Source organism: Coenobita brevimanus, chromosome 98 (assembly GCF_032717465.1).
Source record: "Coenobita brevimanus isolate Jiangsu-jjx chromosome 98, ASM3271746v2, whole genome shotgun sequence".
Classification (NCBI taxonomy): Eukaryota; Metazoa; Arthropoda; class Malacostraca; order Decapoda; family Coenobitidae; genus Coenobita; species Coenobita brevimanus.
In genome coordinates, this window is record NC_137051.1 from 31,900,214 (window position 1) to 31,972,302 (window position 72,089).

Sequence of the window (72,089 nt, forward strand, 5' to 3'; positions counted from 1 at the left end):
AGATCAATGGGGAATATAATGACGGAACATAAGTTCAGTGGGTAAAATGAGACCTGGGGGGTCTTCTCCCACAGGCCATCCAAGGTAGCTGGCAAGGCCGGTGGGTCTGATCATATGGTTTTACCCGGACAGCACAGCATACTAATGCTAGTATTCTATAATTCTTGTTGTGTGTGTGTGTGTGTGTGTGTGTGTGTGTGTGTGTGTGTGTAATTCACCGGGTCGGTCAGGATCACTTGATGGTCGTGATTGTCAGCTTTTACCCTCCCGGAAGGGAGCTGAGAGCTCATATAGTCCGATCTAAGGGCAAGGCTATGACCTTCACACATGCACACACCCGTCCCCTTGCTCAAGGGAGACAGTAACCACCCACTTCGTCAGTGAAACTTTTCGCAACCTGAGCGAGGCGCGAACTCCCGTCTACCAGATGGCAAGCGAGAACGCTACCACTGCGCCAGCGAGCGGTGTGTGTGTGTGTGTGTGTGTGTGTGTGTGTGTGTGTGTGTGTGTGTGTGTGTGTGTGTGTGTGTGTGTGTGTGTGTGTGTGTGTGTGTGTGTGTGTGTGTGTGTGTGTGTGTGTGTGTGTGTGTGTGTGTGTAGCACAGCCGAAACTAGAAAAAGGATTTCGATGAACCTTGGCAGGATGGATGCAGTTGGATCGCGGATGGGACTTTTCAACTGACAGTTTTTGAAGGGGCGTTTTGACCCCATTTATTCCCACTGGTTTGTTGTTCCTCAGTATGCGTCAGTCATTTTCTGTGAAGTTTCCTGCTTTGATGCATAAATTGTTGGCCGTCCAGAAACGGCTCTCATTTACCAACTACTGAGCTGCCCAATAGGGGACGCGAAGAGCTTGTTTTTACTAAATCTGTATGTGTTAGCTGTTAAGCTGTATGTTGCCCTGAACAAGTAAAATGATTTGTGAAAACATTCATTGCTTTGTTTGTTGATTATATGCAAAACTAGAAAATCTAACGTTTTGTCGAGTTACTTTTCAAATACACTGTGATGTTCTGTTTAATTTATGAATCAGTGTTGTAAGAATTGAAATGATGTGACAACTTTCAGTATAAATAGGATATATGTGGTGTTACTTTGAATATACGTATCTAATGTTAACGTGACTCAGGAAATGTTTTAAGTTATATCATCATGTTCACATAAATATAAAGAAATAAACACCAAAAACACATCAATAAACACTAAGTTCGACTTTTTGACACCAGTATTAAGGATGCTACAAACGATTTTCGATCAGCATGGGCCATTTTGTTTTTGAGACGTAAAAAATTTTCCCCAGTAGTGCCAAAGTGGCACCCGGCTAATTCCAGATCATATACACGCCATAATACCAAAAACAACAATAAAGCTTCGTCCATACGCAAAACACTCTTTTCAAAATTTTCCACTGGCTATTGAAATAATGGGATCTAAACCTTTCGTTCTAAGCCTGATATAAGACACAACAAAACAAAAGGGCATACATAGCGTAAGTATTTTTAAGCGTTAAGTTTCATTTTACCGTGAGGATATTCAGTTTATTTATTTATTTATTTTATTTTATTTTATTTTATTTTTTGCTTACTACTTTCTGTAATGTCCTGTAAAATTTCCTTTAGGATTCTTTTTAGTCCTGCAAGGTGCCTCTTCTCACCGTGTATTGCTGGAGGGTTTGGAGGATGGGGGAGAGAGCCTTCTTCTGTTCTATCCTTTTCTCTCACTTCCATGACTAGGGCAAAATCACTACAAATAGCATTAAATCCAGACCGCCTCTGGGACCGTAAGGTCTGTGTTGTTTGTGCATCTATGCAACTGTATAATTCTCTCTCTCTCTCTCTCTCTCTCTCTCTCTCTCTGGCACTAGTAGTTAGCAGTCCAGACTCCAGAATGATTATATCCTCCTACACAGGGGGGTGAAGTCACTTGCAAACAGGTGTAAGCGCAACGAGTGACTCTGGAGATAATCCCAAGAAATCCTTTTATTATGTGATTAGTAGAAAAATTGTTAGGAACAAAAGTGAACCATTGCTCCATGCAAACAGCACTTTACTAAATTCTGATCATGACCTGCCAGGCATATTGATTTCCCACTTCTCGTCAGTGTCCACTAGAGAGGTCGTGGCATCTTTCAAGCTACTGTAGGTATTGCTCATGTGGCAGTAACTTTAGAGAAGGTTTGGCACACTGAAGCAGATATATCTGGTAGGATTGGCAAATTAATATCAGACTTTTCCCCTGTCCTAAAAAAATTTCTTCCAAGAGCCCTGAGAGTAATACGTGATCAGATGGCCCCTCACCTGGCTACTACCTTTAATAAACCACTGGTTACTGGAGATGTTCCAGCAAAATGGAAGGAAACAAATGTAACCCGAAACTTGAAAAAATTAGATAGTAAATGTCCAGGAATTTACCGTCCACTTAGCCTTGCATTTGTGACAAGGAAGGTAGTGGATGGCATAAGAACATATAGGATTGTAGATCATTTAGAATCAAACTATTTCCAGCATGACTTACAACATTGTTTTAGGTTCCTTCGTTCGTACTTGACCAACTTCGTGGAGTTTTTTCACTGCATGGTCTCAGTATATGACCAATGTCGGGCAATTGACATTCTTAATTTGGACTTCCAGAAGGCGTTCGATAAGACTGATTAAAAAGAAAAAAAAAAGAGAGAAAAAAAAGAAAACGTGCAGTATGAATTTGGGAAGACCTACTGTAGTTACATGGATGGAGAACTGGCTGGCTGACTGCTTGCCAGAGAGTGGTAATGAATGGAGAAACCTCTGACTGGACATCAGTTAAAACTAGAGTGCCTTCAAATTCAGTTCTAGGTCCATTATTATTCATCATTTATATCAGTAGTATCAGCCGAATTGCAAAATTTGCAGATCACGCAAAGCTAGGAGATAGTGCCTCGTTCAAGAAGATGGAAGAACTATGCAGGGTCTTTGTTAAATATAGGGGAATGGTCTGAATGGTGGCAAATGCAGTTCAACATGGACAAGTGCAAAATGTTGTACATACGTCATGCAAATCCAGGTACAAGCTACTTGTCAGGAGCTGCAGTCAGCTGACTTGAAAATGACAGATGTACTAATAAGTAGTGACAGCAACGTCTCCAAGCAATGCATTGAAAAGAAAGTATAGAGGCTCCCCGGATACATGAGGCAGTTTAGAGGGTCCTCGGATACATGAGGCAGTTTAGAGGCTCCTTGGAACATGAGACAGTTTAGAGGCTCCTTGGAACATGAGGCAGTTTAGAGGCTCCTTGGAACATGAGGCAGTTTAGAGGCTCCTTGGATACATGAGGTAGTTAGAGGCTCCTCGGATACATGAGGCAGTTCAAGTTCAGAAACAAGGAGATAGTACTCTCTCTACAACTCTCCTGTGTGGCCGCATCTGAAATATTCTGTGCAGTTCTGGTCGCCGAAAGTGGAGAGCGATATTACGAAGCTTGAAAGGGTTCAGGCACGAGCTACTAAATTGATCCCATCCATCAAGCATCAAAGAGGGCTGCAGGCACTGGGACTCGTTTTGTTGGAGACTAGACTTTTGCGTGGAGGCTAAAATGCATGAATGTGAAAACACTGATTACCAGCACATATTTTGCAACAACTACTCAACGAGGAATCATGGATTTAAATTCCACTTCAAGCGTTACCACCATTATATACGTGGATTAATTTCTTCACATACAAAATTTGCAACATTTGGAATTGGCAAGAGCTGAGGTAACTGATAGTTCCTCCATACAGCAGACGAAATTTTGTTAGACCTAACCTAGCGGTAGATTAAATGTTTCCACCTTCCCTGTTAAATTTAAAAGTTTGGCATTTCATGCGGAGGTTAGTGCACATCCTTCTCTGTGCCCGATCTGAGAGTGGGAGAAGTGAGTGGGGGGTGCCTACATCTTTGTTGTATTCTCACTAGTTGGGTAGTAATATGTAGTCACCCATAAAAGAAGAGGTGTACATTTATCTCGCTAGCGAACCCCTCCGTGTTTCGTGTGGTAACACTGTAACTTTTACAATTTCCAGTGATTCGAGTTGGGCTTTGAGATAATATGACTGAGTGAACCCCGATTCGAATTTAGTTTCACTTCCTGGTGAACTAATGTACCCTATGTCGTGTACGAAAATGCTCTCATCCTGGGTGATGGGGACATTGTTATGACTGATAAATTGATGGCTTTCCTGAGAGAGACCGGACTGATCAGAGTGATGTGACTTTTTTACTGTATGGTTATGGTTTTTATCAACCGTAAATATGTATATATTGTACTGTTAATTAGGGTTGACAGTTGACGTATTTGAAATAGTTCCCCCACCCACTGATCTATTTCTAATATTGATGTCCCCTATATTAAACCCCGTTCCTCGACTGACAGTCACCAGCTGAAGAGTGCAACTGTGCAATATAGGAAAGTATTGGGCACTTGCAGTCGCTGGTGGTCTGTTGGGCGAGGTTCTTCACTTTTTGTACATAATAGGTAAATATATTCTAACATCTTGCTTAAGTTATTCTAATTAGGGCCGACGGCTGACATATATGGAAATGTTCCTGACTCGTCTGGTTCTCTTTCATATATTGATGTCCCCTGTATTAGGTTGTGCCTCGACTGACAGTCACCAGGTGATGAGTGCAGGTATGTACTGTTGAAAGGCATTACATATCTGCAGTCGATGGAGTTCTCTTGGTCGAGGTCTTTTTACCATTAGTGTAAGTTTAGTTATTTGTCTCTTTAGGATTTAGTATAGGTTAGCGATTTGTCAGTTAGGTGATAAGTTTTAGGTTCTTTAGATTAGGCATTTTTGGTTATAATGTACGGTAAAAAATATAAAATAATAATAATAATAAAAATACAAAAAAAATATATAAAACAAAAATTATTATATATATATATATATATATATATATATATATATATATATATATATATATATATATATATATATATATATATATATATATATATATATATATATATATACGTGTGCATGAATGTGTGTATGTTCATATGCATGGATGTATATGTTTGTATATATGTGTGTATATATGTATCAATATATATATATATATATATATATATATATATATATTTTTTTTTTTTTTATTTTTTTGCCTTAATGACCAGGGGCTTCGGCCCCAATGGTCGATAGGCATAAAAAAAAAATGCTCTTCATGATATTGCTTTGTATATTAAATAATCTCATCATAGTGCAAGCAGCAAATCCTTTGATCTCAGCAGATAATCTAATCCTGAACACTTTCATAAAGTAGCATCTATCATTCTCATTAAACATTGATGAGTGGATGCACAATGACAATTACGATGTCGTATCTGCCAGTGATTTCCAGCTATTCCCCACACAGTTCAAAGCATTCCATTTAAGTGATTATCATAACTTTCACCGCGTAGCCTAACCTGTGACGTTACGTATAAACATTGGGGAGACGGTGGCTCAATCGGTAGAGAGGTGGCGTGCGGTCCTAACAGACCCAGGTTCAAATCCCGGCTGGAGCAGGGAACAGTTTAAGGATTTGAATTTCATTAAATCAGGCTTTACTGATCTACCAAAAGACCCGCCGACATGTCGTAAAAATACCCCCGCTAATACCAATACACCAGTCCTGTATGAGACAGCCCTAGCATGTATTCAGTATGGACGGTGGGTGTTAGCGCCGAAGTGGTGACATGTAGAGGTGTATGGTATGTAGGAGGACTGCTGGGCCTTGATAGCAGGCTGTGGAGCCTATGCCCAGAGTCGGACACATAAAAAAAAAAAATTAATATCATACTGTATTACCAACTGAGAGTTGCTATGTCGTACACGTCCCAGAAAGACCAATAATTTATCTTGTACTGACCCGCATATTATAAACATCTTGAGGCTAAAAAGAAAAAAAAATGTCACTCACATGAGGCTGCTTAATTTTAAAGGCTGCATATCTTCATGATGTGTAATTTCGAGGTAGGCTACAGCATTATACTGAAATGGGTACACCTCTTTGACATTATTACGGATTCAGTGTTTTGACCAGGTTTGTAAAATAACCGTGATTTCGATGACCTCGTCAGAAGAAAAATTTTCTTTGATGCATGATCTACATCCAGTTCTATGACGCATTACTGGATAAGATATATTACCGTGGGAATGATCCTGTTATAACAAAAACAGCAGGTTACTGCTAAAATAAAGATGAAAGTTATACTTCTATTAGGCTAAGAGTTCCAGTTCACTTATGTAGAAATACTGCATTACGTGCCTCATGACATTTGCACAGAAGATGAATTTCTGCATTATCGTTCGTTGATTTTTTTCCTACGTTTGTGGTTAGGTATTTCATATTTCTCCACGAAAATAATATGACAGTGAAATGTGTAACTACATCTGTGTTACGTTTTTGTCCATTATGTCATAAATAATCTATCTATCTATCTATGTATTGCCAGACGCCTCAATCCCGTTCGGGGTGACCACAAACAAATCGCCTCCACGTCGCCCTGTCTCCCGCCATTTCACTGCCCTGCTCCCAACTCACACACCCCTCTCTCATATGCCGCTCCACCCCAACCCTACATCTCATCCTCGGCCTTCCCCTCCCTCTTCCCCCCTCCACCTTACTCGCATACACTCTCTTCGTCAGTCTTTTACCCTCCATCCTCTCCACATGGCCAAACCACCTCAGTGTGTTCCTCCTAACGCTTCCTATCACGTCCACATCCACACCACAACGCTCCTTTATATCCTCATTTGTCAGCCTGTCTCTCCATGTGACTCCACAGGCTCCTCTTAAATAATTCATTTCCACTGCTCTCGCTCTTGACCTGTGCCCTTCCAACAACGTCCAAGCTTCACTTCCATAAGTTTGAGTTGGTATCACTATGTAGTAACTTTTTCACTTCCACGCTCACTTCCCTGCTTCTTATCACTGCTTTCAAGGAACCAGCAACCTTTCTTCCTTGCTGTACACTTTCAAGCACCTCACCCTCCAAACCTCCATCCTTACTCATCACACCACCCAAGTACTTAAACGTACTCACATTTTCCAATTCCTCACAATCCAACCTCGCTGTACATTCACTGACTTCACCTCTTTCAAAGACCATCACTTTACTCTTCCCTACATTCACCTTTAGATACCGTTTCTTACACACTCTCCCAAACTCATCCACCAAGCCTCATAGCTCCCCTTCGTCTTCACCCAACAACACAGTATCATCTGTAAACAACAGTACAGGGAGTTTCCAAACACTACCCTCTCTCATCAGGGCCACTCCAACATCCACTACCCTACCTTGTACCTCTTTTATTACCCCATCCATGTACAGATTGAACAACCATGGAGACATGACACATCCCTGTTTCAACCCAACTTTCAAAGAGAAAAATTCACTCAGTTCACCATCCACACGCACTGCAGCCATAGCACCATCATACATACTCTTCACAGCATTCAACAACTTCCCATCTACTTCATATATTCTTAATACTTTCCACAATCCTTGTCTATCCACCCTGTCATATGCTTTCTCCAAATCCATGAAAGCCGCATACAACTTCTTTCCCTTCTCTAGAAACTTTTCCACTAAAGATCTAAGAATGAATATCTGATCTACACAACCTCTTCCCTTCCTAAAGCCTCCCTGTTCTTCTCCAACTAATTCCTCTGTTATTTCCCTAACTTTGTCAATAGGTATCCTACCATACACTTTTCCTATTATACTAAGAAGACAAATGCCCCTATGATTACCACACACTTCTTTTTCCCCTTTTCCTTTGTACAAGGGAATAATTATACCTGACTTCCAATCCTCCGGAACTCTACCTTCCTCCCAGGCCAATCTGCACATCTTCCACATCCATTCTCCTACTATCTCTCCCCCATGCTTCAACATTTCACCACACACTCCATCAATTCCTGGGGCTTTCCCCATTTTAACTTTCTTCATTGCTTCCACAACTTCAATCCTACTGATTTCTTCCTGTCTTCTCACCTCCCTCCTTCTCCCAGCCATTCCCCAGCCACTTATACTCGCATCACTTCCATCCTCCATGTTCAACAATTCCTTAAAGTGTTCTCTCCATCTGCTCACTTTTTCTCCCTTCTCCACTAGTAATCTACCATTTTTATCTTTCACTCCCTGCTAACTTCACTTCCATCCTGTCTTACTCTCTTCTCCTCTTTCCAGAACATTTTCTTACAGTCCCTCCACTTTACACTCAAATTCCTTCCAAATTCCTCATCCACTCTCTTCTTACTCTCTCTTTCAACCAACATATAACTCTCTCTTCCGCCTCTCAACTTCTTCCATGCCCCTATTTCTCATCAATTCATTGTATGCTTTCTTCTTTTGTGCCACAGCCTGTCTCACCTTTTCATTCCACCACGCTGTTCCTTGCACCCCCCTCCGTCTTCTCTTTATCCCACACACCACATCACATGCTGCACATAATTCTTCTGTGAATATTATAAATAATGCAACCTCTTAATATCTTACACGAAGTTTTAGCATTTCACTGTTGGTGCCATAATGATCTTGCAGTACAAGAAGAATCTTTAAAGTGGTGAGGTTATATATCGCTGTCTGAGTTGCATTCTAATGCAAATACTCCGTTTATCATCTCAGTCCCCGAATTTCATAGATTATGGTCGTACTTCACGATATACTGTAATTTTAATGTTCGATAACTGCGGAGATAATATCACTGAATTCGGAGGTTGCAATCTCTTTCGTGGACTGTGATTCCAAAGCCTGACGCTCAAGAGCTGAGTTTGTCTGTCTAGATTAGTATCCGTGTCAATAATTTTTCCTCTGTATCCTACCACATATCTGTGAGTGAAGGGATGTGTCAGTGCCAGAGTAAACGCTGGCTTGTCCACATCCGTACAAAATACGCGTGGGTGAAGGGAATGTGTCACTGGCCATGTCTTTACCACATATATGTGGGTTGAGGTGATGTGTCAGTGCCAAAGCGAACACTAGCCTAGGCACATCTCTATCACATATGCATAGGTGAAGGGATGCGCCAGTGCTAAATTACATGCTAATCTGGCCATATCTTTGACACATATGCATAGATGAGGGAAAGTGTCAGTGCCTGATTGCTCCTTTACCTGGTCACATTTCTGTCACATACAAATTCATGGATTATCGAAGTACTGTAGTGCACATATGAATTTCAGAAGGCTTAAGCTCAAAATTACGAAGGACATAATCATGCGCTAGCTCAGTTTGCCCCATGTCCTACTTATGGTGGCAATAGGCCCAGTAAGTTACCCGTGAGTGCGCGTTTACGAACGCACGCGCGCACGCAAGCACACACACATGCACACACACACACACACAAGGCACCGAGGAGACCAGACGCTCGTCGCCATCGCTCCATAAACGGCCAACTTGGCCAGTGGCATTACCTAAATTAGTATCTTTATATGAGTCAAGCTCTGTACCAGGTTAGAATAAATGGTGTTCTAAAAAAAAAAAAAAAAAAAAAAAAAAAAAATTTAAGCAAGACTTGTTCAAACAGAAAAGAAAACAAATTAGAGTAAGAATGCGCACAATCAGCTGATCGTTTGTTTAGTCTGCAACTGCCCCAGGGAATGTTAGTACCATGCTTCTAGTACTGCAACATGACCATGTACTTTAGTAAAGCATATTTGGAAAAGAAAAGGGATAAAGGCAGAAAGCAGGACGATGATTTCTACCAAGAACTGGTTGAAATGGAGACTCACAATAAACTAGTGAAACGAATACACAGGCTAGAGACGGCTTTTCAAAATGAGACTGATGAAATTAAGAAACGGATGCACTTGCAAAAGGAAGAAATAGAGAAATTAAGAAAGGAAGTCAACAAGAAAGACATAACCCTAGATGAGCTGACAGTAGAACTGGGTTCACTTAAGAGAAAAATTAGTGAAATGGCATGTACAGTAGTCAACCACGAGAGTATTATGGAAGAGTTCAAATATGATACAGAGACAATTAGGCAAGTAAGCAGTCTGATAGATCAGCGCAGTGATACTGAGGGGAAGATAACACAGGTGAATGAAGCTGTGCATAGCTATAAAAATGATGTAGAAACCACTTATGCTGAAATGGTGAAAGTACAGAAAGACTTAGAAACAAGGGTGGAGGAAAAAAGCATTAAAAAGGAAGTGAAAAGAATAATCCAAAACAATCCTAAGTTAGGCAGAGATTCAGTAGATATCAATAAATCTATAGTAATCACTGGTATAGAAGAGGAAGAAGTAAAAAACAAGATCTCAAGAGACAAAAAGGAGATGGCAAATGTAATGAGCATATTGAAAGAAGTATCAGAGGAAATCTGTAGTAAAGGCATAGAGGAACACAAAAAGTTAGGGAAATACGAGAGAAGCAAGTCAAGACCCTTAAAGGTAACCTTCCAGAGTGTAAACACCGTGGAGGAGATACTAAAAAATGCAAAGAATCTTATGGAAAAAGAGGAGTTCAAAAATGTATGGATAAAAAGATGACTAACACAAGAGGAATTGGAATTACTGAAAGAGAAGAGGGAGGAAGCAAAAACAAAAAATGAGGGAAGATCAGAGGAGGAGAAGAATACATTTTTTTTTCCAAAGTAATAGGATTGCAGGTACGAAAGTGGTACATAAACAGGAGGGAATAAAAAGGAGGAAGGTAGTAGAACCAAGTCATGACAAGTATATAAACAAGATGATTAAGTTGATGTACTCAAATGTGGATGGAATGGTATCTAAATTATTAGAGATGAATGATTATGTCAGAGAAAATGAACCACATGTAACATGCTTAACTGAAACAAAATTAACACCAAGGCTATCAAATGACATCCTGAACTTAGAGGAATATAATATATGGAGAAGAGATAGGAACTTAAAAAAAGGAGGAGGAATTATAATATTAACTAAGAAAAATCTAAAAGTCAAAGAAATAGAACTGGATATACCCTCACAAGTAGAACTGATTGCAGTAGAGAGAAATACATCTGAAGGGAAATAATTTGCAGCCAATTTCTACATGCCACCCAAGTCAAACACATGGGAAAGAGACGAATATGAGGACCTGACAGAGAATACAATTCAGAGTTTAAGATCATTACAACATAAAATGGAAGAGAAATCGGAAAGACTGATACTAACTGGTGATTTTGATACAAATATAAATTGGAATACTCTATATATATAATAAGCCAAGAAAGCTGTTGGGACCAAAAGCTCCTGGATCTCGTGCAAGAGTTTTTCCTAACGCAACATGTAAGGGAAAGCACCAGAAAAAAAGGACTCGATGTACCTTCAGTGCTAGATCTAATATTTACTAGGCAAGAAAATGATATTGACAGTTTAATATATCATCCTCCACTCGGCAAAAGCGATCATGCAGTACTAGATTACAACTTCAGGATAGCATATGACATAGTTAACAGCAATGAAAGTTACAAAAAGAGCCTAAACTATAAAAAGGGAAATTATCAAGACCTAAAGAAGTAGTTCTTAGAAGCTGATTGGGAAAATGAGCTTAGAGGACAAGATTTAAGTGCTGTATATAAAAAAATCTGTGAATTTTATGAAATAGGACTCCAGAAGTACATCCCACAACACAAAGAAGCAGATAAGAAAATACAGAAATGGTTCAATACAGAATGTAAAAAATCAAAAGAAAGAAGAGATTTGTTGTGGAATATATACAGAAGACACAATAGTGAAAGGGCGTATAATAATTACAAAAAGGCAAGAAAAGATTATACAAGAATAAGGAGGGAAGCCCAAAAACAGTTTGAGGAGGATGTCATAAATAAAAGTAGTGATAAAACGAAGCTATTTTACAGCTACATCAGAAGCAAAACCAAAGTAAAAGATAAAATAAAATCCATTACGGACAAGGGAATCACCTATACACAAGAGAAGGATATTTGTGAAGCACTAAATAAGAATTTCCAATCAGTTTTTACATAGGAAAAAAATTTTGAGAGGGATTATGTGGAACATGCATGCCCAGAAAAAATAATACAGGAGGAGCTAAGTAAATTAGACAGAGGAAAAGCAAATGGTCCTGATGAAATTTCATGTTGGGTGCTACGTGAATGTGCAAAGGAGTTACGTAAACCATTATTTTTAATTTTCAAGAAATCCTTGAGTCAAGGTAAACTACCTGATATTTGGAAGAAAGCAAACATTGTTCCCTTATTCAAGAATGGGAATAGACAAAATCCACTCAACTACTGACAAGTATCACTAACCAGTGTTGTAAGCAAGGTATTAGAAAAGCTTATAAGAAAAGCTTGGGTAAATCATCTAGAAGAACACAATATGATAACAGAAAGACAGATTGGTTTCAGAAAAGGAAAATCATGTGTTACTAATCTGTTGAGCTACTATGACAGAGTAACAAACACAATACAGGAAAGGGAAGGATGGGTGGACAGTATCTATTTAGATTTCAAGAAAGCTTTTGACACAGTACCACACCAAAGACTTTTATGGAAACTGTACCATCAAGGAGGAATTCGAGACAAACTGTATTGCTGGATGCAAGATTTTCTCATAAGAAGAGAAATGAGAACAGTACTAAGGGGGAATTACTCATCATGGAAAGAAGTGACTAATGGAGTACCACAGGGCTCAATGCTGGCACGAATCATGTTTTTAGTGTATATAAATGATATAGACAATAACACTGGAAATGAAAGCTATTTAAATATGTTTGCAAATGATGCAAAAATACAAAGGAGAATTACTAACACACTCTCTTGTAAAGAGCTACAAGAAGAATTAAATAAACTTCATGAATGGAGTAATACATGGCAAATGGAATTCAGTGTGGACAAGTGTCATGTAATCAAGTTCGGTAAAAGTGGAAAAAGACCTGATTGGGATTATACGTTAGGAAATATAACCCTACACACATCAGAAAGAGAGAAGGACCTAGGTGTGATTATCAATAACAGACTATCTCCGGCTGACCACATCAGTGAGAAGGTACGGAACATGTATACACTGCTTGCAAATATGAGAATAGCATTCACATACATAAATGAAGACATGCTAAGAAAGATAATAACATCATTCATCAGACCAACCCTGGAGTATGCATCAGTAGTCTGGAGTCCTCATCTCAAAAAACACATAGACAAGATTGAAAATGTTCAAAGGGCCGCTACAAGATGGATACCAAGTTTAAGGGATCTAAGCTACGAAGAAAGACTAAATAAACTGAATCTACCAACAATACAGGAGAGAAGGAAAAGAGGTGACATGATTATGCTATACGAATGCATATCAGGGAAGGAGAAAATATACATAAATGATTACCTAACCTATGGGGAAGCATCAGCAAGAGGACACTGCAAAAAACTGCATAAGAATAAAGGTGATAAAGACGTAAGGAAATTTAGTTTCCCAAATAGAGCAATTGATCAGTGGAATGCACTACCGAATGAAATAGTGTGTGCCAAAACAAATCACAATTTTAAGGATATGTACGATAAATATGGTTTAGGACACGGGACAGTACGAGCTTGACTCATTCCTGTAAAGATACAATTAGGTAAGAACACACACACACACACACACACACACACCAGGCACGGATTCTGAGTAAGGAGGGGCTTCAGGGGCGTATGCCTCCGTATTTTCGGCAGACAAATGAATATTTATAATAAATGAATTATGACAGCAAAATATAAATATTATGTATCTTACATAAATGCTTTCATGGAATCATTTCGGCGAAAAGAGGGATCTGGTGATAAACAGTGGAAGGTCTGACAATGAGTTATCAAGAGTTCATACTTGTAAATCCACAAAGAATCATGCCACCGTTTTCCTGAGTGCTGCATCCAGCTCTGACCAACCCCCTTCCACATCCACTTATCCCCCCCCCTCCGACACCCAGACATAGGCCTCCCCTCCCTCCCCCAACACACAGACACACACACACACACACAATATCCACGCACGTTTCTTTGCGGTGATATGATGCTCTTCACTGCTGCTCAGTTATCGTTTTCTGCATCTAGAATCCAAGCCTCTGATTGGTGGAGGTTGGACCCATCTGTTCCTTGCACATGTATAAAGACGTCACACCCTCAAGCACGCACTTCCAGTCTGTTGCTTGGCCAGGCCAGTTCTCACCATGCCCGACAAGAGAGCGATTTCGCCCACCTCTGCTCACGCCTTCGACCCGTTGAGGGGGGCATCTTGTAGCAGATCACAGTCGCCGAGAGCCGAGAAGATCGTGGGGAACGTGAATTGGTTCAACGTGAAAGCTAGGTACGGGTTCATCAAGCACCAGGACACTGGTGCTGATGTTTTCGTGCACAGTTTTGGGATCGTTGCACCAAATTCACGGCACCTCCAACGCTCTCTGGCCGAGGGTGAGACGGTGGAGTTTCGTCTCCTTCAGTCTTCCAGAGGTCCTGTGGCTAAGGATGTCTCTGGGCCGGGAGGTGTTGCTGTGCAGGGCTCTGCCTATGCACGCGACGCCCCATGGCCTGGAGGCGCCGGCCTAAGGGTCCTGGAAGCTCTGGGGAGATAAACACCATTGTTGCGATGTGCATCGCTACTGCAGAGGCTTTTTGTGGGGGTGACAAGGCGGCTTTGCGCGTTCTCCTCCCTCAGATTTTTGAGGAGAACGGGCTGCCACGCCTTGCCATCCCTCGGAGCTTTGCTGGCGATGCATTATCGGCCCCTCGTCAGAAGCGTCAGGCCCGGCAGCTGCAGCCACCACGACCCCGCAGTACACCGCGGAAACGGCTGCAGCTTGATGCCCCTCTCAACAGGGCAACTGGCTCTTCCTTGATCACCGACCCGGAACCGACAATGGACTTGGAAACTGGATCCACTATCGTCGAGGTCCACCCCACGCCGTCAGCAGCCGAGGGAGAACTGGCCGCTTCTCCCGTCCCTTCAGTCCACCTGGACGTTGAGGGCCCTCCTTCCTCGGTGCCTCCATCTGCTGCTGGGAGTTTGGTGGATCTTGTTGAGCGTGCTGCATCTCCTGTTGTCTTACGATCTTCTTCCCCATCTTCACCTCCACCTAAAAAGAAGAAACGGAAGGGCAAGGGCAAGCGTAGGAGCAAGGGCGACCCTCCATCTGTTGCCCAGCGTATTGCCGACGCCCTTCCGCCCATCGATGCCTCGACGGCCGCCCACCTGGCCTCAGCTACCGACTCAGATCTTCAGGAGATGATCTTTTTACCCCTGCTGATCCCGATGATCCTTCAGCTCCAATTTTCCGCCAGCTGTATGTCGACCTCAGGGAGGCATATCTTGACCAGTCTATCTCTGGCGACCTGGAGTCTCGTTTGTTTGCTTCCCTGGCTCACGATCCGCCTCGCTCTGCTGTCCTGGATTTTATCGTCACTCGTTTGCTCTCTTAAGAGCCGCCTGTTTCTTTCTTTCTTTATTTTTTTATTTTTCCAAGCTATTTCCCTGACGGGCTCTTGTTTGCCCGTGTCCCCACCCCTGTTGTGGGCCAAATATTAAAAAAAAAAAAAAATTCTCAAGCACGACGACGTCTAATTATTTTGTTTGCTCATTATTAGTATGATTTTACTTAGTAGTCTTATTATTGGGATATTCCATCATAGTACTGAATAAAACCCTGCCATCTTGAGGCCATTCGTAACTTATATAAGATTACCTGTTGGTAGTTAGGTACCGTAAGTATTATCATGTAATCATGACGAAGGGGACGCTTATTTTATGGAACGTTTATGCCAAAAGTATGATGTTGGATGTCAGTTAGGGCAACCACTGTCTTAGTATGTGGTGGTATTTGGATATTGAGCCCATGACCTGTTCTCTGTATAGTTATTATTGTATTCAAAACCACAAGCACTGACACTCCTGGTCGTCATTATAATCAGTGGTGCCCATAACTTCTCATTTACCAATCGAATCGTGGCACATGTGGTAACGACTTACTATATAACGAATAATAACTGCACGAGTTTTTTTTTTTTTTTTTTCAAAATATTCCGACTCAATGATGATGGAAGATTGCCTTGTTAAACTTTTATATTGTGCTACCATCCATTATGATGAGAAGATTCTCAGACTTTGGTGCATGTAATAAACCGAGAAAATCTACAAAATATTAAGCGATTTCTCCGGCGCCACGTTGTCACGGAGGTAACATGTTCATGACTGTGTGATTCGAACCTAAAGTTCGAAAACAGTCTGTGGCAGACATGTAACTCAGAGCTCTGGAGTTTTCACCAGTAACGATCTAAATCGTTGGCGTCAGCAAAAATTAATTAAAAAAAAAAAAAAGTAACTGCCAAGGTTTGAAGGCTTAAACGAGACTGCTTTTTATCCCTCACTCTTCACGAGGTTTATCAGTGGCGAGTAAAATCGTCTGACATTAGCTAGATTTGAAAAGACAATCCTTACCCAAGGTTTATAATTAAGGTAGTAACTGGTATACTTGCTTTTATATTCTTGTTGTTACCACACCGCATTGGTTCATAACGATAACATATAACTCCATTGCACACAAACTTGGCCATTACAGCACTGACCCACATCTACTACACTCACAACATACACCCATTCCCCAGTGGAACTTCGCCACATATGTGGAAGGGATAATTTTGGCTTCCACTCTTCCTCTGAGGTGAAGGTCCGACCGCAGAGTCGACAGCATATGGAATGTTACATTTAGTTACAATTTATACTGAAATGTAATGGATTACAAACTATTTGGTGTGATGCCCACCAACTTCATACAATCCCCCACCCACCCAATTTGTTTCGTTGAAAGTATTGCTCTTTTAACCTGTAGTTAGTGAATGTTCATGATTAGCTCAAGTCTGCAGCATTTAATTCATGTAACTAGTATATCTGGACAACTGAAAAGTACAAAACACATGCTTATTTATTATATTAGAGATTTCTGAATAACAAAATGTAAAATGATAAGCAACAAGATCAGAACAGAGTACAGAACAACATCACAACATCTGACAAACCTGTTCAGACACAGACTCGAATGTGTCAAGATATGAATGATGTAAAACCGACCACTGAGACACGACCCAGAATAATTGGTAGTTATTGTAAGGCAAATACAATGGATTTCAGTCAGACTGATATAATGCTGAAAAAAAAAAAATCCAAGTTTGGAAAAGGAAAGAATTTTGATTTTCTTAGAAATATCTAGCTTATTAATTCAATCTTTTCCCCATTCCTGGAGGGAACATCAGTACATTTACGCAGCTGTAGGTCTGTGTCGTGCTGGTAATGTAAATTAAGTCAGATCAACCAGAAAGAATAAAATAAAAATTGCGCCCCATGGCACCCACCTGAACCTTCCGAGCATCAGGAAAACTGGGGTGTGGATCCTATAGTATTATTACATTTGGTTAACTCCTGAGGCATCTTTCTCATAGCCTTCTCAAGGACTGAACAGCAGAAATGAAAATTGAAGGACATTCCAGTGTCGTACCAGCGTTCTTCTTTATTGTAAGTACCATTACTTTTTTAAAGGCAGGCTTTTCTCCTGAAATGTGGGAAAAATCAGCAGGGATTATCAGAAATTTTCGACAAAGCTTAGGGCATCTCTTTTGGGCAGAATATTAGTTTCGCAAGCTTGAACAATGCACTTTCACGTGGACAAGAGGACACTAAACATTACAGAATGTATTTTTAACACTCCCGTGATAAATGTATAACCATAAAATCAGTGGGAAGATAATATTTACGGCCTATAAACAAAACTGCCACATGGCATGAGAGTGAGGGTGAGTTTTGTCAAGTCCCATAACCTCCAGAGTTCATGAGTCCATAGCCCATTTGATCTGTTCTGAGAAGAGACGAGCCTTAAGCTGTTGATAATTGGCAACTGATTGGTTGTCCGAGTGTATTCCTTATTTACGGTGCATTTTAAATTATTTTTACTATAAGGGTTACAGTAACCGTTTGGCGATTAGATTACAAAAATATTATGTATAGTTATTGCGACTGGGTAAATATGATTTGTAGTAGTGGGGGAGGCGGAAGGTGTGTGCAAGATATTCGCAGAAGAAATTCGTGCAGCATGTGAGGTGGTGTGTGAGGTGAAAAGAAGACGAAAGGGGATGCAAGGAACAACATGGAGGAATGAAGACGTGAGAAAAGCTGTGGCGCAAAAGAAGAATGCATATAATGAATGGATTGGAAGCAGGAGCGTGGAGGAAGTTGAGAGACGAAAGGAAGAGAGGTGAAAAGATCAGTAACGGAGAGTAAGAAGACGGTGGATGAGGAATTCGGAAGGAATTTGAGTGTAAAGTGGAGGGAATATAAGAATATGTCCTGGAAAGAGGTAAAGAGACTTAGACAGGGTGATAAAGAAGTTAGTCGGGGAGTCAAAGATAAAAATGGTAGAATGCTAGTGGAGAAGGGAGAAAAAGTGAGTAGATGGAGAGAACACATTAAGGAACTGTTAAACATAAAGAATGAAAGTAATGCAAGTATCAGTGGTTGGGGAATGGCTGGAATAGGGGAAGCAATGAAGGAAGTGAAAATGGGGAAATCCCCAGGAACTGATGGAGTGTGTGGTGAAATGCTAAAGCATGGGGAGAGATAGTAGTAGAATGGATATGGGTGATGTGCAGATTGGCCTGGGAGGAAGGTAGAGTCCCGGAAGATTGGAAGTCAGGTATAATTATTTCCTTGTACAAAGGAAAAGGGGAAAGAGAAGTGTGTGGTAACCACAGGGGCATTTGTCTTCTTTGTGTAACAGGAAAAGCATATGGTAAGATACTTATTGAAAGAGTTAGGGAAATAACAGAGGAATTAGTTGAAGAGGAACAGGGAGGTTTTAGATAAGGAAGAGGCTGTGTAGATCAGATATTCATTCATAGGTCTTTAATGGAAAACTTGTTAGAGAAAGGAAAGAAGTTGTATGCGGCCTTCATGGATTTGGTGAAAGCGTATGACAGGATGGACAGACAAGGAATGTGGAAAATATTAAGAATATATAATGCCGTGAAGTGTATATATGAGGATGATAAGGCTGCAGTGCATGTGGAATGTGAACTAAATTAATTTTTCTATCTGAATGTTGGATTGAAAGAGGAATGTGTCATGTTTTCATAGTGGTTCAGTCTGCATATGCATGAGGTTATAAATGAGATACAAGATAGGGCAGTGGATGCTGGAGTGGCACTAAAGAGAGAGGGTAGCGTTTGGAAACTCCCTGTTCTGTTGTTTGCAGATGATACTGTATTGTTAAGTGAAGACGAAGGGGAACTTCAAGGCTTAATGATTGAGTTTGGAAGAGTATGTATGAAACATAATCTAAAGGTAAATGTAGAGAAAGGAAAGTTATGGTCTTCGAGTGAAGTGAAGTCACTGGATGTTCAGTAGGGTTGGATAATGAGGAAAAGGAAAATGTGAGTGTACCTGGATAGTGAGTTCAGTAAGGACGGAAGTTTGGAGGAGACAATGAGGAAGAAAGGTTGCCGGTTCTTTGAAAGCAGTTATAAGAAACAGAGAAGTTAGCATGGAAGTATAAAAGTCATTGCATGACAGTATTGTGATACCAACTCTAACGTATGGAAGTGAAGCTTGGGCCTTCTTGGAAGGACACAAGTCAAGAGTGAGGGCAGTAGAAATGAGTTACATGAGAGGAGCATGTGCAATTACATGGAGAGACAGACTGACAACTGAGGAGGTGAAGGAGCATTGTGGTGTGGATGCCGATGCGATAGAAAGCGGTAGGAGATATACACTGAGGTGGTTTGGCCACGTGGAGAGGATGGAGGGCGAGATACTAACGAGGAGAGTGTATACGAGTGATGTAGAGGGGGGAGAGGAAGGGGGAGGCAAAGGATGAGGTGGAGGGATGGAGTGGAGAGGTATATGAGAGAGGGAGGGGGGCTCTGAGCTGGGAGCAGGGCAGTGAAATGGCGGGGAACAGGGCGACATGGAGGCGATTTGGTTGTGGCCACCCCTTACGGGATTAAGGCTTCTGGCAATAGGTAGATAGATAAAATCTTCGTAGATTAATTAAAAAATGGGGCCTTATAAAGCTTATCCGATGTCCTAGATAGGTGTGAAATTTGAATTCTTGGGACAAATCAATACACGTCCAGGTAAAGTTTAACGAGTACCTTGATTTTCGCCCACGTTCAGGCAAATTAAGGTAAGTTATGTCATTACAGCTATAGTTTTTAAAACCTAACCTAATAAAACATCGGAATTCCAATGAAATATTTCATATTCCCTGAATTTTGATGAATGATAGACCGGGGGGGGGGGGCGCTCGTGGGGTGTCCCACTTGAGTAAGCAGACGAATGTTCGAATTTACTAGAGAGTGTTGTGCTGCCGCATCAGTTTGCGTTATGATTTTTACTTTCGCATCATCAGTAAGTTTTCAATCTTTTTAGTTTCAAATATATATTTACAATTTACAACAGAGCTGTGACAAGGTATGGACTGCGGGATATTCAAAAGTGACGTTGAAATATATGGGTAGCTTCTTCACTCGTGCCTACCAGTCATGTTTCATTAGAATTCCAATATTTTTCTGGGTCAGGTTTTACAAACATCGCAGGAGTGGCATAATTTACCTTAATTTACCTGAACATGGGGGAAGACATCAAGGTACTCGTTCAACTTTACCTTGACGTGCTTTGATTTGTCCCGAGAATTCAAAATTTCACACATAAGTAGGCCAACTGATATGCTTTATAAGGCCCCGTTTTTAAAGTAATCTATACAATTAACTATAAGTAGTAGGTGGGGTAGCCCACCAGTCACTCACTCGATGTTGTGCTTCTCACAGGTGACTGCCCTTTCCTCTCTTCCTTTCTCTTCTGTTTTTCTTTCCTTCATCTTTCCTCTTCCTTCTGTCTACGGGTGACTCTACACTGAGTGACATGCCAAATGGTTTCCTGTACACCAGGAAACCATTTACTATGCTGGGTGGTAACCATATAACAAAATTATGGCATCTTGTTGTTTAGTGGGTAATTAAGGTGCTCCAATCGGATTGAGCCTGTGCAGGTTTATATCCAAGGGGTGGTTTGGGTTTATTGCTCACATAATGCCACTCAGAGATGTGTGAGGCTGGTCACTCCCATCTTAAATGTCTATACCAACCTGCCTAGCTCCGGGCTCCTACGCTTTTCATGGGGCAACACATGATTAGATGATAATGATGATGATGACAAGTAAGTATATATAATATTTTATTCTGACAATCTAATCGTCGCACGGTTATTGTAACTCTTATAATAAAAATAATTTAAAATGCATCGTTAATAACACTGGTTTACAAAAAATTTGAGGCAAGCATGGAATTAGGTGTTCTTATCTAATTTTGGGGTGCTGATTTCAGATTCGAAATCCGTTTTCACTCATCACGTCTAGTTTTTGAGATATATGTGCATACATGTATGTACATGCATACATATAGGCCTAGACCCAAAATATTCTCCAAAAATCCATTTACCGTCCTATTTTCTTGGAACTTGGTTTAAAACGCGCGCCACAACAAGCTCAAACATGTCAAGCACTACATGCAGAAGGACTGGGGGTCTAGGGGCTTCTTCCCCCTCTTCATATCAAAAGAATTTCGTGTAGGCTATGGACAAGGATAGCGCTGCCTTCCAACACCTGTGCACTCTGTTCCCAGCTCTCAGTTCTGCTAAGCTCAAGGAGGGCATCTTCATCGGACCTCAGATCCGGGAGGTGCTGAAGGATGAGGTATTCGAGGGGAAGCTCACCTTGAAGGAATTGAGAGCATGGGAAGCATTTAAGGTAGTCTGCCATGGCTTCCTTGGTAACACACGGGCACTAGGTTACCAAGAGAGTGTCGAGAAGTTGTTGCAGGCTTATCAGGATGTGGGGTGCCGAATGTCTCTCAAGATTCACTTTCTCCACTCCCACCTCAACTTCTTCCACCAGAACCTCGGAGCAGTAAGTGACGAACATGGGGAAAGGTTCCACCAAGATATTACTAAGTTGGAGAGCAACTACCACAGCAAGTGGAACCCCAGCATGATGGGGGACTTCTGCTGGATGCTCCTGCGTGACATCCCGGAGGCAAAGTACACCAGATCGTCCAAAAAAAACTCACTTCTGACTGTCTGTAGTACTATGGTGTGTATATATGCTTATATCCAAGTAATGGTAATATTTAGTTCTGTCAGTGTTCTGTGTCTGTTTTGTTTCGTTCTGTAATATGCCATTTTAATATATGAAATAAACTCATTATATTATAAATGTATGCATTATAATTACAAAAAAAAAAAGGATATGTGAAAGCAAAAAAACTAGAGGTCTATCTATCTATCTATTGCCAGACGCCTCAATCCCGTTTGGGGTGGCCACAAACAAATCGCCTCCAAGTCGCCCTGTCCCCCGCCATTTCACTGCCCTGCTCCCAACTCACACCCCCCTCTCTCATATACCTCTCCACCCCATCCCTCCATCTCATCCTCGGCCTCCCCCTCCCTCTTCCCCCCTCCACCTCACTCACATACACTCTCTTCGTCAGTCTTTCGCCCTCCATCCTCTCCACATGGCCAAACCACCTCAGTGTGTTCCTCATAACGCTTCCTATCACATCCACATCCACACCACAACGCTCCTTTATATCCTCATTCGTCAGCCTGTCTCTCCACGTGACTCCACAGGCTCCTCTTAAATAACTCATTTCCACTGCTTTCACTCTTGACTTGTGTCCTTCCAACAATGTCCAAGCTTCACTTCCGTACGTTAGAGTTGGTATCACAATACTGTCATGTAGTAACCTTTTCACTTCCATGCTCACTTCCCTGTTTCTTATCACTGCTTTCAAGGAACCAGCAACCTTTCTTCCCTGCTGTACCCTTTCAAGCACTTCACCCTCCAAACCTCCATCCTTACTCATCACACTACCCAAATACTTAAACGTACTCACATTTTCCAATTCCTCACCATCTAACCTCGCTGTACATTCACTAACTTCACCTCTCTCAAAGACCATCACTTTACTCTTCCCTACATTCACCTTTAGGTTCCGTTTCTTACACACTCTCCCAAACTCATCCACCAAGCCTTGCAGCTCCCCTTCGTCTTCACTCAACAACACAGTATCATCTGCAAACAACAGTACAGGGAGTTTCCAAACACTATCCTCTCTCACCAGGGCCACTCCAACATCCACTACCCTACCTTGTACCTCTTTTATTACCCCATCCATGTACAGATTGAACAACCATGGAGACATGACACATCCTTGTTTCAAACCAACTTTCAAAGAGAAAAATTCACTTAGTTCACCATCCACACGCACTGCAGCCTTCGCACCATCGTACATACTCTTCACAGCATTCAACAACTTCCCATCTACTCCATATATTCTTAACACTTTCCACAATCCTTGTCTATCCACCCTGTCATATGCTTTCTCCAAATCCATGAAAGCCGCATACAACTTCTTTCCCTTCTCTAGAAACTTTTCCACTAAAGATCTAAGAATGAATATCTGATCTACACAACCTCTTCCCTTCCTAAAGCCTCCCTGTTCTTCTCCAACTAATTTCTCTGTTCTTTCTCTAACTCTGTCTATAAGTATCCTACCATACACTTTTCCTATTATACTAAGAAGACAAATGCCCCTATGATTACCACACACTTCTTTTTCCCCTTTTCCTTTGTACAAGGGAATAATTATACCTGACTTCCAGTCCTCCGGGACTCTACCTTCCTCCCAGGCCAATCTGCACATCTTCCACATCCATTCTACTACTATCTCTCCCCCATGCTTCAGGATTTCACCACACACTCTATCAATTCCTGGGGCTTTCCCCGATTTAACTTTCTTCATTGCTTCCACAACTTCTATCCTACTGATTTCTTCCTGTCTTCTCACCTCCCTCCTTCTCCCAGCCATTCCCCAGCCACTTATACTTGCATTACTTCCATCCTCTACGTTCAACAATTCCTTAAAGTGTTCTCTCCATCTGCTCACTTTTTCTCCCTTCTCCACTAGTAATCTACCATTTTTATCTTTCACTCCCCTGCTAACTTCACTTCCACCCTGTCTTACTCTTTTCACTTCTCTCCAGAACATTTTCTTACAGTCCCTCCACTTTACCCTCAAATTCCTTCCAAATTCCTCATCCACTCTCTTCTTACTCTCTCTTACTAATCTTTTCACCTCTCTCTTCCTTTCCACATATAACTCTCTCTTCCACCTCTCAACTTCTTCCACGCCCCTATTTCTCACCCATTCATTGTATGCTTTCTTCTTTTGTGCCACAGCCTGTTTCACCTCTTCAGTCCACCACGCTGTTCCTTGTACCCCCCTCCGCCATCTCTTCCTTTCACACACCACATCACATGCTGCACATATTTCTTCTGTAAATATCTTACACACACCTTCCACGTCTCCCATCTGCTCCAATTCATATTTGCCCAATCGTTCCTCCACTTCTCTCTTATACTCTGCCTTTTTCTCATCCTCTTGTAACCTTTCCACTCTCCTTGCAAGTACTCCTTCCTCTCGTCTTTCCCTTCTTCTATTCCTCCATCTCACTTGCATCCTAATTCTGGCCACCACCAAGTAGTGGTCAGAAAGTCCACTCCCCCAACCTCTATACACTCTTGCATCCTTTACACATCTTCGCATCCTTTCATCCACACACACATAATCAATCATTGCCTTCCTTTCATTCAGTTCACCACCCACCCTTCTCATCACTCGCCATGTATACCTGCGGATCATTTTATGCCTGAAGAGGGTATTGGCTATCACCAACCCCCTCCCAGCACAAATGTCCACTAACGCACTCCCATTCTCATCTATCTCGGCAGGCACACCCCACTCACCAACTATTCCATCCACCTTCACATTACCAACTTTACCATTCATATCACCAATCAAAAACACTCTCTCATTCCTTCCAAACTTTTCCATGCACATTTCCACATTTGTCCAGAACTCTTCTCTCACTCTTCTAGCACGATCTTGCGTTGGCGCATACACACACACAATCGCCCACATTTGTATTCCAACTTTCAACTTTACCCACACAATCCTTGACCCAACTGATCCATACTGTCTTATGCTCTTCTTCCATCTTTTACTCACAACTATACACACTCCTTCCTTTGCCCTCTCATTCTCATCTACTCCTGCACATATACCCCATCCATACCCCCATTCTCTCACACTTTCTCCTCTCCATTTTGTTTCAGTTATTCCACATACATCCACTTTCGCACCCTCAAGCACCTGGACAATCTCTCTCTCTTTCACCTCATCATTCGCTCCTCTTACATTCCAAGTACCCATTACCAAGTCCTTTGTCCGGTCCTGGGTCGTCATCGTTTGGTCAGTCCTTGTCCGAGGGTTCTTGTTTGTTTTTTTAGTTAGTTGTTTTCCGGGGAGGGGCACTAACCCTCCGCCAACCCTTTTAGTCGCCTTTTACGACAAGAAGGGATACTGGGGGAGTATTCTTGAAAACCCCCCTACCCCCAGGGGGGGTAATAGAGCAAAACTGTTTAGAAATTTGAATTAAGCATATCAAAATTAGTCAAAAACACCTATTCACATGCTTGCCTCAGATTTTTTTTTTTTTTTTTTGTAAACCAGTGTAATGAACGCACTCGGACAACCAATCAGCTGCCAGCTTTCAAAAGCTTAAGGCTCGTCTCTTTTTAGATCAGATCAAATAGGCTGTAGTGGTCATTCCACTTCGACTGTCCTTCACCCTTTTCTCTCTGCCTCCTTTCTTCTCTTGTCCATTTGCTTTTCATCTTTACTAACATAAGAGTATACAACACTAGCAAAGAATATACCTTACATCACCAAACTTGTACCATACAGCGTATAGGTTGACCAGGATGGCAAAATTTTAATATTTGTTACACCAGACCCCCCCTCCCCCACATTGTAATTTCATGATAGCCATGCTGAGACACACATCTTGGCACTACCTGACCCCCTCACCAACTTCCACACACTCACCTGGCTGCTCAACGTACTCAATCCTGAGTATGGTGCAGCAAACGGTGCCCTCCTTTTCACATGTGGTGACAGGTGAGCCATTCGGCACGTTGTCAGGGTCGTTCACGCATGTCAGCTCCTGCGAGGTACTGACGCATGTGTAGCAGTCTAGCTGGTCACCTGAGCAAGCAGGATGAAACATTTTAAGTGTAGGGACATACTGGAGCGCAGCAAAGTGTTATGGCTTTGCATTTTTTATGGGCTGTTATGGTTTTCAATGTAATAGCAGTATAAAATTTAGTTTTTACTTCCAGAACAAAAGTAAGTAACATATAACCTTCCATTCCAAGAAGTTTCTCTAAACTATGTAAAATATTTTATCAGCCAAGATACAGCCACATAAAATGTCTCCGCCAACTTGACTGGGTAGCGTATGGAGGAAGGTTTTGCTTGTTTCTTATATATGAATATTCTATGAGGAAAGGAGGGAATTCCAGCCTCTCATTTTCATTTCCTTTTTGGTGAGGCATACAGAATAGAGAATACTTAGGTAGTAATTCACAAGCAAAGGACAAAGAATAAGCTGAAGAATAATGTATGGCGATATTGATCAGGGATGCAATTGACGAGATTGCACTACTCCACAAGCTTCAGGTGATGCAAGTTAGAATTCATAATTCCTCTTGTTGGATGGAACCCAAAATTTCAAGGGTTTTAAGTAATGACTCAGTGGAAGTAAGGTCCATTTTTGCTGGGTTGTTTTCGTAGTTTTGCAGCGCTCATGTTTCTTTTGTTCTTAATCCAATCCGCCTCACCTATAATACTAAATGTAAGAAAAACTGATTAAAAACCATCCCTTAATACTACCTAATTTAATGTAGTTGCGAGAGAAACTCAGAAAATAACAATAAATTCTTAATATTATCACAGATGTGTCTTAAACAAGAAAAATTAAGTATCGAAGAAAATACAATAAATAATCAAAAGGCATTACATGGTAATCAAGAAAAACACTGCAGAGAATAAAATGAACAATATAAACACTGTACATTCTTTTGGCCTTGGAAACTGATAATGAAAGTTACAAGGCTGAATAAAGGCTACTGAAGCATCATGAAGACTATATTTCTAAATTATACAGGAAGATTCAGTAGTCTGACGCCCCCGATTGACGCCAATAAACTCTTTATCAATGAACGGGTTTTACTTAAACTCAGTATATACATGTAATTTTTATATGAGCCATAAACTGTTTTTGAGAAACTCTACATATTTTTTTTCTTTTCACGGTAATGGAATGCCACTCTTCCGCTAGTGTGGCAATGAGTGGGCATTGGTTAGGTCACAGCACTGGTCAAGTGATGATGTAGTCTGTAATTAATTAAGTGAACATTTTTATTTGCCTTATTTAACTCTTAGATTTTACCTTGTTGGACCACGCTAAGGAAAAGTATTCAAAACATCCATCACACACTAGATAAGTTAAAAGAAAACATTACAAGGGAAACTGCTTTCTTCTGAAGAGACGTTGTACCGAGCGTATGGAACACAGTGTTCAGCTAGCCTATGCTTAAATGCTATAATAGATCACGTTCAACATTCATATAACTGGGTAAATCGCAGTACAGGGGAAAAAAACAAGCTCCGAAATTCACTTAGGTAAGTTGATTTATAGCGAGAGTATTGACATTACTGGGGGCCTCAAAGTTATGAATCACCCTATGTAATGAAGAAGCTTTATATGGGATCAAATTTTGAACGATATAATGCAAGATCTTATCATTATAACAGTCTACGTGAAAAGATGAAGTTTCAGACGGGATCCAGTTCTAAGTAGAGAGGTGTATGGTATGTAGGAGGACTACTGGGCCTTGAGAGCAGGCTGTGAAGCCTATGCCCAGAGTCGGACACATAAAAAAAAACAAAGGTGATATCGTTGCAGTGTACCTGTGACACAGGGTAGTGGCATCAAAAGTGACAGCAGTGCCAGGAAGGGGAGCCAGGTGTCCATGGTGTCACACGGGTGCTGGTGTCTCGCAGTGGCAGTCTGTTCAAGATGATCTGCAAGTGAGATAAAGGTAATGTCTGGAATTATGCTTCCTGTCACACGCACAGTGCTAGATGTATACCAGAATGGTAAAAAAAAAAAAAAAAAAAAAAAAAAAAAAAACTCAGTCCATCCCATCTACTCCTTACCAAATACCCAAACCATTTCGGCTCTGATGTGGCAACACTACTCGCTGACCTACCGCGCCGGTGTTCGCAAACAACCAGCCAACATCATCTCAGCCCTTCCTATCCCATACGTTTGCACCCACATCCGGTCGTGGAAGAACTTATTCGACAGATCTTTTTTAAAAAATGATGGTGATGGCGTTGATGATGATAATAATAATAATAATAATAATAATAATAATAATAATAATAATAATAATAATATATTAATAATAATAACTAATTTAGGATGACTTTTGGCAAATGCACTCACAGTCATGACCTGAAACTATCTGACTTTGAATTGATTAGATGATGCTCAAGAGATTCTTTTAACCCCTACACCTCGGTGATATTTTTGCGCTCCTCGTGCGTCCCATGAGGATGTTCGCGCTCCGACTGACTTTTTAAAAATATTTGCCAGAAATCAGTAGTCCTAGAATATTATAATTAAATGTGCATATGGCACATACCTTCAGCTTTCTTCTGGGATGTTTGTTGAGCCTTCGTCGAGTACCATAGGACTTGTGGAGACTTCTGAAGTTCTCCACTTTACACTTTTCGACACCCCGTAATATGATTACCACAGCCTGATACTACCACTAGAAACACTATTCTATGATTTTCAAGTAGTTTGGAATCCATACACCAAAAAAAAAACACACACTGTGAAAGCAGTGAAAATTACGAGCACATACGAGCTTTCCACTTGCGCTCGTTCCTCGCTGGTATTCTGTCATTTATTATTCATCAACACATTCACACTTTATATTCCTATTACTGTATTACACTTACATATATATACAGTATTTATCCATAAGTTTCCTTCAGTAATAGTAGTTTATTTTCACTCCAGGCATTACCTTTCTCGTTCAGTAAACTAGCGTAGAGAGCAAAGCTTTGACTGTCATTACTCTAAGTATTTGTACTAATATTCTTATCTTATTAATAATTTACATTTCTATTTTATTTACACTATGTTATACACTGTCACTTCCAGGAAATAAGGGCTTCTTTCCCTTGGAGCCAGGATGAACTTGAGACACTGAAGCACTGGTAGTTTATCACCATTTCCTCCACTGGCTTATCACACGATTCACCAGAAAGATTGTAGTCACTGTCCATCATTATCATGGATAAATTAGCCAGTTCATGCTCCACAGCAGAGTCATTTAGTCCTTTACCCCTTCCCACACGAGGTTTAGTAGGGGTAGAGGTCACAGGGCCCTCTAGAAGCAGCGGAAATGGAGGGGCGCGAGTGCTACGTGCTTTCATCTCAAGAAACAACACTAAACTAAATGACGAGGCGGATATAGGGCCACCAAGGGTTGACAACGTCAGCGAGGTGACAGCTGCTAATTTATATGCTGTGAAATGATTGGCAGGAAATTAGATAGTTCCAGGTGAATGTAAATATCACTTAGGCTTCTCCCTTCCTTTTATTATATAGATTTTTATTACGAGCATAGATTATACGGCATATTTCAAGGGGAAATTACCAGGAAAAATTTAGAGAACAAGTGCACGTGGGGTGTTGCCAGGTGATAATTAGCCAACTCCAGGTGTATGGCACTATCAGTTACCTTATTTTTTTTTTTATATTATTTTGTGTAAGAATAAGGCATAGGGCTTATTTCAATGGATGAAATCAGTGGAAAATTCCGGGGAAGATTTGCTTTGCGCAGCGTGGCCGGGCAGGCGAGAGGAGAGGGTAATGGAGGGGAGGTAGGGAGGGGAGTCAAGAACGGGGATAAATGGCTAAATTGTCAACAATGGATGGGAGTAGAGATGACATTAGCAGTGCTGACTATTGTTGGACACTGGCAGTACTGATAGATGATACTTGAAAGCCTGGGAGAATTCAAAATAACACAGAATCGCAAAAGTGACGCCCCGCGGTATAATCTATTGCGCCCGAGCGTCACGAAAGTGACGTCCCGTGGTTAAGGGGTAAAAGGCACGAACTGAATCAATAAAATTATTAATATCAGTCGATGTGATGGGTCAGTGATCTGAAAGATCCTATAAGGACCTAAACTGGCTGAAATATACCTGAACTGCTGTACTTGATTTCCAGCATGGCTAGAAATAAACCGAATCTAATGTACAATAAGCCAAGGAAGGGGGGCCTGTGTGTGTGTGTGTGTGTATGTATGTGTGTGTGTGTGTGTGTGTGTGTGTGTAGCCAAATCTGGAAAAGTAGGATTTTGTTGAAACTTTGCAGTATGGTTATAACTAGGTCCCAAAAGGGCCAGTTTCAGAGTCATGTCGATTGATGTTTTCCGACGGGGTGTTTAGTCCTCTAATAATTGTCGCCATTGGCATTACAAGACCCACACGTGGAAAAGCAGGCCAGGCATTTCCGTAGAGTTTTATCTGTCTATGCAGAGAAAAGAGATGGGTGGGAATTGTACATCTATGCTTTGCGTCTGTTACTTCATTGATGTTACGAACAGACGATAATTTCAGCAGAAAATGGTGGTGGTGGTAGCTGTGATGATGGTTGTGGTGGTAGCTGTGGTGGTAGTGGTAACTGTGATGATAGTTGTGACAGCTGAGGTGGAGGCAGTAACTCTGATGATGATGGTGGTGGTGATGGTGGTGGTGTTGGTGGTTGCTGTGATGGTGGTGGTGGTTATTTATGATGATAATGGTGGTGGTGGTAGCTGTGGTGATTATGTTGCTGGTAGCTGTGATAATGATGGTGATGGTAGTATCTGTGGTGGTGGTGGTGGTGGTGATGGCTGCGGCTGTGGTGACAGTGGTTATGCTGATGGTAACCGTGATGATGATGGGGATGGTAGTAGCTGTGGTGGTGATGGTGATGTTGATGGTAACTGTGCTGACGATGGTGGTGGTGGTGGTGGTGACAGCTGTTCAAAAACAGCTCTCTGTTGGGTGAGTGCTTTGCAGCCCGATAGATCCGCGAGGCTATTATGTTGACTAGTCACTTTTTTCACTTAAAAGAATATTGGGAGCCGCCCACAAAATGAATTGTAGTATGTGCTTACATGAAATTCTGTGAGCCTTAATAATGAGTCAGGCATGAGCCTTCTTGGTTTCTAATCATATCGACCCTCCTATCTGACTACACTTGGCTATCAACTGAAGTGAAAGGAGTTAGATATCTTTGTTAGGTTTTATGAAATGCACTATAGAATGTACTTAAGCTAACCTCAGTAGACTCAGAAGGACCTGAGGTTGTCTGAACAGAACCGACTGAACCTAAACTGACTTGACTGAACCTGAATTGATTGGGAGCGTTCACAAATTAAGGAACTGCCATTGATCAGTAGTTTAATTAGGAACTCAGTCAACTCCTTCCGGCTCACACAGTCACATATTTTCTAAAATCCCTTCCATAATATTTAGTGATGAACAGTATTTAAACATCTTCTGTACTGCAATCATTTGTTATCATACCAGTTTTCTATATATGATTTACTAAGTAAAATACTGCAGTTAACAGGATGCATAAAATGGCAAGTGGTCCGTTAGCATTCATCACATAATATTAGAAGTCTCTCCTCGTGTTTAATTTGAAATGCTTATCATTTAGTTAACAAAGAGATTAATGTTTCATTTGGGAGTTGCTAAGGAGACAGTATAGACTGTTAGTGGAAAAAAAAAAATGAAACCAAAATCATGCGAAGACGAAGCCGGCGACCGACACTGCAAGCATCAGTGTTTCCAGGAGGACAATATGAAAACTATGCGGGCGTGTGAATAGAATTTTCATCTGATCCCTTTAAATATTTTGAAGTTAAACGACTTTGTGTTAGCATCATATATAGGCATATACGTCTGAAAATTTTATTTGATGAGAATTGCATTAAAAGACATGACTGAGAATGTGAATAATAACTTTTAAGCTTTGAACAATATTTGTCCCAGGTTTAGACGGTATATTAGGTTAGCAAGATTCCCTTCAACTTAATCATACAGATGCTTCTTTTCCTCATTTTGTTGAGTAAATATGTTCATAAAACCATACAAAGTGATAAGAGGAAACACATGCAAAACGGTAGTTTGGTTGACCGAGTTTTTATTGTTCTAATTAAGTTATCAGGTGAAGATTGGCAACTTTGGGGGGTTTGTGAATGTTCCCATTCACTGAGTGCAACTGGAAGTGAAGGTCTGGAATGGACCTAATAGGGACTGAATGGTTCTCAAATGAATGGCTATAGCTGACTTGACTAGACTGGTATGGATGTGAACTGCTTTGATGGACCTTTGGTATCTACGAATGATACTCACTTGTCGTTGTCCTTTAAATAGATTACTCATATACTCTTGCACTAAGGAGAGCAGGTGTGAACTGAGTAATGGCTGACGGAGAAATGAACTGCTCCGAGTGATCAGTGTGCCAGTCCATCTCTTACTGAGCCAGGGTGAGGATCAAACACAATAAAAATAGGAAAACTACAGTCCTCTCCCGCAAAATTTCTTAATAAGGAACTCCGGTATTCAGCTTAACTACACCAAAGACTTTGTTAAGCAAACTAATCTTTGAAAGTAACATAAAATAAATCAGCAAATGGATCTTAACAGTGACTCAAACTTGCCTAAGCTTAGTGCCATCTACGTCAAGTACCTGAAGTAGGGTAATGATAAATTACTAATGTCAGTGTTGTATTGTGAGGCTTGCAAACACACATCGAATGCGGATAAATTTCAGTGTGTCCGTGTTTCCAGTGCTTAAGTGGTGTCGCTGTGTTAGTGTGTGATTCTTAAGAATCACCCCACAAGTATTCCTTTAATAACAGTGTTGGTGGGGTTTCCATACAAAATAGTTTGCTCACTAATCACCCAGCCCCATCGCACCTCAAGAGACCAGGTCACAAAACACTACACCACACCACCACACCACACCACATCACATCAAACCATATCACAGTACACATTATACATCAATACAATATAATCATAATGTAAAACACAGACATGTGTACTAAAACCACAACATATGCTGTTTACAATTTTGCATGATCAAATTAGCTTGACAGCCTGAGTTAAACAGAGACAACAGGCCGCGTGACATCACGCAAGTCATGCACGGAGGGCCACCCATTTTCTGTTTCCCGTGGACTGACCTCGTATTTCTCTTGATTTTGCAACACGACAGCGTCAGAGGCGTCTTGACCTCAAAATACACATGTACGTCAGTCTTGTGCAGGATTTCTTTCGTCCTGTCCACCGTACTCTTAAGCTTCTTTGGCTACGCCCAGCAAATGCTCTTGCAGCTGCAACGGTAGGCAAAAATGTACAATAATAATGAGATATGAAAAAAAAAAAAAAGTTCTGTACACCATCTTCGTATCGGAACGCTCCTGATTATTCGAATTTTTTCAGGACGTGAATATAGACCCCGTTCAACAATCTTGTTTTCTGAGTTCATGATATCAGCCATTTGAAAATAACATTTGTTCTTCTTCAGCCATAAGCCTGCATCATGCTGTCTTTTTAGCACTTCCTTAAAGTTTAAGTGTTGTTTTTCAGTCTCATAGATAATCAAAATATCCAGATAGAGAGCCATACTTTTTTGATCGTATTCAACACAGTCTTTGAAATGAATGACATCTAGCTTCGTTAACGTTTTACCGCCTAATAAACTTGCAAAAAATTCTTTGGCTTCAGGTACAGAGCAAATGGCAACCTTTTCCCACAGTTTCCAGGCAGTTTGTAATCTCAGCAATTCTACTTGTTTTATCAGGTTTAAGAATGGAAGAGGTACTGGTCGCCCATTCTGAACTTTGCATTATTTTAGCATTTCTTAGATCACCAGGCTACCATTTCCATTTCTGGCTTTCCCTGAAGTTCAAATGAAACTGAACGTGCCTTAAACATTTTAGAGTAACCTCATTGTCAGCTCGAACAGTTGCCAGTGCGCCCTTCATTAATCAAAGCTCTTAACTAGAATGGTGCTCAGTAAGGCGCATACCTCCGCCAAGGCCCAACATGCAGTTCCTTTTTAGTTCAATCAAGTCTAATCCAATATCAAACTCATAACCCTATGAGTTGTAACACCATAATTTTTTTAATCTGTTAAATCTGGAATTTTAAATGGATCCACGCCAAACTGTACACATTCATAGATACTAACATCCTAAATATGCCTGATTTTTTTTTTTTTTTAATCAAGATCCACGCAATATTCACTGAAAATTTTACAAAAATGTCGAAAAACGACCTGTCTCGCAATGTTAGAGTGAAAAAAAAAAAAAAATCCTGGATCCGCACCCCTATCCGGATCAGCACCAAAATTTAATGGAGTCTATTCTGGGCCAAGGCCAATTCTTCTACCAAGTTTCGTGGAAATCCGCCCAGTAGTTTTTGTGTAATCTTGCTCACAAACCAACCAACCAACAAACAAGCAAACAAACGGACAGGGGTGAAAACATAACCTCCCTGGCGACGGTAACAATCTGAAGTTTTCCAGTCACTTCTCGGACGTAGAGTCATTTCATTCGGGTTTTAACCTATTGAGCCACTGACGTTGCATAATGTTTGGACAACTCCCTTGTACCACAAAAAAGGTAATTCGAACCCTGCTGCTTACACTCTCACATCCAATTTTATTCAGCACTTTAATTTCATATATGTTCTTAATACTGTATTGCTCTCCATGAAAGGCGGTTATTCATTTGCGCTCCACAGTTTATAAAAAGTTTCGCCTCACAAAATTGAAACAGATTCACTAGTATCAACCTCCAGATCCAAAATGGCGCCATCTTACTTGAATGTCTGTCACAGGATCAGGGGTGGGATGTTCGAAAGCTCATAACGGCTGCTAAGCTCATTATAGCGGGTACAATAATCATAGCGCGCTCGTAAACCGCTAAGGTGTATGTTCAAACAAATTTTACAATGCTCCATCCGCCATATTTGCTCATAGCGCTACGATTTCTGACAAGCACCCTTAAGCTGATCGTAGGGTAGCACAGTGGATGTTTCTCTAACAAACTCTATCAAGTGATGCTGATTTTGTTTATTTACCCTTTTCTGTGAACGAAGATGGAGTTAAGAGTGGTTTTACAGGTAGAACTGGCAGTACGAAGAGAGATGAGACATGAAAGGAACTACAGAGATAGACTGGATCCATTTGCTTACAGTGCCGAACATTTGTTGAGATACTATAGGTTTCCCAGACAAGAACTCCATCACTGGTGTGCAAGAGCTGAACCACTAGTTGGACCAGCGACAAGAAGATCCCGTGTTGTGCCATGTCATTTGCAGGTGTTAATGACATTCAGATTTTATGCAAGCAGCTCATTTCAGAGTGTGTTGGCAGACACATTCGGCTTAACACAGAGATGTGTGAGCAGAATAATTAACAGTGACACATGTGTTGTACAGAATATATCTTAGGGAAGTTAAGATGCCAAGAGGTAAGCAAAGAAGGGGAATCTACTGCTTACACCTGTAAAAATGCAGACCGATGCACTGTTCATTAAAACATGGTTTAACTCTGTGAGAGTTAATACAATCTGAAGCCAATGATATATTGTTTATTCAAGTAAAAGGGACTAAGTGTGCATCTCGATATTTTCAAAATTATCAATATGTTTCGTCAGTATCTCATCCCATGCCGCTTGTCTTCTGTCAGCAGTCATTTTGACGCTAAACCTTTCCCTCGACACTGTCTGTCTGTCGAGCCAACCCTGTATTAGCGCCAATATCTTCGCATCTGTAAAATTTGCTCGAAAAATTCGTTTGGTGGGGGGCTTGTCACTTGCCATTTCTCAAATGTCTTGGGATGAATACCGTAGTTGCTTGAGTGATGTAATTGCGTGCTTAGAGGAGTGTATTTGTTTACATTTTCAAAGTGCATTATGATTGGCTAACAATCTTTCAAGTTTATGAGATCTCTCTTCTAACTGGCCCAGCGACAATCAGCTGGGTTGCATTATGAACAATAGGAACGGAACGGAACGGGTTTTACGATCGCATCATCGTGAGCTACGAGGGTTGTCCCGAGCGTTAGAAGATACACCTCAGCGGTTATCGTAGCTCACGATCAAAGATGGCCGCTACAGGCGCGTTACGATGATCATAGCGACGTCTGGCAACAATGTTTTGAACATCCCAGCCCAGTACTTGAGTTACCCGACTCGTACTCTAATTACCCTTCCGTAATACTTTGTAAGTTGTCTCTCACATCATGCACTTTATGAGTCTCTTCCATCATCCTTTTTTTTTTTTTCTTTTCATCCTGTAAACATGGCAGTGTAGGCAGCTTTATTGCAAGCACGTCATTCCACCTCGGTGAACTTTGCATTTATCTGCGTATTGTTTTTCGTCACATGCAGCACTGCACTGATAACCCCATTTTTACACTGGCTCCTCTTCTACAGTTAACTTCTCTGATTTCCCTGTTTTCTTTAGTTTCCTTGTCCTTATTGCACTTTATTTACTAGATGACCATGCCATAAACCCATCTGCATGTCTAAAATGTCCTTTGTCACCGCATCCATAATTAGTGCCATCGCTTCCATCTTTGCAAAGTCCAAAAAACCATCTGCCAGAAGAAGAGATCGAATCTTCGGGTTATTTAGGCGACAAATCAATCTGTCCTGTAACAAGAGTAATAGTCACACAATCAAAATGATCCACCAACATAAACAAGTCCTCTCCAAATTCTTCAGGGCTCTCACCCTGGCACAGGTATCTCGAAATGAACCTGAAATGTTTCCTACTGACTTAAGGCATTGATAACGAGAAACAGTGTCTGTTAAACCTTCATAGTCTTATCAGCAGGCTTACATGTTAAAAAAAATGTTTAAGTTCATAAGTATTTCCACCAAACACTGCTAAAGGTGTAAACCCCTTCTTGGTCTCAACACTTATATCATACGCTACGAATATAATATTCCAGTCGACTCAATTGGGCCAAGTATCCACATCGGCGTCACACTCCTTTACTCCTCCCGTTGCCGCCATGTTAGCTCCCCAACCGAGTAGCCAATTACATGGTACCTTAATATGAAAGCCAGTAGTCCTCAGCATGGTCTAAATTGGCTTAACCCGCCCCATCCCGGAGGCGTGAATTCACGTCCTCACATGATGTGCACTCATATCCCGGAGACGTAAATTAACGCGGCAACATTGCAAGGTCCCTAATTTGCACAATTTTCAATTTAATTTGCACAATTTTCAATTTTCGCAAGTGATTTTTGGCACATATACACAGGACACCTTCCTCTACAAGATGCCAGGCAGGGACAATGCCTTACCCAGCATGACCTCCTCCCCCCCTCTGCATGCCCTTTTCTCAGCAATTCACCTGTTATCAGTGACCTGGCCAGTAAAGCCATGTCATGCCACGGTACGAAATTCAGGGCCAGAGTGATTTCCCAATTGATGACAATGTGGAGGACAAACATTAGAGGAAGAAACAGTTAGAAATGATGATCAGGTAATGTGGCAAAAAAAGGTCAGGAATGGTGATGAGTTTGTGAGTGAAACAATGCTTATAATGCCTATATTACCGTTTGAAAACCAATATACTCTCGTACTACATATAAATTCGTACCAAATAAATAAATAAATACTGTTTATGAGTGGTGTGGAATAGTTATCCTCCCATAGAACTCGTTTTCTTTTGCAGCCAGCCTGATAGAAAACCCTGTAAGGTAAGGAGGTACTCCTACCTGGATCAAGTATTTTAAACCTCAGGTGAGCGATTTCTCTATGAATTTTCGATGTTTCTCACCAAAAACGGATGTTTGAGCCAAAAAAAAAAAAAAAAGGTCCAAAAATGTCGGGACTGGGGCGTACCACTGCCCAGAAAACGTTGGGATGGGAGGGGTTAATTGGTCACAAATAAACCTAAGCTGATGTGACTGGACTGCACTGAATATGAAGAGCCTAAATGATCCTGATGCGAATGTGAATGGACCTGGACTGTCCCGAATGGCCTTGTATTTTCTATGTTCCCATGCTCACATCTTTTTATTCTTATCACAGTTATTTGATTCCATGCAGTTTTCTCCTGCGGGGCCCTTCCATCCAGTTCATCCTTCATGCTGGTGTCTTTGTTCACAGCAATAACTGATAATGTAAATACTCTCGCATTACCCATATCATTTAATCTCACGTTGTATTTTATGACCGTTTCCTTTACATGAGCTAAAACCTTGCTCTTACTGAATTTGCAGTTTTGATGTTAGCCTTTCATGTACGTTTACAAATTCTGTCAAACATTCCAACTCTCACTCGCCTCCTAACAACACTGCACTAGATATAAACAAAGTTGCAGTGGTCCAAATCCTTGTTTCCATGCTTCAAACCACCCCACTCTACAATTTTTTTTTTTCTTTTTTCACGTTTCCCAGTACATCACCCTTGCAGATATTAAGCAGCCATAGGGACATGACACATACGTGTTTCTGTTATACATTCAAAGAAAAGATTTTATTAACCTCTATTCTAGAGAAGGTTTTTCCTAAGCTTCATGAAACTGATTGGTGGCAGCAAGATTAAGTTGAAAAATCATCATCATTATCATCATCATCATCATTATCATAGCAAAGGAAATGGTGAAAGTTGCAACAACGCCCTTCATTCAAGGAGGTCCTTCATGAGCTAATTTAAAATGCCTGACGGTACCAAGAACACTAAAAATGTACACCATCACACTGAAGGGGTTATCCCGCCCCGTCTCATCGACGTGTGGGTACGTTGCAACATTTTACATTTGCCAGTCCTGACGACGTACTGGTACGTCATGCAATTGCAAGGTCCCTAATTTGCACAATTTTCAATTTTCGAGTGTGATTTTTCGTACGTATACACGGGACACCTTCCTCTATTCCTTTACAAGATGCCAAGCAGGTACAATGCCTTACACCACATAACCTCCCCCTCCCATTGTCTCAGCAATTCACCTGTTGCCAGTCACCTGGTCAATAAAGACATTCAGGGCCAGAGTGATTCCCCAATCGAAGACAATGTGGAGGACAAAGTTTACATAGCATTAGAGGAAGAAACAGTCAGAAATGATGATCAGGTTATGTGGCAAAAGAAGGTCAGGAATGGTGATGAGTTAGTGAGTGAAACAATGCTTATAATGCCTATATTACTGTTTGAAAACCAATATACTCTCATACTACATATAAATTCGTACCAAATAAATAAATACCGTTTATGAGTGGTGTGGAATAGTTATCCTCCCACAGAACTCGTTTTTCTTTGCAGCCAGCCTGATAGAAAACTCTATAAGGTAAGGAGGTACTCCTACCTGTATCGAGTATTTTAAACCTCAGTTGAGCAATTTCTCTATGAATCTTTGATGTTTCTCACCAAAAGCGGAGGTTTTAGGCAAAAAATTTTTTCCAAAAATGCTCGGGACTGGGGGGTGTAGGAGGTGTGAAAGTGCTCGGGACGTGATGGGTTAAACTTAGGTTACCGTCCATTCATACCTCAATTTGTGGCCCAGTAAACTCTAGCTGGTCTTGGAGAATCTATGTTCCACTTCACTTCGGAACCTCCATAATGCCTTTTTTTTTCTTAATCCACTCTAACATTTATCTTTTCTAAATCCATTAAGTTTAAAAATCTCTTATCTACCACTGTAATCGCTGCCAAAAATCTTAGCCCTTTTCAGTCCAATGGCATGGATTCTCTTTAGTTTAAGTTTGCTGTCACCTGACGTTATGGGATTGGAGAGGTCAGTTTAATCCTCCACTAACCTCTTCACTGATAGATGTCCTAATGAAACTGAATGAAATTATCTGGTGATAGTCTGATTTCAAAACAAATAAACATGAACAAACATGCAGATATAAAATTAAGCATTCGTGTAGGGTTAGATTTTGTACTACGACATGTGATGACTTTAAACTTAGTCACTTGATCTCTTTGCTATTACTTAAACGTCGTGCTACTGCACACACATGCAGAATGCAATGGCAGGATCATTATCACACTTGAGTTTGTACGCCAGTCCCATTTGATAGGTCAGTCAGGTTGTATGGCAGAGTGCTCTGACAGTTAACTATATGACGCTGACGAGTGATCTACACGTGGTGGCACTGTGAACCTTGGATGGAGCAGCTGCAGCATTCATCTGGGAGCCAAGCCTCCTCATATTTCCCTCCACCTTGCCGTTGGAATGACCCTGACCCGCCCCTGACGAGGTGCTGTCTCCTACAAGGTGTGCCGGATTCCTGCACGATGTATAATGTCGCTGGATCCATTGACCCCATGGTCCTAATCCCCATGGATCTATATTTCACTACCAGCCTACAACCAACTCAAACTGCCTACCCACCCACTCAGCCCAAATGCCAAGCCATCCACCCACCCAAATCATGTTGCCCACTCACCTCTTGCTCACCCATTGATCCACTCACTCACCTTACCCTTCCACCTCCACCTCATCCATTCACCCACCCAAACAGCCACCCACCCCACTCATTCACCCACCCCTAATGCCCACCCATCAATCAATGCCACACCACCCACCCTCCTCCTTTCATATCGTTTAACATCTAACAATATCCAACACAATCTTACATAAACTATTAACATACATGTGATTTCATTCTCTTGGGATTCCTCATGGAAGTATCATAATTAAAGCTTGCATAATCTGTTTCCAAGAGATTAGGTGTGCGAGTCGACTCCGTACCTTCTTTACGTCCACACAGCTGTTGACTTTATACTGGGGTTTTATTCGCCCCTGTATAGAGTACAATCATGTCTGGGAGGACTCCCCACATACAGCTCTTCTCAACAGAGTGTGATCAAAAGCTTTGCATCTCATTAACTCACTTCTTGCCAGCTCTCTTCAACTTCAGTCTCCTTGCCCCAGTGCTGCAATTTTATCTCTTTTCTATCACTGCGTCAATGGTCACTGATCATTTGAAGTGTCTCCTTGCATCCTTCATCATTTACAGCGGGTGTATAGCTCCCGCCTGGCAGCAAACTCTCGCTGTATTTCTGTTCAGCTCTCTAATACAAATGGTAATCGATACTTCCAGTCCTTCATGTATGCAACAGGTCAGCTCTGGAACTGTCTTCCTTTCACTGTATGTCCTTCTGCCTATGACCTTCAGTCTTTTAAATGCAATGTACTATTGCGGACAGGAGTTCTTAACCACCCACGTCCAGCCAACCTGTGTATGTGGCAGAGTCGCATTCACGAGCACAGAAGTTGCCTTCGATGCATTTCTGTCGAAAAATATTCCTTCAGCTTTGGGCTTGTACTAATGGATAAAGCAATAGTAATACTTACTTTGAAGGTTTGACTCTGATAACACGAATATATCATACTGATTATTTAATCACTTGTTTCTCATATAGAGCCAAGCAAGTGATAAATATGTATATTTGGTTCCAACACAGAGTGAACAAGTTCGAAGCATTCATTTGTTAACAGGAGAGAGAGAGAGAGAGAGAGAGAGAGAGAGAGAGAGAGAGAGAGAGAGAGCGTGTACGGTAAGTGCCTGTGAATTTTGGAATAATGAGGTGGAGGCAGACTGGCGCAGGGAAATGCAAGGGATGAGAAACCCTGGATTCCTGTGATCCATTGAAAACAGGCCACAGTGTGAGTATTTCTTCCATCAATCACTAAAACTTGCCTTGCTTTGTGATATATATATATATATATATATATATATATATATATATATATATATATATATATATATATATATATATATATATATATTGTCACGGGGTTTTTAAAATAAATGCTAAATATTATTTAGTTGATAATGATAATGATATTGAAGAGCAGGGACAATGATTGTCTTGCTACATCAAGCAACGATTACTTTACGTTGACTTGCTTCGCACGATTCTCTAAGAACGAGGATTTATAAACTTTCTCAACAGTACACAGCAGAGACTAATTACTCAATTGCTGTTTTTTAGTACTGTTAGCCTCTGGAGAAAGTTTCTTCACCCCTGACAATAAATAACTAATACTAATACGTTTGTTGATATCTGGTCGACAGGGCGGAATGCATTATCAGGGAGTAGGATTGTTGCTGGGTTGTAAAGCAAATAAGGCTTTATGTGAGTGGGATCCTATAGATGAGCGATTGCTATACACACGGTTTAAATCAAATCATGGCAACATCAGTCTGTTTGTGTGTTATGCACCTACTAATGATGCACTCGATGAAAGGAAAGACACATTTTATGAAAAGTTGCAAGAAGGAGTAGGAAGGGTACCTAGACATGATGTTTTGATCTGCGTTGGAGACTTTAATGCAGTAATGGGCTGTTCAAATGAGGGATTTGAGGCATGTTTGGGTAAGATGGGAGTTGGTAGTAGGATGAGTGAAAACGGAGTGAGGTTTGGAAGCTTCTGTCTAGCAAATGACTTAGTCATCGGGGGCACACTCTTTCAGCATTGCAATATACACAAGACAACTTGGGTGTCGCCGTGTGGAAAATATAAAAATCAGATTGATCACATCGCTATCAGTAGGAGGCATAGAAGTTCTCTGCTAGATGTTCATGTTAAACGGGGAGCGGATATTGGTAGTGACCATCAACTCAGCATTGCAAAAATAAGGTTTAAACTTAAAAATCAGAAGAAGGAAAAATCTGGTGTTGGTAGATACGATATTGTTAAGCTTAGAAGGGAAGGAGAAGAAAAGGAGGAATTCAGATTAGAATGCAGAAATAGGTTTTTGGTGTTGGAAACGTTGGAAGAGGGGGAGAGAAGTGTAGAAGTGTGGGAGGATGTGAACAAAGTTTTGCATGAGACTGCTGAATGTACGATTGGAAGGAGACATAGATTCAGGAGAAAGAAATGGATATCAGAGGAAACGTGGGATATGATAAAAAAGAGAGGTGAGGCTAAATTGAGGAGTGAGATGCAATGCGTTGATGAACGAGAGATTGAATTAGCAAGAGCTGCGTACTGGAGTTTGAATTCAGAAGTAAGAAGGCTAGCTAGGAGAGATAAAAGAAGATGTGTGGATGAAAAGGTTGCAGAGACTGAAATCCTAATAAACAAAAATGATGGACAGAGTCAAAGAATAGCATATGAATCGATTAGAGAACTGAGTGGTAATGCAGGTAAACGCAAGGAAATACCAATTAGAGACAGGGAAGGAAATTTATTGACCAAAGATGGAGATATTAAAAATAGATGGAAAGAGCATTTTGAGACAGTTCTTAATAGACCAATACCACCAGAAGAGGATATACCGTCTGCTCAGGAAGATTTAAATATAGAAACAGGAGAGTTGAGGCTTGCAGAAGTGGAGAAAGCAGTAAAACAGTTAAAGAATAATAAGGCACCAGGGGAGGATGGTTTATTTCCGGAAATGTTTAAAGTGGAGGGGGATAGATTAATAATGATCTTGACCAAGCTATTCAATAAGATATGGATGACGGGGTTACTACCATCAGTTTGGAAGAATGGTGTAATTGTTAAAGTTTCGAAGAAGGGAGACCTGAGTGAATGTGGTAATTGGAGGGGAATCTCTTTGTCACCGATAGCTTTGAAAGTTTTCAGTAGAGTGTTGTTAAATAGGTTGGAGCCGGTGGTTGAGGGTATTCTGAGGGATGAACAGGCTGGTTTTAGAAAGGGACGTGGTTGCAGTGATCAGATCTTTATAGTTAGGCATTTGATGCAGCAAGTTAATGAAATGAGAGTACCGTTAAGTCTTTGTTTTGTTGATTTTGAAAAGGCTTTTGATAGTGTTTCGAGAGAGTCTATGGGGAAGATCATGAGACATTATGGAATACCAGAGGAGTTTGTGAGGGTCATTATGAACATGCATGAGGACACATTTTGTAAAGTGATGGTTGATGGTTGTCTGAGTGATTCGTTTGAAGTCAAGTCCGGAGTAATTCAAGGTGGTGTTCTATCGCCTTTACTATTTATATTGGTCATTGATTACATTATGAAACGTGTTGGAACAGAAACCGGTGCAGGTATACTTTGGGGAGAGAACAGGAAACTTTTGGATTTAGATTATGCAGATGATATAGTTTTGATTTGTGATGGGCCAGAAGAGATGCAGAGAGTGTTGGACTGTTTGGTGAGTGAAGGTCAAGGTGGGTTTGGTTATTAATTGTGGAAAAACTGAAATAATCAATATGAATATGGAAAATGCGCAGGAATGTGTAATTGGAGGTATGGTTGTAAAGCAAGTTGATAGGTTTAAATATTTAGGTACTTATTTAGCCAAGGATGGTTCTTTGAACTTTGAATTCGAGGAAAGGTTAAAGAAGGCTAATCAGGCAATGGGAATGCTTAAAAATATTTGGAATAATAACAATTTCTCTGTGCATACAAAAATCAAACTTTATAAGGTAATGGTTAGGAGTATCTTAATTTATGGACACGAGTCTTGGTACAGCACAGTGACTATGGAAAATAAATTCTTGGTGTTTGAAAATAAAGCACTTAGAAGAATATTAGGAGTTAAGTGGTGGGAAAGGATACCAAATAGTAGAATTAGAGAAATAACGGGAGTGCAGCCGATCGATGAATATGTTAGATTCTCACGATGGAAGTGGCTAGGACATGTGTATAGGAGACAGGGAATAGTACGAGGTACACCAGGGTGGGTGGCACTTGGTAGGAGAGGTAGAGGAAGGCCAAAAGAGACGTGGGTGAGGACAATGAGACGGGAAGCTGGAGATGAGTGTTGGGGAGATCTTGAGGAGTTAGCACAAGATAGGATGTGGTGGTGTGAGTTCATCGAGGCCCTATGCATCCCCGAGGGTGCCACAGGAAATGATTGATTGATTGACTAATAACAGTATCAGGTTCTTGCTGATGCTTAACTCCTAGGTGGCACAACGGATTTTAAGCTTAATACACAAGACTGGCCTAAGTACCAGTTATGAATGGCAAACGTTTATGCAAGCTAGAAGCTATAAGAGAAATAAGCTTAATTGCGGAGAAATGAAACAAGAGTTTACATTATATTAAGCTCAAGAAAAAGAACTGTTAAATTTATTGATTACAAAATAAATTTAACGTTACATTTCAAAATCAGATAAAGAGATCGCACTCACTCACTCACACAAGAGCTAAATCCTTATGCCTAGGAAAACACCTTAACTGAACTCTTAAGACTAGGAAAACGAAAAGAAATACTGGTCGATGAATGCTGTGTATCACCCAAAGCTGGAGAACTAAGGGTGGGAGCTTGGGGAAACTGTAGTCTAGTAGAGCCTGGGCTCACTTCTCACTTGTTGGAGCACAGATCCTTCCTCCGTCAAAGCAAACACTGGACTGCTTTCAAAATACGATGTATGGGCAGGACGCACAAGCCACCGGAAGAAGGCGTGGCTAACGGTTGAGGCAAGCAGGGGCGAACAATAAACAATAGTATCGCTCAGTAGAGCACTTAGTGACGTGCATTAAATCGGTCACTTTTGAAACAGTGACGAATGTTTTGAAAAGTATACCCCGAAATGGAGAGAGAAACGGTTAACTGAGCGATACACAGTGAGTTTTCCACTAATAGTTCGTGGCTTCTCACAAAAGGGAAATGTCGCGAATTTGATTCGTGACACACACACACACACACACACACACACACACACACACACACACACACATATATATATATATATATATATATATATATATATATATATATATATATATATATATAATTAGGATTGCTTTCATTGAAGTAATGAATTAGGAGATAAATGCTGTTGATTTAACAAAAAGCTGTGCTCAAGAAAGTAATTTGCCTCTCTGTCCAGAGAGAAATATCCAAATTAATGAGAAAAATACTTATGAGTTCGCCAAAACTCTCCAGGTGCCAACCACCAGAGAGAGAAAAAAATGCGAACATAAGGCATTTAACAGAAGTTACGCGGCCTGCCTAATAATTTGACAAAGTCAATTGGCGTTACCCAGAATAAAACCCATCTTTCATTTTGTCCGACGAGACGTTATCCTGGTCTGAATAAACTCCTTCGTCATCAGCGAAAGGAAAAATTGCCTGTTTAGCTTGAGCACCATATTTACTCATATCGCATAAAATCATGTGAATGTAGCCGGAATGAAGCCCCTTATCTATGGCCTGGCAAACTCCCTGTAAAGAGTACCCGGTACTATTTTCTGCCGACAGACTGAGTTAAGCGATGAGACTCATCTTTCGTGTAAGGAAATCCACCCCGCCTCTGTGTGTGTGTGTGTGTGTGTGTGTGTGTGTGTGTGTGTGTGTGTGTGTGTGCTGAATTGAGAGTCATCTGACTTGTGGAGCATGATATGCGTGCGGATTGGTAGGTTGGTAACTGGGTGGGTGGATTGGTTAGTGTAGGCTGGTTGTTTCACAGGCGGACTAGGTGGAGTGAGTGGGCGAGAGGGAGAGAAAGGGTTGTTGGGCTGGTTAAGTGGGGTGGAGTGGGGTTCGTGCATTGTTTAAGTGAGGTGGGTGGTGGGGCTACCTGTAGGACAAGGCAAGAGACGGGTTTGTGTCTTCCTACTTTTGAGACATACTGTATTGAGTAAGGTTATGGATATGTGCGTTGATGGGTGGGTGTGTAGATGGATGAACGGATTGTGGGAAAACAAGCCACTGGGATTAGGTGAATTGAGTTAATGTCCGAGTTGGGAAAATCGGTCCACAGGGGATATTATTCTGGAATCATGCTGAAGTAGGTATATATATCCAGTGAGTTACAACAGGTCCATCGAGCAATATGTCTGTTGGTTAGGAGGTCTGTTTCAACTGCACGCATCAGTGGGTGATATAACCACGTCGGATAACAGGTTTATGGGGAAAATAGGTTCATTGTGAAAAATACATCCATGGGTATACGACCATGTAGGAAACCTGCATTCATAGAGAGATTCAAGGTCGACGGAAAAATTGGTCCGTGGGGAGAAAATACATCAATGGGGAAAATTAGTTCGGGGAAAAATAGGTTACGTAGGGAAGCAGGCGTCTTAGGGGAAAAAAAAAAAGTCATTAAGGAAAATAGGTCCATAAGGGATTGTGCTCCGAGTGGTGAAAATGTCCATTGATAAAAATATTCATGGGGTGAAAATAGGTCCATAGGGGCATACACGTACTGTAAACATACAAGGAAATATTTAAAATAAATGGGACCTAAAACATCCAACTTTTAACAGCGACCGTTGCCTGGAATTAGGCTTACCACTGCGCAGTGCACACCTTGCACCAAACAACCATTAGACAGACCCTATTACCACTTCGTCATCCAATTATTATATTTCATAATTTACCTTCATTTAGCCATTTAAGCATAGAAAGCCAACCGAAACGAAAGGAAAAATCCCTGTTTAACTGTGTTGAGCACCTCATTTCTCCACCTCATTCCTCTAAAATTCACAGGCACCCGCTACACTCTCTCTCTCTCTCTCTCTCTCTCTCTCTCTCTCTCTCTCTCTCTCTCTCTCTCTCTCTCCTGTTAACAAATGAATGCTTCGAACTTGTTCACTCTGTGTTCGCTGGTTCAGACCTACAGGAAGTCGTGGAGTGGAACCAAATATACATATTTATCACTTGCTTGGCTCTATATGAGAAACAAGTGATTAAATAATCAGTATGATATATTCGTGTTATCAGAGTCAAACCTTCAAAGTAAGTATTACTATTGCTTTATCCATTAGTACAAGCCTAAAACTGAAGGAATATTTTTCGACAGAAATGCATCGAAGGCAACTTCTGCGCTCGTGAATGCGACGCTGCCACATACACGGGTTGGCTGGACGTGGGTGGTTAAGAACTCCTGTCCGCAATAGTACCTTGGCATCTCGAAATGAACGGATTTTGAATTTAGCTTTTTTTTTTTTTCTTCTTAGGGGGAATTCTTGAGGACAGTATATATATATATATATATATATATATATATATATATATATATATATATATATATATATATATATATATATATATATACATTTTAGTTAAATAAAACATAACTAGTGCTCAGATTGTCTCCCACAGTCTTGAATGTATGGCTCAGTACGTCGATGCCATCTCTGAATTGTTGACACACATGGAGCAATCGAACCTACAGTTCATCATATATGTGGACTTCCAATTCAAAACAATGCCTTTAAATGTCCGCACATGAAGTGAGGACAGGGATCTAGTGAACAAGGTAGGTATAGAATAGGACCGCCACGCCTATCCATTCATTTGGATATGCTACATTTTGCTAATAATTCAGAGACTGGCGAAAACTTTTACACTAAAGCTCATTCACGCATATATATATATATATATATATATATAGATAGATAGATAGATAGATAGATATAGATAGATAGATATAGATATATATATATATATATAGATAGATAGATAGATAGATATAGATATATATATATATATATAGATAGATAGATAGATAGATAGATATAGATATATATATATATATAGATAGATAGATAGATAGATAGATAGATATATATATATATAGATAGATAGATAGATAGATATAGATATAGATATAAATATATAGATATTTATATTTATATATATAGATAGATAGATAGTTAGATATAGATAAATAGATATTTATATTTATATTTATATATATATATATATATATATATATATATATATATATATATATATCATCAGCCGTTGAGGTCCACTGCAGGACCGGCCTATCCCTACCGAAGCAGGGACGATACAGCCAATGTATCTCTACCCAGTGGCTTAGGCTGTCTGGTAGAGACTGTATGTAGGGTGAGAAGTGCTTGTGAGTGTGACTGTAGTGTTGTAGTGGCTTTGGATGTGTGTAGTCTGTGAACCAAGTGTAGTCGGCCGGCCTTAAGTCGACTGGGTGCAAGCATACAAGTATGCGACACTGGTTCAACCACAGCACCCCTTATGTCCGCCAAAGTAGTAAGTGGTTTGGTGAACCTTTATATATATATATATATATATATATATATATATATATATATATATATATATATATATATATATATATATATATATATATATATATGTGTGTGTGTGTGTGTGTGTGTGTTCTTACCTAATTGTATCTTTACAGCAATGAGTCAAGCTCGTACTGTCCCGTGTCTTAAACCATATTTATCGTTCATATCCTTAAATTTGTGAATTGTTTTGGCACACACTATTTCATTCGGTAGTGCATTCCATTGATCAATTGCTCTGTTTGGGAAACTGAATTTCCTTACGTCTTTATCACCTCTCTTCTTATGCAGTTTTTTCCAGTGTCCTCTTGCTGATGCTTCTCCATATGTTAAGTAATCATTTATGTCTATTTTCTCCTTCCCTGATATGCACTTATATAGCAATATCATGTCGCCTCTTTTCCTTCTCTCCTGTAGTGTTGGTAGATTCAGTTTATTTAGTCTTTCTTCGTAGCTTAGGTCTCTTAAGCTTGGTATCCATCTTGTAGCGGCCCTTTGAACTTTTTCAATCTTGTCTATGTGTTTTTTGAGATGAGGACTCCAGACTACTGATGCATATTCCAGGGTTGGTCTGATGAAGGATGTTATTATCCTTCTTAGCATGTCTTCATTTATGTATATGAATGCTATTCTCATCTTTGCAAGCAGTGTATACATGTTCCGTACCTTCTCGCTGATGTGGTCAGCCGGAGATAGTGTGTTATTGATAATCACACCTAGGTCCTTCTCTCTTTCTGATGTGTATAGGGTTTTATTTCCTAACTTATAATCCCAATCAGGTCTTTTTCCACTTTTACCAAACTTGATTACATGACACTTGTCCACATTGAATTCCATTTGCTATGTATGACTCCATTCATGAAGTTTATTTAATTCTTCTTGTAGCTCTTTACAAGAGTCTGTGTTAGTAATTCTCCTTTGTATTTTTGCATCATCTGCAAACATATTCAGATAGCTCTCATTTCCAGTGTTACTATTTATATCATTTATATACACAAAAAACATGATTGGTGCCAGCACTGAATCCTGTGGTACTCCACTAGTCACTTCTTTCCATGATGAGTAGTTTCCTCTTAGTACTGTTCTCATTTCTCTTTTTATGAGAAAATCTTGCATCCAACAAAACAGTTTGCCTCGAATTCCTCCTTGATGGTACAGTTTCCATAAAAGTCTTTGGTGTGGTACTGTGTCAAAAGCTTTCTTGAAATCTAAATAGATACTGTCCACACAAAAAGCATGATTGGTGCCAGCACTGAATCCTGTGGTACTCCACTAGTCACTTCTTTCCATGATGAGTAGTTTCCTCTTAGTACTGTTCTCATTTCTCTTTTTATGAGAAAATCTTGCATCCAACAAAACAGTTTGCCTCGAATTCCTCCTTGATGGTACAGTTTCCATAAAAGTCTTTGGTGTGGTACTGTGTCAAAAGCTTTCTTGAAATCTAAATAGATACTGTCCACCCATCCTTCTCTTTCCTGTATTGTGTTTCTTACTCTGTCATAGTAGCTCAACAGATTAGTAACACATGATTTTCCTTTTCTGAAACCAAACTGTCTTTCTGTTATCATACTGTGTTCTTCTAGATGATTTACCCAAGCTTTTCTTATAAGCTTTTCTAAGACCTTGCTTACAACACTGGTCAGTGATCCTGGTCGGTAGTTGAGTGGATTTTGTCTATTTCCTTTCTTGAATAAGGGGACAATATTTGCTTTCTTCCAAATATCAGGTAGTTTACCTTGACTCAAGGATTTCTTGAAAATTAAAAATAATGGTTTACTTAACTCATTTGCACATTCTCGTAGTACCCAACATGAAATTTCATCAGGACCACTTGCTTTTCCTCTGTCTAATTTACTTAACTCCTCCTGTATTACTTTTTCTGCTATTTGTATATCTGGTAGTATGTGTGGACATGCATGTTCCACATAGTCCCTCTCAAAGTTTTTTTCTTCTATAAAAACTAATTGGAAATTCTTATTTAGTGCTTCACAAATATCTTTCTCTTGTGTATAAGTGATTCCCTCGTCCGTAATGGATTGTATTATATCTTTTACATTGGTCTTGCTTCTGATGTAGCTGTAAAACAGCTTTGGTTGATCACTATTTTTATTTATTATATCCTCCTCAAACTGTTTTTGGGCTTCCCTCCTTATTCTTGTATAATCGTTTCTTGCCTGTTTGTAATTATTATACGCTCTTTCACTATTGTGTCTTCTGTATCTATTCCACAACAAATCTCTTCTTTCTTTTGATTTTTTACATTCTGTATTGAATCATTTCTGAATTTTCTTATCTGCTTCTTTGAGCTGTGGGATGTACTTCTGGACTCCTATTTCATAAAATTCACAAATTTTTTATATACAGCATTTAAATCTTGTCCTCTAAGCTCATTTTCCCAATCAACTTCTAAGAAATACTTCTTTAGGTCCTGATAATTTCCCTTTTTATAGTTTAGGCTCTTTTTGTAACTTTCATTGCTGTTAACTATGTCATATGCTATCCTGAAGTTATAATTTGGTACTGCATGATCGTTTTTGCCGAGTGGAGGGTGATATATTAAACTGTCAATATCATTTTCTTGCCTAGTAAATATTAGATCTAGCACTGAAGGTACATCGAGTCCTTTTTTTCTGGTGGTTTCCCTCACATGTTGCGTTAGGAAAAACTCTTGCACGAGATCCAGGAGCTTTTGGTCCCAACAGCTTTCTTGGCTAATTATATCTAGAGTATTCCAATTTATATTTGTATTAAAATCTCCAGTTAGTATTATTCCTTCCGATTTCTCTTCCATTTTATGTTGTAATGATCTTAAACTCTGAACTGTACTCTCTGCCAGGTCCTCATATTCACCTCTTTCCCACGTGTTTGATCTGGGTGGCATGAACAAATTGGCTACAATTACTTTCCCTTCAGATGTGTTGATCTCTACTGCAATCAGTTCTACTTGTGATGGTATATCTAGTTTTATTTCATTGACTTTTAGATTTTTCTTAGTTAATATTATAATTCCTCCTCCTTTTTTTTTTTTTTAAATTTCTGTCTCTTCTCCATTTATTGTATTCCTCTAAGTTTAGTATGTCACTGGATATCCTTGGTGTTAATTTTGTTTCAGTTAGGCATATTATTTGTGGTTCATTTTCTCTGACATAATCATTCATCTCTAGTAATTTAGATACCATTCCATCCACATTTGAGTACATCAACTTTATCATCTTGTTTATATACTTGTCATGACATGGTTTTACTACCTTCCTCCTTTTTATTCCATCCTGTTTGTGTACCACTTTCGTACCTGCAATCCTATTACTTTGTAAAAAAAAAATTTGTTCTTCTCCTCTTCTGATCTTCCCTCATTTTTTGTTTTTGCTTCCTTTTTTTTTCTCTTTCAGTAATTCCAGTTCCTCTTGTGCTAGGCATCTTTTTATCCATACATTTCTGAACTCCTCTTTTTCCATAAGATTCTTTGCATTTTTTAGTATCTCCTCCACAGTGTTTACACTCTGGAAAGTCACCTTTAGAGGTCTTGTCTTGCTTTTCTCGTATTTCCCTAACCTTTTGTGTTCCTCTATGTCTTTACTACAGATTTCCTCTGATACTTCTTTTATTAAGCTCATTACATTTGCCATCTCCTTTTTGTCTCTTGTGATCTTGTTTTTTACTTCTTCCTCTTCTATACCAGTGATTACTATAGATTTGTTTATATCTACTGAATCTCTGACTAACCTTGGATTGTTTTGGATTATTCTTTTCACTTCCTGTTTAATGCTTTTTTCCTCCACCCTTGTTTCTAAGTCTTTCTTTACTTTCACCATTTCAGCATACGTGGTTTCCACATCATTTTTGTAGCTTTGCACAGATTCATTCACCTGTGTTATCTTCTCAGTATCACTGCTTTGGTCTATCAGACTGCTTACTTGCCTAATTGTCTCTATATCATTTTTGAACTCTTCCATAACACTCTCGTGATTGACTACTGTGCTTGCCATTTCACTCATTTTCTTCCTAAGTGCACTCAGTTCCACTGTTAGTTCACTGATGGTTGTGTCTTTCTTGTTGACCTCCCTTCCTAGTTTTTCTATTTCTTCCTTTTGCAAGTGCATCTGCTTCTTTATTTCAACAATTTCATTTTTGAAAGCCATTTCTAGTTTGTGTACACGTTCAACCAGTCTATTGTGGGTCTCCACTTCAACCAGTTCTTGGTAGAAATCATCATTTTGCTTTCTACCTTTATCCCTTTTCTTTTTCAAATTTGCTTTACTAAAGTATGTATCCATTTTGCAATACTAAAAGTACACAGTATGTACTTACATTCCCCGTGCAGCTGTAGTCTAAACAAACCTCAGCTGACTGAGCACATTCTTTCACCTCTTGGTTCTCTTTTCTGTTTGAACAAGTCTTGTTTAAACTTTTTATTATTTTTTTTCTTTTAATAATGAAAAATTATTTAGTCTAACCTGGTACAGAGCTTGACTCATATAAAGATACTAATTTAGGTAATGCCACTGGCCGTGTTGGTTCGGTACGGAGCTCCGATGTCCCACATCTGCTACCTCTGTGTGTGTGTGTGTGTGTGTGTGTGATAAGAACGCTACGGCTGTTTCACGCCACTTTTCAACTTTTATTTGCATGGTCATTATGTGATAACGGCGGTGTTAACGGCATTTGTTGCCTTCGAATAATACCAAGAATTTGCCTTGAATTATTTGAAAGACCTTGACGAATCACTCTGTAGATTATTTCTCGCATCTTACAATGCATGAAGCTTATTAGCCCTGTATACTGTACATGTTATCATTTGTGATATGACTGGAACATTGACACAAGGGATAATTTATGACGCTGCCCGATTCAGAGAGTATTAACTCTTTACGTCCAACGTCCAACGACGTATTTTCAGATTTAATTCTGCTGCCTACCGACAGTAATATTTGACTCAGGAGAGAAGTTTGAAACAAGAGATGGTAGGAATGAACTTAGTTAACCCTTTCAGTGCTAGAAATTGATACAATCGTTGAAAATACCGGTAATCGTCTGTTGGCGTTGTCTGTAATAGAAAAGAAGCGGTGCCTCTCTCTCTCTCTCTCTCTCTCTCTCTCTCTCTCTCTCTCTCTCTCTCTCTCTCTCTCTCTCTCTCTCTCTCTCTCTCAACTTGCAAGCCATTCTGCTGGTGGACATTGGTGGACAGCTGGATAGGTTGATGGGTGGGTGGGTAGGTGGGTAGGGGTGGGTAGGTGGGTAGGGGTGGGCAGGGAGGGTGGGTGGGAAGGTCAGGGTGAGTCAGTGGCTGGGGCAGATAGGGTGGGTGGGTAAGTGGGAGGGTTGGGTAGGTAGCTGAGAGGACAGGGTGTGTATGTGGGTGGGTGGGTGGGAGGACAGGCTGGAGTAAGTGGGCTGGCAGCGTTTAGGGTGAGTAGGTGGGTGGATGGATAGGTTTGTGGGGAGCATGGACTGCTGGGTGAGGCGGATGGGTGGACAAGCAGAGTGAATAAAATGGTTCGGGGGGGGTAGGGTGGGTGAGAAGCAGGGGTGACAGGGTGGGTGGGTTAGGTGTGGTGAGTAGGTGGACGGTGTGGGTGGGTGGTGTGGGTGAGAAGGATGGACGGGGGGGGTGAGCGGGTTGGGTGGATAGGTTTGGTGTGTTGGCTGGAGAGGTTGAGTGGTCAGGGTGGATGGGTGAGGTGGGTGGACATGGTAGGTGGAAGGGTTGGATGGATAGGTTGGGTGTGTTGGCTGGACAGGTTGGGTGGGCAAGGTGGGTGGACAAGTTAGGTGGGGGATGGGTCCGGACAAAGTGAATTTGTTAACCAGGGTGGGTAGATTGATGAGTGGGTTGGTATAGACCATCAAGATGTGTATGAGAGTGAATGGAGTGGGCAGATAGGATGGTGGATTTTTAGAGCTGGTGGATGGGGTGGGCATTTGGGATGATGGATTTTCGGAGTCGGTGGATGGTGTGGGCCAATGGGTGGACTTTGGGGGTTGGTGGGTGGATGTATGGCTTCCTAGAGGACATGGCAGAAGAAGGCCTTATTTTGCTACTCTTGATTAAAGTGGAAAATACGTATTGGAGACAAAGGGGCTAATTGGCTCCTTCAGAAAGAAAGTGTCATCCTAAACGAGTCACATCATCTGACATTAGGTAGAAGAAAATACTAGTGACGGGGATGTTGCTTCCTTGGTATGACGTGCAAAATTGTACTGGGCTATACCCATGGGAGAAAAGTATTTTCCTCATAAATCACTAGGATACATTCTGTTAGTCTTGTCAGTAGGCATATTGTGACTGAAATTAACCCCATCTGTGTACAAACCACTACCCTATCAAATCCAGCCAGCCCACACCCTCCTTATCTCCCAGTCATTTCCCACTGTCCCACATCCTACAAATGGAGCACAGATGGAGTCAGTCTAGTGGTCCATTTTTTTTTTTTTTTTTTTAATAACAGAACGGAGGAAGGAAAAACAAATGGGGAAAAAAAAATCCATACACCAGATTACTGGTGTCCTCTATTCATAAAATATCTGTGACAGTTAGACTTGAACAGTTGTGGGTTGAAATTTGAAGGAAAACAACTCTGGGGAAGCGAGTTCCAGAGAGATGCGAGTTCGGGGAATGGAAGAATTCTGATAGGCAGAAGTTCTGCAATATGGTTGAGTGGCATTCCAGTCATGATCGCTACCAGGTAATGATAAGTATTTGTAGAGTTCCACACCATGTGTTTGTGTGTGCGACTGTGTGAATATTTACACTGTTATCAGATCAAAACGGCCACAGGAGAGAGGGGATGTGGCTTGAGAGGATGATCTCTTTAAGTATCTGTAGCTAAATGAAGCGGTCTGCTCTCCTCTTAATGATCATGTGTGCGTATGCCTCCTGGTGGGGAATGTGTAAGCAAAATTGCCAATGAATGGTTGACCAGAGTGATGTTACTGGTTTCAACTGCCATCAAGAAAAGTATTGCAAGGATAACGCAATACCATTCGCCAAAAACTAGAGTAGGAATGTCATGTATAGCCGGGATGGTGTTCACTTTAGTAAACAGAGAGTTATTGGCTTAGCTAGGTCAGAAGACAGAAGACAGGGATTTGCTTTTTTTTTTTTTTTTTTTTTTTTTTTCAATCTGGTGTCAGAAGAAAAGTTATGCGTAAATAAAAACGCTCAGGGTTGGGGTGCATTAGGTAGTGACATAATTATATAATCAGACGAGCAGAAGAAATAACAGTGAAACAGTTTACTGGCATATCCATTCAGGCACCTCAGACACAAACAGGTAATGATAACTATTAGTAAAGAAAATTTTAGTATTTGAAGAAACTACATTTTCGCAGTTATGAAAGAAACATATTTAAATGTGACGACGTAGTCGGTAATGAATATAAATATTTACAAGTCTGCTGTACAGATATCAGGAACTTCCTTCGCTAAATGATGTGCTGAGACCTATAATCAGCACATAAAAATCTGACTTACCATTAATAATGAAACCTGAATGAACACAGAAACTCAGGAAATTTTGTCCGAATAATGAATTCAAGGTAATAATATTTTTGAGTCAACCCATTTGGGAAGTAAAGGGGAGAGATGGCAGTTTTTATGTTAAAAAAATCTTTATGATGTTATAATGAAGCACGAATTAAAGTAGACAGGAATATGAAGAGTGTCTGGGTAGATTTTGGTGACAACAAAGACAAAATAGCCCTAGGAATTATTATCAGATCTTATGATTAAACAGAGATGACAGTAAATGATTTTGAGAAGAAATTTAGAAGGTGACACAGTCCAGCACAGATTTTATTGCTGGTGATTTATATTTTTAAAATACAAACTGGGAAAACCAGAGAGAAGACCTGGAGTTCATGAAATTTTTGGAAATAGTTCAGGATTGTTTCCTTACTCAGTATATCATAGAGACCACAAGAGGTAATAACAGGCTTGATTTGTTTTCTATAAAACATCATTATCGGTACAGAAGCTGGCGGGTGACTTGGCTGTAGCGATCATAATGAAATTAAGTTTGATTTTTGTAAGAATGGCAGACCTTAAGAAACAAGAGATTTCCGAGGTTTATGAGCGATTTCATTGAAAGGTGAAGACGGAAATATTAGGCATAGGTGACTGCCCATATCTCTCTTCCTTTTCTTCTTTCCTTCCTTCCTCTTCTGTCTTTCTTTCCTTCATTCTTTCCTCTCCCTTCTGTCTACTGGTGACTACACTGAGTGGCAAGCCAAATGGTTTCCTGTACATCAGGATACCATTTACCACGCCGGGAGGTAACCATATAATCAGATTATGGTACCTGGTGGTTTAATGGGTAACAGTGCTTCCACTTTTAGGGTAATTACCCTATTTTAGGGTAATCAAGCCTATATTGGGGTAGAGTTTGGGGTAATGTTTTTTTAAGGGTAATTGGGCAAATTTTGGGATATAAATAAAGAATCTAGGGTAATCAGACACATTCACATAATCACATTCCTTTAGAACAAAACCAGTTTAGAATACTTTTTATTATTTGACATTCGTAAATAACGAATCTATGACAGACATGAATGATAATGTTCTGTCCAGTGCTACTTGCAAAGAATCTGCTGCTCTAAGGGGAGAACCTAGTTCCAGTACTTCATAACGTAGCATGTTGCACCTGTTTGGAAACTGGAGTTCTGTCCTTAATTTCTGGATTACTGTTAACCCGTCACGTCCCGAGGTTTTCCGCACCTCCGACATCCCCCAATCCCGAGGTATTTTCGAAAAAATTTTTTTTGGCTAAAACCTCCGCTTTTGGTGAGAAACATCGAAAATTCATAGAGAAATCGCTCACCTGAGGTTTAAAATACTCGATCCAGGTAGGAGTTCCTCCTTACCTGACTGGGTTTTCTAACATGCTGGCACCAAAGAAAACGAGTTCTATGGGAGGGTAACTATTTCACACAACTCATAAACGGTATTTATTTATTTACTTGGTATGAATGTACCGTATATGTAGTATGAGAGTATATTGGTTTTCAAGCAGTAATATAGGCATTATAAGCATTGTTTCACTCACTAACTAATCACTATACCTGACCTTTTTTTGCCACATTACCTAATCATTATTTCTGACTGTTTCTTCTTCTAATGCTATGTAAACTTTGTCCTTCACATTGTCATCGATTGGGGAATCAATCTGGCCCTGAATATCTTTACTGGCCAGGTCACTGGTAACAGGTGAATTGCCGAAACAATGGGGTGAGGGGGGGAGGGGTGGAGGTTATGCGGTGTAAGGCATTGTCCCTGCTTGGCATCTTGTAGAGGAATAGAGGAAGATGTCTCGTGTATACGTACGAAAAATCACGCGCGAAAATTGAAAATTGTGCAAATTAGGGACCTTGCAATTGCACGACGTACCAGTACGTAGCCGGGACTGGCAAATGCAAAATGTTGCAACGTACCCATACGTCGACGGGATGGGGCGGGTTAAATTAATTGTAATATAATACACTCTTTTGGTTCTATGAAATATACATGTAACAATAATATCAAAATTTCTTGCATGGTTGATTGGGTATAAAGTTTTTCGGTTTCATTGCGTGAACGAGAAACCACAATATATTTTACAAAGAAAAATGTTTTGTTCCTGTTGGTGTAGAACAGCCATTGAGTCTTATAAAGGAAATGTGTTTATATTAGTACCACTGTATAACAGAGGAGTTACAAAGAAAAATAAAGCTTCAGATTCATTCTGTCACAGGTTATTTCATTTTTCATGTGCAGTTTCTCTTGTTGCTGAAATGTCGCAGTATCTTTTTCCTACAAGCATGTTCAGTATTGTTTTTTTATTATTCTTTTAGAAATACCTAAATATTAATATGAAGTTACAATTGACTTACACAATACTGTTCTTATGCAGTTCCATTATTTGCCAGAAAAAATAAATAATAATAATATTATTAATTTAAAAAATAAATAATAATAATAATAATAAAATAAAATTATATATATATATATATATATATATATATATATATATATATATATATATATATATATATATATATATATATAACAACAGAGGAAGGAAAAACAAATGAATAAAAAAACAAAACAAATCCATGCACCAGATTACTGGTGTCCACTGTTCATAAAATATCTGTAACAGTTAGACTTGAACAGCAGTAGGTTGAAGTCTGGAGGGAAACAGCTCTTGGGAAGCGAGTTCCAGAGAGATGCAGTTCAGGGAATGAAAGAATTCTGATGGCCAGAAGTTCTGCAATATGGCTGAGTGACATTCCAGTCATGAGTACTGCCAGCTGCCCATGTAGCACGAGGGAAGGCATGGAGAGGTGGCACCATGGACGCAACTTCATCTGAACATTTGCTGTAGAAATATCTGTAAAATAACGCAAGGGAGGCAACATTCCTTCTTACTTGTAGGGGAGGTAGTTTATTAGTAATAGCAGGGTTATTAATAATTCTAACAGCTTTGTTCTGAATTTTGTCTACTTGTTTTAATGCAACCCCTCCATATCCACTCCACAATGGTGAGCAGTATTAAAGCTGAGAGCGCACATGACTCTTCTAAATTATAACTAACTGCTCGTCAGTGAAGAAGTTACGGACTCTGTACAATAATCCAAGTTTCTTTGAGGCGGTTTTAGCAAGTGACATGAGAGGTCCAGCTGAGGGCATTGTTAAGCGAGACGCCGAGAATTTCAATACTTCTGGAAATGGGAATATTTGTAGCATTGAAGGTAATATACGATTCTGGCAATACCTGCCTAATAGTAAATTGTATATATTTAGTTTTACTAGCATTAAATGAGACAAGGTTGTTTTGTCCCCATTCACTGATTGTGGATAAATCTTGATTTAAAGAGATGGCTGTACTGAGGTAAGAGTTAGAGATATTGGACTTTGCAAATGGATATCTGAGTGTGAATGAACTATGAAGTGTTGAGTAATCTGCATATGAATGGATGGGATTGTGGGTGACAGATAAGAGATCATTAATATGAATGAGGAACAGGGTTGGTGCCAGAACTGATCCCTGTGGCACGCCTGCGTTAACTGGGTGGAAAGTGGAATATACATCATCTACTTTTATTTTTCTATTGCTGAGATATGAGGAAATATATATATATATATATATATATATATATATATATATATATATATATATATATATATATATATATATGTACTGTATAGTGAATTACTGAATAAATTTAAATTTGGGGTAATCTAGGGTAATTCACAGAATTGGTTGAGGTAAAGAAAATTTTTGCTTTGGAAGCAATGGTGGGTTATTAAGGCTCACCACCGGTTATTGAGCCCGTTCAGGTTTACATCCAAGGGGTGTTTTTTTTTTTTTTTAATGGAAGAAAGAAGGAACCAAAGGCCGGAGCCCACAAACCTTTCCCTGCAAGAAAAAACAAAAACAATACGAAAGAGAGCCAAAATCATGATCCGATCATTTCGAGATGCCTGGACACACTGCATTTGAAAACTGGAGATCATGGGAAGTAGGAAATACAGACAGAGAAAGACAGTACCAGAGTTGAACTGTTGCATAAATGAAGGACTGGGAGTAATGGTTAACTCTTGAATTAGAGACTTGGACAGAAAAGAGATGGGAGGTTGTTGCTAAATGGGTGCTATGTACCCGTCGTAGAGGTGGAGGGATGCAAGCAGATAGTTCAGAGGAGCAGTGACAATGGAAGTAACGATAGAAAAGAGATAAAGATGCATCAGTGTGGCCTAGAGACAGAGGTTGAAGGGAGCCAGTACGAGGAGGAGAGTTGATGAAACGAAAAGCCTTTGACTCCACCCTATTGAGAAGAGCTGTATGTGGGGAGCCTCCCCACACACGAGAGCTGTGCTTTAAACAGGGGCAGATAAAACCTGTGTATAAAGTCAGCAACTGTGCAGGGGTAAAGAAGGTAGTCGGCTTAGCACACCTAACCTCTTGGAAGCATATTTTACAAGAGATGCAATATGATCTTTCCAAGATAAGTCCCGAGTGAATGAAACCCCAAGCATGTTCAAGGATGATGCAGAATTGAGCTGAATATTACAAAACATTAGTGGGTACTCCTGTGGAAGATTGTGTCGGGTTGATAGGTGTAAAAACAGAGTTTTTGATGCATTAAATACAACAAGATTATTTTACCCCAGTCGGAGATACGACCCAAGTCAGACATTAGGTGTGCCATAGCCTCATCCCTTGTTTGATGAAGTAACTGCTGAGATGGACGTTGCTAAACTTTATCAGTGTTTCAGGAACACAGACAGTAGGCCAGCATGCTCTCTAATACAAGTTTCTCTAATTGTCAACATCAAACTACATGCACAGTACACACTACACTTCCTTTTCAAAATTAAAAAAGAAAAATGGCGAACTTAGACCATGCCTCGGAGTCCCCAGGGGGGGGGGGACCACAAATGCCCCCACCATCCGCCACTCTCCCGGTGCCGAATCTATGAGTTGCCTAGAACCACTGTCTGACTCACTTCTTCATTTCTGCAACATTCATGGCCTTTCCTCTTACTTTCTGTTGAACATCACCTCTTCTCTTCTAAACCTCTCACCTTCTCTTTTTAACTGAGACTAAGCTGTTTGAGGCAACTGACAGCAAACCCTTTTTTGTATCCTCCTACTTTCTATATACTCATTTTAAAGCCAGAGGTGGCTGTTCTGTATTTGTTCACAACGACTTATCGTGTTCTCGTGTTCCTGAACTTGAATCTTCTGAATTCTTTACACTCTGGTTTCGGCTTTCCTGTCATTTTCTGACTAAATATATCTGCGCTGTTTACTTATCCCCTAATTCTACTGACTATCAGAAATTCTTCAACTATCTTACTTCTACAATGGAACACATTCTCCCCATTTCTCCTTTCTCTGAAATCTCCATTGTAGGAGATTTCAATGTTCGCCACCACCTTTGGCTCTCTTCTCCTTTCACTGATCCACCTGGTGAACAAACCTACATCTTTTCTATCCTTTATGACCTAGAGCAGCTTGTACAGCACCCTACCCATATCCCTGACTGCCTTTTGGAGAGCTCCAACATACTTGACCTCTTCCTTACAACAAAAACTTCTGCTTACATTGTTAATCTTTTCTCTCTGCTGGTCTCTTCTGATCATAACCTTATTACCGTAATCTGTCCTATCGCTCTGGTACGGCCTGTGGACCCTCCAAAGAAGCAGCAACTGTGGCATTTTTGGAGCTGCTGATTGGGAGGCCCTCAGGCAGTACTTCTTTGATTTTCCTTGGAATGATTATTGCTTCCATGGCTGGGAGCCATCTGAGTGTGCCTTGCACATTACGGAGGTTATTTTCTCGGGCAGGGAAGCATACATTCCCTTCTCATATCTTTTGTCTCATGCAAGAAAGCCTTGGTTTAATCGCGCTTGTTCTAATGCTGTTTGCAACAAGGAGAGGGCCAATAAAACGTACAAGAGCCAACCCACCCCTGAATCACATCTTTTTTTATGTTTCTGTCCAGAATCATGCTGTCTTTTCTTCGCTCTGCTAAAAAGAATTTCATCCGTACTTAAATGCTTCTCAACTCTCCAACTCGAATTCTTCCCGCTCCTTCTGGCACCTTGCCAAAAACCTTTCTAACAACTTTACATCATCATCTTTCCCTCGTCTTTTCTATTCTGATGGATCTGTAGCTATTTCTTCTACTGACAAAGCAGATCTCTTCACTCAGACTATCTCCTCCAGTTCCACCTTAGACGATTCCGGTCCTGTTCCTCCATCACTTCCCCCTTCTGACTTCCTCATGGCTGACATTAAAATTTCTTCAGCTGATGTATTTTCTGCCATCACCGGCCTCAATACTAGCAAGGCATATGGGCCTGATTGAGTCCCTCCTGTTGTCCTCAAGAACTGTGCTTCTGTGCTTACACCCTGCCTAGGTAAACTCTTTCACCTTTGTCCTTCAACTTGTACCTTTCCTTCTTGCTGGAAGTTTGCTCTCATTCAGCCAGTCCCAAAGAAGGGTGACCGTTCCCAATCCTCTAACCATCGTCCAACTGCTTTAACATCTTGTGTCTCAAAAGTTTTTGAGTCTCTTGACAGAAAAGAAAATTTTTTTAAAGCATCTTTCCTATCTCAATCTCCTTTCTGATCGTCAGTATGGGTCCCGTCAGGGATGCTCCACTGACGATCTTCTCACCTACCTTTCAGATCCTTGGTCATCCTCCTTTCGGGACTTTGGCGAAAGCTTTGCCATTGCACTTGATATCTCAGAGACTTTCGATCGAGTCTGGCATAAATCTTTAATTTCCAAACCGCCCTCTTACGGTTTCTACCCTTCTATCTGTGCCTTCATCTATAGCTTCCTTTCTTGTCGTTCTATAGCCGCTTCACCTTTCCATTTGGTTCCCACAACGTCTGTCCCAGCAGTTACTTCAACAAACAAGGGATGAGGCTATGGCACACCTAATGTCTGACCTGGCTCGTATCTCTGACTGGGGTAAAAATAATCTTACTGTTTTTAATGCATCAAAGACTCAGTTTTTTACTCCTATCAACCTGACAAAATCTTCCACAGGAGTACCCGCTAAAGTTTAATAATATCCAGCTCAATCCTGCATCATCCTTGAACATGCTTGGGGTTTCATTCACTCGAGAATTATCCTGGAAAGATCATAATACATCTCTTGTTAAATCTGCTTCCAAGAGATTAGGTGTGCTAGGCCGACTCCGTACCTTTTATACCCCTCCACAGTTGTTGACTTTATACACGGGATTTATTTGCCCTTGTATGGAGTACAACTCTCATTTGTTGGGAGGCTCCCCTCATACAGCTCTTCTTAAAGGGGTGGAGTCAAAGGCATTTAATCTTATTAACTCTGCTCCTCTTACTGGCTCCCTTCAACCTCTGTGTCTTCGCCGCACTGCTGCATCTTTATCTCTTTTCTATCGCTACTTCCATGATCATTGTTCCTCTGAACTGTCTGCTTGCATCCCTCCACCTTTATGATGGGTGCATAGCATCCGTCTAACAGTAAACTCTCATCCCTTTTCTGTCCACTCTCTGATGCAAGAGTTAACCATTACTCCCAGTCCTTCATTTATGCAACGGGTTAACTCTGGAACTGTCTCCCTCTGTCTGTATTTCCTACTTACTATGATCTCCAGTCTTTCAAACTCTGTGTGTCCAGGCATCTCGAAATGAATGGATCTTGAATTTGGTCTCTCTTGTATTGTTTCTGTTTTTCTTGGAAGGATTTGTTTTGCGGGCTCCTAGCCTTTGATTCCTTCTTCCTCGCATAAAAAAAAAAAAAAAGAATGGAAAGGTGAAGGGTGGAATCATCAGCGTACGAGTGGATAGGGTTAGATGTACAGCGTAGAAGGTCATTGATGAATAAAAGGAAGATAGGGGGTGATAGGACAGAGCCCTGAGGAACACCACTGTTGATAGATCTAGGAGAAGAACGATGGCTGTCTACAACAGCTGCTATAGAACGACCAGAAAGGAAGCTATAGACGAAGGCACAGATAGAAGGATAGAAACCGTAAGAGGGTAGTTTGGAAATTAAAGATTTATGTCAGACACGATCGAAAGCCTTTGAGATATCATGTGCAATGGCAAAGCTTTCGCCAAAGTCCCGAAAGGAGGATGCCCAGGAGTCTGAAAGGTAGGTGAGAAGATCGCTGGTGGAGCGCCCCTGATGGAACCCATACTGACGATCAGAAAGAAGGTTATGATTGGAAAGATGCTTTAATTTTCTGTTAAGAATTGACTCAAAAACTTTTGAGACAAATGATTTTAAAGCAATTGGAGGGTTGGGAATGGTCACCCTTCTTTGGGACTGGCTGAATGAGAGCAAACTTCCAGCAAGGAGGAAAGGTACAAGTTGACAAAGGCGAAAGAGTTTACCTAGGCAGGTTGTAATCACTGAAGTACAGTTCTTGAGGACAACAGGAGGGACTCCATCAGGCCCACATGCCTTGTTAGTATTGAAGCCAGTCATGGCAGAAAGTATATCAACTAAAGAAATTTTAATGTCAGCCATGAAGAAGTCACAGGGGGGAAGTGATGGAGGAACAGTACCGGAATCGTCTAAGTGGAGGAGATAGTCCGAGTGAAGAGATCTGCTTTATCAGTAGAAGTAATAGCTACAGAGCCAGCAGAATAGGAAAAAGAAGGGAAGGATGATGAGGTAAGGTTGTTAGAAAGGTTGTTGGCAAGGTGCCAGAAGGAGCGGGAAGAATTCGAGTCGAAGAGTTGAGAGCATTTAGTATGGATGAAATTATTTTTAGCAGAGCAAAGAACAGCCTTAGCATGATTCCGGGCAGAAACTTAAACAAGATGTGATTCAGGGGTGGGTTGGCTCCGGTACCTTTTATAAGCCCTCTCCTTGTTGCTGACAGTATTAGAACAAGCGTGATCAAACCAAGGCTTTCTTGCATTAGTCAGAGGATATGAGAAGGGAATGTATGCTTCCATGCCCAAGAGAATAACCTCCGTAATGCGCAAGGCACACCTAGGTGGCTGCTGGCCATGGAGGCAATAATCATTCCATGGAAAATCAAAGAAGTACTGCCTGACGGCCTCCCAATCTCCAGCTCCAAAGTGCCACAGACAACATTTCTTTGGAGGGTCCGCAGGCTGTACCAGATCAATAGGACAGGTTAAGGTAATAAGGTTGTGATTGGAGGCGCCCAGCAGAGAGGAAAGATTAACAGTCTAAGCATAAGGATTAGTTGTAGGGAAGAGGTCAAGTATGTTGGAGCTCTCCAAAAGGCGGTCAGGGATACGGGTAGGGTGCTGAACAAGCTGCTCTAGGTCATTAAGGTTAGAAAAGATGTAGGCTTGTTCACCAGGTGGATCAGTGAAAGGATAGGAGAGCCAAAGGTGGTGGTGAACATTGAAATCTCCTAGAATGGAGATTTCAGAGAAACGAGAAATGGACAGAATGTGTTCCATCGTAGATGTAAGATAGTCGAAGAATTTTTGATATTTAATAGAATTACGGGATAAGTAAACAGCACAGATATATTTAGTCAGAGAATGACAGGAAAGCCGAAGCCATAGTGTAAAGAATTCAAAAGAATCAAGTTCAGGAACACAAGAGTTAGGTAGGTCGTTGCATACTTATACACAACAGCCACCTTTAGCTTTGAAATGAGTATAGAGAAAGTAGGAGGAAACAGAAAAGGGTTTGCTGTCAGTTGCCTCAGACAGCTGAGTCTCTGTCAAGAAGAGAAGGTGAGGCTTAGAGGAGGAGAGATGGTGTTCGACAGAGAGAAAGTTAGAGGAAAGGCCGCGAATGTCGCCGAAATGAAAAAGTGTTAGACAGTGGTTCCAGGCATCTCTCAGAGTCGTCACCGGGAGAGGGGTGGATGGTTGGGGAATTTATGGTCCCCCCCCCCCCGGGGACTCCAAGGCATGATTTACGAACGCCATTATTTATTTTTTTTTCATTTTGAAAAGGTAGTGTAGTGTGTACTGTGCATGTAGTTTGGTGTTGATAGAGAAACTTGTACTGGAGAGCATGCTGGCCAACTTTCTGTGTTATTGAAACACTGAAAAAGTTCAGCAAAGGTGGATGGTCAGGAACTAGTCCTGAGGGCTGATGAAACGGGAGCTCCAGCTCTCCCTGTCATCAGCTTTCCATCCACCTTGGGAGTACTGCCCTGCGCGACTGGTACTACAGTCTACTCCATGTATTGCCACTCAGGGATGAGTGAGGCTGGCCACTCTCATCTTAAATGTCAGGACCAACCTGCCTAGCCCCGGGCTCCTACGCTCCTCGTGGGGCATCACTGGTTTAGATGATGATGATGATGTTGTGAGGCGAGGGGTGAAAAGGTCAGGGATGGGAAAAAATTAAGATCCACGTGGTGAGATCAGGTCAGATCATAACTAACTGCTTAGTCAGTGAGAAATACATTTATTCACTAGGAATACTTCATAGAGCCCGGGACAAAAATATCCCTTTTAGGAAGGTTGAAATGAACAATTCATACCCCAGATGGTTAACTAACAAATTTAAATCAGGACAAAGAAAAGGGAAGACTAGGAGAATAAAAAGAAGAGAGGTAAAGTGTTCCATATAACATTTTTTCTCATCAGCATTTCCCAAGTAAAATGTAGACGTAATCCCTCAGGCATTAACCACTGACAATGCAATGAGTTTACTAAAACTAGTATCAGTAGAGATGATATATTAAAAGAAATCAGCAATTTAATAACTCAGAAATATTCTGGACTGGACAACATTTACTCCAAGATTTTACAGAAGATCCAGGTGGAATCACGCCACTTGCCTACATTATATTATCATTCTTTAGGCTCGGCAGCAGCATCTTGTTATTTATACTTCGTTCATCTCGGGAAAAGTTTCAGGTGCGTGGAAGACAGTGAATGTAGGAGTTGTTTTTTAAAGGGGGACTAAATCAGAAGCGCCAATTTATCGTCGAATAAGCTTAACATGATTAGTACAAAAAAAAATATTGGAGTCAATTATAACCTGCGTACCGCGTAACTGATGTGGAAAATATTCCGTTGTACGTACGTATGCCATTGCTTACTTCAGTGGTTATTAAGCTGGAAAAAAATGTTTTGTGCCAGTCTTCAAAACTATAGAATAATTACAGAAAAATTATACATCACAAGATTTGTGTTACTTACCGACTGTTAATAATAAGAAAAACTGTTATGACAACTTGTTTTGCCATCACGTCATCACACTAAGAGTGTTTTGAACTGGTGTGCAATGTCTCCTTATTGCCTATCGTATATTTATGCAAATAGGAGCATAAACAAAAAACGTGTAATGTTCCCGCCACCGCCTATCACATATTTATGCAAATATGAACACATTTTGTGTGGTAGGTGGGGGCGCCCACCATCCACTCACTCAATGTAGTACTGCTCTCTGGTGTCTGCCCTGTCCTCTCCTCCATTCTTGTTTCCTTCCATCTTCTTGTCTTTCTTTCCTTCATTCTTTCCTCTTCCTTCTGCCTATGGGTGACTTTACACTCCCTCTTCTGTCTTTCATTCCTTCATTTTTTCCTCTTCCTTCTGCCTGTGGGTGACTCTACACTGAGTGACAAGCCAAATGGTTTCCTGTACACCAGGAAACCATTTACTACGCTGGGTGGTAACCATATAACCAAATTTTGGCGCCTGGTGGTTTAGTGGGTAATTATTGTGCTCCAATCGGATTGAACCGGTGAAGGTTTATATCCAAGGGATGATTGGGGTTTATGGCTCATGTAATGCCACTCAGGGATGAATGAGGCTGGTCACTCTCATCTTAAATGTCAGGACCAATTGCTTCTACGCTCCTCATGGGGCAACGTAGGACTGGATGAGGGATGGATGGATGAACACATTTTGTTTTTTATACTGATATCACACTGAACCTTTGCTCTAGTAACTTAAAATTTAATGGCGTCAGATTTATTAGCCCTGATGATATTTTCTTATCGAACAGTTGCCAGTCAGAATGCAGCCCATGCTCAGCCAGAATTATTGAACAGACAAAGAAACTGACATAAAAAATAAAACAGAGAGTAAATACAGTGATACTAATTTGTATCATATGGTACTGTACACATCAAGATCCTTACGTACCATGGTACTGCATGTTCCACGGGTACTGAGACGTATTGCAAGCATTATGTTTCATCTTTACATGTAACAGACAGTCTGTTGGCATGCAAAGACGATACTTCTACCAGGCGACAGCATGTTGCAATGAACCTCACAGTCTGCTTTAGGAATACTACTCTCTTATTTGATCATGAACATAATGGCCGTTATGCGCATGACATGATAGTCAAACAAAAATATTATCCGAGATGTACTTCTCCGTCGTCAAAGGGACACCTGCCTCTATTTTTCTTTTTGCTTTTTTTCTTCCAGTCCTCATACCCCTGCACCACCTCCTGACACAACACATCATCATATCACCTGCCATTACGCAAATATACATAAGATACCAGTTATCTAATTCGTGGGTTACGTTAAACTTACAAATATGGACAAAATTCTTCAGTCATGAGAATTTGTTCAATCATTTCCTTGTAATCGTCTACATTCATTTACACGTCTTTTATAAAGCGGCCCATGCAGTTGATTATAAAAGACTTACAGTGACATCACCAATATTCCTTTGTTTTTCTTGGTACGATGAAACTTACTACTCTTGGTACGTCGACGCGGTAGTATACAAACGTTCATTTGACCACAAAAATCATCCATTCTTCATCGTGCCTTACCAATGTTGCACTGCTGGCTGGATCATTAAACGTATATTCAGTGACAGTGCAGTAAAAATCTCTTTCACACAATGAGTGTTGCAAATGGAACAGGCCGCTTGAGACAATAGTGCCATGCGTTAGTTACTTCGGGCCCATTTATGACAGACATTCTTGCATACAGGGTGACAAGTAATAACACGAGATTAACCTTTGATAAAGTAAACAGTTCAGAGTGCAGTACAGAGTAGGTGTCGAGACATTTCTCTTTACAGCTTCTGTCAGTCTCTCTCGTTTCTCTTGGTCAGCAGGAAATCTGTAGAAAGACCTAGTATCCATTGATCAGCCAACAGTACAAGCGTGACATGGCCAAGCAATATGTCAGAAGTGATAGACACAGTTCTGCCATATTGCTTGGAACTTTAAGTCAGCCTATGAATGAGAGATTGGAATTCAGCCTGTAAATGCGAGAGTGGAGATGATTACTATTACGGACAGAAGTCATGACATGTCCCCTCCCTCTCCCAGAACACGAGACTTGCCGGGATGCGGGACCAAAGTAGATGGTGTACCATGAAGTTCACACCAGAGAGGAGTCACGCTAGGTAAATCTGGGTGGGTGGGGTAATGTGAGGGGGTGGGGTGAGCGTTCGTTCGTTTAAAGTTTTCTGCACTTATAGTGCAGGCCGGGCCATCCTTTAGCCCGTGGGGTGAGAGTGGCAGCAGAGGCCATGATGGGAGAGAGGACTGGTGACGCAGAGGGTGCGAAGTGGGGGTTGTGACAGGTGGTTATCAGCAGCAGTAATGCCTTGATATGGATCGTGTTACACAAATAATTTAGGAACTGATAATGTTATCAGTCTAATATTTGACAAACTTCCGATTTCTCTAAAGCTTTTTCCGTTTGTTCTTGTTACAAACTGACATTTTACTTTGCTCTAAGAAATACTCCTTTATAATACTCTTTCACGAAGAGAGGCTTCCTCTCAGCTTCATCTCACACAGAAAATAGGAAAGAAGAGAATGAGGGAGGGAGGGAGATAAAGAAACAAGGGGGAAGGAATCAGTGAAAGGAGGAGATGGAAACACTTCCAGAGCATTTCCATGAAAGCTTGGTCGCCTAGACTATACAAGCACACAGCAGTCCAATAAGGCCACTAAGCGCTTGCTCCTGCTAAGGGCACTCAGGCTTTGCCCTCGATTTCAACTCTTAAATAGTTATCATGTACATCGCATGATAAGATAGTGGAACTTGACATGGACTTGCTTTGACATACCGGGCATGGCCATGCGAAATTTTAGCTCACTCCACTCAGCGGTATGACCTGTAGAGGGTTCCGAATGTCTGGTGAGAAATTGGGCACAAAATTGCGCGTGGCTCGAGAGCAACTGATCGCACGAAATTATAATTTCCAGCACTTGTCAGCTCTTCGTTCCGCGTCTTTCGATGTATGGCATGTCGAAATTCGATGGGATCAAATGTGAACACACACACACACACACAAACGCAAGCAAGCAACGCTAATCCGCTTAGTAATATAGATTTTGTAGCGTTATACGAGTATAAGATACTGAGCTATTCACATACCGGGTATTGCATAAAATGGTTGGTTACTGCATCTGCGCCCGTGAAGCGAGAGAGGATGTTACAGTCTGACCGGTGTGTGCGTGATTTGTGTGTGTGTGTGTGTGTGTGTGTGTATGTGTGTGTGTGTGTGTGTGTGTGTGTGTGTGTGTGTGTGTGTGAATAAAATATCTCAAACAGCTTTTATCCTAATTAAGTTAAACTTGATAGACGTGTTGAGGGTCTGCCAGTAAGGAAACCTAATGTTTTAGAAAACATCGGGTCAAAGGTAAAGAACTCATGGCTAGGTCACAGTCTGACCTAACAAAGCCAACTAAAACCATTTTTATCCAGTTTTAACTAAACGTGGGGAAGAGATTAAGGGTAAGGTAAGAATCAAGTGATTTGGTTTGAGGACAATTTGTCAAGGTCATAGGGCAAAGTCAAATTTCGACCCGTGTGTAGGGGGTGTTAACAAAATAATGTTTTCATCCGATCAGTACCAGACTTATTGGAATGATTCAGGGTTAGCTGTGAAGTAAACCGGTTCCTTTTAAAAACAGCTTGGCAAAGATCAAGGTCAGCTAAAGCCACTTTTATCCAATTTAGACCAAACTTTGTAGATCCTTGGAGGAATAGACAAGAAGAAAAGGATTCGATCAGTCAACAGTCAAGATCATATGGAAAAATCGAATATCAAGATCACAGAGGAGTCAATTCAAACAATTTTTATCTTATTTAAACCAAACTTGGTGGAAGTGCTAAGGATCAGGCAAGAATGAGGAGGATTCAGTTTTGAAGACAATCAGTCAAAAGATAGGATCACAGGCATAGTCAGTATTCAATACATGTGCCTGAGTGTGAGCAAAACAACTAAATCAGTTTGATCTGAACTGAATCAGAATTTCTGGGTGAGATGAGGATCACCCAAAAGATGATTTTTTAAAGAATAATAGGTCAAAGGTTATGGTCACAAGAGTAGGTCTACTTCAGCAATTTTTATCAGATAGAAACTAAACTCTGAGGAAGGGAATCAGGTGAAAACAACGATAAATATATTTGATTTTGAGAACAATCACTCAAAGATCATGGTCAAAGGGTAAGACCAAAGACCAAAAATCACTGGACATATTTTGTTATACCTGTTTGAACCAAATATGGGGAAAGGGTCAACCGTATGACAATGATGGAGTAATTGGATTTTGAGAGCAGTATGTCGAAGGTCAAGGTCACAGGGCAGTCAAATATTCGACACTGACAAGTTACTAGACAGGGATGTTGTTCTGCCTGAGTGCTCTTTCTTGTTTATAAACGTTATTTGA